Source organism: Alosa pseudoharengus, unplaced genomic scaffold, assembly GCF_046254945.1.
Source record: "Alosa pseudoharengus isolate Yale_2024_CS ecotype anadromous, Long Island Sound unplaced genomic scaffold, YU_APseudo_1.1 YU_APseudo_1.1_scf_11, whole genome shotgun sequence".
In the NCBI taxonomy this organism is placed as follows: Eukaryota; Metazoa; Chordata; class Actinopteri; order Clupeiformes; family Clupeidae; genus Alosa; species Alosa pseudoharengus.
This window is the reverse complement of record NW_027468576.1, coordinates 37,915,003-37,987,091: the sequence shown is the minus strand read 5'-3', so window position 1 is coordinate 37,987,091 and position 72,089 is coordinate 37,915,003. Positions and strand designations below refer to the sequence as shown.

Below are 72,089 nucleotides of genomic sequence, written 5' to 3'. Positions count from 1 at the left end.
GTTTACATATTGTCTTGTGCATTTGAAGATTACATGTGGCTCTGAGCTCTCCCTCCTCTCCAGTGTACACGTCTCTGTTTACACTAATGCATGAGGAGTTGAGTTCAGGTGACTTTATTCTTTCAAACAAGTCTAAAAAATGTTTCCAATTCCATTGCTCATGCTGGAATTGATCATACCATGTAGGCTGGTAGAGGGCCTAGCATAGGGGCCCGTTATACTGCTTCCACTGATCGCTTTCACAGTCCAGTGATGCTCTGTTTTCTTGTGGTTTGTAGCCTGTGGTATTCGAGCCTGGCCTCAGAAGGCTTCAGGCATTTTTATTAGTTCTCTCTTATTTCTGACAATCAGGCAGAGTGGTGCAGTAAGCACGTTGCAAATACTGACTAATAGCAGTGTCTGTGTAACCGGTGTGGCTAAAAAAAAAAATCCTAATCGCCCGTTCAGGGGTTTCAGATTGGAATTGCTCGGGATTAGGCCATAGAATCCCTCCTTAAAACAGTTCCCAGTCAGGACATGATCCATACTGTAGATAGTTATAGAGTCTGCCCTGTCCATCTAGACAGGACATGCATAGTCAAGACAGGACAATACTGTCACAATTTGTTTTGTATTTCTTCAGTTTGGGCAGGCTGCCCCTAAGTCTTCGTACACCTTTCCAGTGGAGCATGGTACACTGTACTCCACAGTGAGCACACTCTCCTGGTGTATAAGCTGTCCATCTGAGCGGTGCTTCAGCTGGGTCCGATGGGTCACCTCGCCCCAGCCGATCGAGCCCTCCCCTGTGTGGTTGAGACAATAGGCAGTCCTCGGGCAAGACACATGGGCATTAGTGTTGTGGGTGTTGTCATGTTTGTAAACGTATGTGTGAGAGATGTACCCTGCCTGTTCTCGCTAAGGTCACCACGTTGTCTTCTACGTTCACTACTACGTCCCCACCTTCGTTTGTGTGTTTGACACCTTGGCCTCTTGTTGTCTGTTGACCCAGACTCTCTGTCCGATCTGTGTAACAGAACATGAGTGCTTAGGGTCGTTATTTATGGGTGGTTTGTCGGTTACCGGGAGCTTAGGTTGTGATAAGTATTCATTTAGTAACATCAGCTGCCTGGGCTTGTCCCAGTCTGCAGTCGAGTTTGATTTAATGTACTCCTTTGCCGATCTCACTCCGCGTTCCGCCAACCCATTTGTTTGTGGTTTGTATGCCATTGAGAATACTGCTTGGATGCCTATTTCTTCTAGTAATTCTAATACTATCTTGTTTTTGAAATGAGTGGCATTGTCCATTCTCAATGACAGTGAGTTTTTGTGGGTGAAGTATTGTGCAATACGATCTGCAATAACTCTTGCTGCATTGTCAGTAATAATTAGAAAATATTTATTTCCTAATGAAGGGGTAGGCAGAGGCCCCGCGATGTCAGCAGAGTAGCACTCCCCTGGCTTTTTAATGGCTATGGGGTACATCTTTCCCTTCGGAATGGGACCTCCTCCTTTGTTGGCACAGCTTTCGCAGTTGCTTTTTATTTTTCCAAATAGTGGGTTCAAACCTGCTATCTGTATTTTGTTTTTGGTCAACCAAGCACGAGTCCGCATCAGACCACTATGTCCTATTGCGTTGTGTATTTTGGTTAACACTCTCTCTCCTTCTCCTTTGGGGATGCATATAAACCCTTCTCTTTCCCATGCTTCAGGAAAAACACATAATGCATTGCTTAGAATACCTGCCGCAGAGACCGGGTAGTCTGCCCTATCCTGCGCCAATCTGTCTACTTCTGCATTTCCTCTGTGTTCAAAGTCCTGTAGCTGTGTGTGGCTATTTACATGCTTCACCAGTATGTGTTTTTTCTTGCGTAGCTCAGCTATTATAGCCCACTCATGAGCGTGTTGGAGCTCTTTTCCTTTGTAGTTCTGAAACTCTCTCTGTTCCCAAAACTCCAAGTCCTCTGTAACTCCATTATAACAATACTGACTATCCGTCACTATTTGTATGATTTTTCTTCAGCCCAGGCTAACGCTTCTCTCAATGCGGTCACTTCACCTGTTTGTGCTGATCCTTCTACATAGCCTGACTTCTGATATAGGTGTTTCCCTTCAGGAGTTTTAGCTATTATGGCCCATTTGGCAAGGTTTTCATCAACTCGCTTCGAACCGTCAGTAAATATAACTGCTTGTGGTATCACTTCTGCTTTTGGCTTGTTCGTTTCTGGTATGGAGGATTTTGGTCTCTGGCATCTGAACTTGACTCTATGATCAGTCATCATGATTTGCCACTTCCCCCATCTAGAGGACAGAGCCCTGCTGCCCTGTACTGTGTCTTTTGATGCTTCTGATAGAAGAGTGTTTTGGGTCAAAAACAACACTTCAGGAGGGGATCCTAAATTAACAATTGTTGGATAAAATCGGAATGCTAGAGTCAGTAATTTCTCTTCCTCTGGGTATCGAGACTCGGCAGGGGACCAGGTCATAGACATCAACAAACAAGGTTTCTTGGATGAATAATTTCTGGCCTCTATCAAGCCACCTTTCTCGGAGATGTGTAAGTAAGCTTCTAATGGGGAAGCGAGTACTCTCTTTTCTAGCTCCAATGTATTGCCCTCACAATGTCTTTTTAGGTCATCAAGAGCCATCTTTTCATCGGGTCTTAAGGGGGAGTCCACGTGTTTTCTTCGCTTTCCCTTTTCCATCACCCTGAGTCTTCCTTTGGCTGCATGCAAAGGAGCAGCGTATTGGCTGTAGTTTGGTATGTGTGCTGATACGTATTCTAGTTTTCCTAACAGTACTTCAAGGGCCTTCACCCCAGTGATCGGGTTGGCCCAGGCTCCTTCCATGTATCCTTCTAAGGGGGCCTTTCCTTCACTGGTTAATGCAAACCCTAAGTATTTGACCTTATGCTGTCCCATTTCACATTTCTTGAGTCCTATTTTCAGACCAGCTTCTTTCAGTCTGTGTATGACTTCTGCTAGGCAATCTAGGTGTTCGTCTTCGCTGTCATGGGTGATAAAAATATCGTCCACATACACCTGCACTTCCAGTCCCTCCAGGATCTTTTCCATTACGGTTTGAAATTGATTTGCGCTATTGCATAGCCCTTGGGGAAGTCTCCCCCACCTATATCCCTGTCCTTCAAATGTGAAACACGTTTTCAATGAACTGGACTCGTCTAGGGGTACGGACCAGTATCCGTTTGCCAGGTCGAGACATGTCTTGAACTTTTTGTTAGGTATTTGTGTCAGGGTTCTATAGGGGTTGATAAGGCTTCGTCTGTCTTTCACTGTTCTTCGATTCAATTACCTAAGGTCGTGGACCATGCGCCACGTGCCGTCTGGTTTGGCTATTGCCTGAATAGGCATTGAACGTGGGGGGTTGGGTTCGGGTATAATCACCTTCAAGGCCGTCAGTTCCTGTATTGTCTGACATATTTCTTCCCTTGCATCTTTGTTTATTGGATATTGGCTTTCACACCCTGGCATTCCTCCCCTGATTGTATACACTTCTTTCACCAGCCCTACATCTTTTTTAAATTCTGAATACAATCCTTGTTGTAATATTTCCCTCAATCGGTCGATGTTAGTTAGGTCAGTGTTCTCTATTATCCCTTCTAACACTTTGTCATTGTTGATTTCTTTCAACCATCCTATGTGTGGCAGGGCTTTGTCTAAATCTTTCAATCCTAACAGATTTTTCTTCCCTGAAATTCCCTGTAAGTCTCCTACAGCTCTATTTTGAGCCAAAGCTATGGTCCCATCGGCTAGCTGTATTTGTGTTTTTCCCTTAATTACTTTGCCATCGGTATCAGATATGACAGAAAGGTCAGCTCCAGTGTCGATTATGAACTCTGTTTTCGTCTTGTTTGTTACTTCCCTTTTTTTTTTTCTCTTTAGGCTTCGTGCCAGGAAATGTTCAGACTATTATTCTCTGTTTCCTTACTGATACTGATATATCTGGGAAGTATTTAGTGGGCAGAAGGCTGCACCTTCATTGGTTGATCATACAGGTGGTTTACATGGGGGCATTGTGGTCCTGCACACCATATATGACTGGCTGTAATCTTCTATTTTCCCTTCTATGTACTGTACTGCGTCGTTGTGAGACGCAGATTGCACAATGGGGGGGTGGGGGGGTGGGGGGGGTTCCTGCTCTATATGAGTCAGCATGGTGTGGTCCCTGTTGAACTCTAGGGGAGCAGAGTTTTGTAATCATGACCCTTCATATTGAAGGCCAATAGGGTTTTCTCCCTGAGGAGAGGGTCTGGGTGTTTGCAGATTTGCGTATTTCTGAGTCTGCTTCTTCTTGCTCTTTTACTTCCTCCTCCGTTGTGGTTGGAAGTGTGGTGATAATCTGAGAGGCCCCTTCTGGGCTGCATGCATATGCCTGTCTCATCAGACTTTCTAAAAAGGCTTAGTTTTCTCCTATATCAACTACGAACCTTATAGTCAGGTTACTCGTGGCGGTTCCCATTTGCACTGCGGAGTACCACTCACTAAGAGACCCTGGGGTGTTCAGTCTCACCATTTGCTCTTGTTTGGGCTCTCCTATGCTGATGGCCACTGTACTACGAGCTATACGGTATCTAGCTGAACTGAATGTCCTCCTTACTTTAGCTTCTTCGGGAGGGTCTGTCATAATGTCAACTTGTCTTAACATGGTTAAGGCTCCCATGATAACAGAGGGCACCTGATCTGGTGGTGCTGCTAAGAATATCATTTTTTCTCCCCCTATTCTCTTGGCCTAGGGGGGTCTGGGAATTCAAACTCTATTGAGTATGTATTTGGGGCTGTTCTAGCCGTTTAAGCCGCCATGGGCTCTAATGCCGGAGCTAGAGTGTCTGGCAGTTGAGGTGTGAAGTCGGTTAACAAGGGTGCCATAGGGGTGCTTGTCACACTACTCTTTGTCTCCTTTTGAATTGCAGGGGCCTGAGCCATGGGTTTTCTTAATGCTGTATTTAGTTTTTGGAAGGCTTCTTCTGTGAACGCTACTACTACAAACTTTTTCCCTGAATTTAATAGTATTACGTTCCTGAGTGCTTCCGCTGCTGCTGTTGCATCATAACAGAAAACCCCATCACCAAATGGTGTGGTTGTTATTGACCCTGATGCCGCTAATACGGCTTTCTGCAGTAATGTTTGTAAGTATTGTACTTGCTGGTTGTGGTTCATTGTCCCATCATGAGCCTCATAAGCCACATGTAGGACGGTGCTAACTTGTGGATCAGTTATGATTTTCTGTCACCACTATTCCCGACTTCAGCGGGAGTTGGGGTAGTAAGAGGGCCCTATTGTTTCGGGTCTCTTTGCTCCATCGTCCTTCCACTGCAGCAGCTACTCCTGCTGAGTGTGACAGTTGGATGTTTGCCGGGTTAAGGAATGTGCTCCTGTCAGTGCCGAGGTCTAAATCTAACAGACTTTCAAGGCTCAACCTGCAATTCTGTGTGGGATTAGATGTGCTTGTCGGTTGACGGAGCCGTCTCCTACCACCCGGGCTTTGCTGGCGGGCTATGGCATCTCTTATTGCTTGCATGTTAAATGGTCTTGCACGTTGTCGGCTTCTTCGGCATGATCGATCTGCGTCATCCGTCCATTCACTATCTGCAGCTGCATTGGCCATGTCACCCTAGTCTCGGCTGTTTAAAAACTGTTCCTCTTTGTTAAGGGTTTGTAGGTGCGGTTCCTTGTGGGTAGTCGTCACTCCCCACTTCACTATGTGCTCTGAGCTCTCTTTCCGGATACAGTCAGTGACACCTAAGATATACCTTATCTACGGATACAGTCAGCCTCTGTCGGCTTCAGTGATCGACTTGGTTTGCCAGTAATTATATGGCCAGGATTTATAAGAGCCGGTACCTTATTGTCCTTCTTTGTCCTTTACTGGGCCGATTTGCGCCTGCGCTATTATTTTATCAAGACTTTCCTGCGCTTTTTTCGAGCTTCCAGATTCACCGGTGCGCTCTCCGGGTTTTATCTAAAGTGCTCTTCTGCCTGATCGTACCTTATATACACTCTTTCCGGGTATATTGGGTTCGGGCGCTTAGACTGTATAAGCCTACCCCATACACTCTTTCTGGGTATGTTGGGTTCCTGCGCTTAGGCTGTGTGGTCGTTCCCTATACTCTCGTGGGTATTTGGGTCCGAGCGCTCAGGCTAGTGTGGTGACTTGTCCGTCTAACTCAATCACTGCCTACACGTTGGGCGCCATGTTGCGTTTTGTGTCCACTCTGGTGTCTACGGGGCTCCCGTAACACAGTAGAGATCGCTACTCCTGTAGGTGTGGGTGCGCTCGTCTTCGGACTGTGAGGATTTCACAGGGTAAAAGAGGAGGTATGCGTTTTGTGACTACTCTGGTGTCTAAAGGGATTGATTCCCTTTAACACAGTTGAGATCGCTACTCCTGTGTGTAATTGTCTTCGGACTGTGATAATATCACAGGGTAAAAGAGGAAGTATCTTTCAGTGTATGTGTCTCATGCGAGGGCCCCTTTTCAACGGGTTTAGGATGTACGATAGGGTTGACTTTGTTGAGAGGTTTTCTCTATCTGAATCAAATTCCCTAATTTGGGGTTTGGGGGCTAAGGAAGGTGGACTACTTCAGAGTCACTTTCTATCTCTTAGTCGCTGTTCCCTATTCCCTTGGTTCGTACTTCAATATGTGGTTAACTTCACTAAAAGAGGAAGAAATTCAGAGCTGTATTTGCAAGAGTTGTTTGTCATCAAAATCTGAGAGAGGTCAGAAACTCACTACGGACGTTCATCTGGCCGTCCAGATTTGAGAGAAAATCAACTACCCTATTATTTGGGGATTCTTGTCAAAATTAAATCAAAGCTCCTTTTTATGATTTTAGATTTCCGTATCCTCGCTTGGGTGTGTGATGTGCGTTTAGACCACAACGGGTCCTAGACCTTAGTTTCACAAACAATTTTTCACAACAAATAAATTTGCTAACAAAGCCTATTTGGTTTTTTGTTTGCCCTGGAGCATAGGACTTTCCTTCCTAAATGCCTGGCTGAGTTCTCTACTCCTGTGTGTGTCAGTGCGTGTGCAGTATATTTTTGCCCATATACAGTGTCTTAGAAAGTAGCCCTCAAACGGACGCCTTACTTACCCGGAGCGATGTCAAATCTTTGGAGCAGGAGGCCCTATTGCAAGGCATCCGGGGTTCTCAGCAACACAGGAGAGGCAGAAAAATACGAGAAAACGCTAGACGGCCTTTTTACAAACCCCTAATCAAAGGTTAGGATTTTGACTTTTATTAAATAAAAAATAAAAAATACAAAGAAAGAAAACTGTCTAAGTCTAAAAGCAAAATGCTCGATCCAAAGAAAAAAGAAGATCAAAAAGCCCTGAACAAGGGGCCGTTCTCTTTTTATACCCCTCTCGGTCAGGCAGAACATGTCCAAATTTGGTATTGTGTCTTGCCATGAAATATTGGTTCTGCTTTTTGGTTTTTGTTTGGTTGCCAGTCAGCTTTTTGTTTTGCTGACAAACAGTTTCTTACAGCTGGTACATTATGTTCTTACATTCTGTCTTTACATTTTGTTCAAAGCACATCTCATTTAGCATACAGTAACACACTTTAATTCTTAACACAACCTTTTCATATCTAAGCAAACACATTTTATGTAGCAAAACATTTTAAGTTTTATAAGCAAACTTTCTTATATATATTTAAGAAAAAACACCCTTTAAGTTTAAGCAAAATCATAACAGATTATTCTAGAAAAAAAACAATTTATGCTTTTAATTAAGAAAACACACTTAAATTCTAAACTTCTAAGTTTTTAAACATTATAAGTCTAACTTGTTTCACACTGGTTGTCTATCATTATCTTGCAGCATTTGCACATTTTTATTTGTTTTAGAGCAAGCTGGATTTAAGCAGTTATATGACTAAAACTCTTTTAATAGTAAATCATGAGTTTGATTATTAATTATTATCACATCTTCACATTGTAAAGTCACGCTACAATACACATGATATAAAGTGACACACCGGACAAGGGACACCACCACCAGGAAGTCAGCAGCCCCTCCACTGGGCACTCAGCTCCAGGAAGGGACAAGGAAAGGGGCCGGGAAAATGAGTGGGGCCACACAGTCCAACCAGACAAAATAACTATTAACAGTAACCAGTGGCTGAGACCAGGACACAGGCTCTCAGCAGCAGCTGTCAAAATGGCTTCCTGCCAGTGGAACACAATCAAACAAAACTAACTAACTTTTCTTTAAATAACTAAACACAGGGACACTGGTTATCCACAGCCCCGAGACACACCCCCTGCCAGTGACATCAGTTATAAAGAAAACAAAGCACAACTCCAACACAGACTGATACGGAGGAGGTGAGATAGTTAGACACCTTAAAAGGAATCACTGATTGAAATGACGCTCATTCATACAACACATGGGCTAGCCAACACTCACGGTCACTCACACACACTTTCGATAACAGGCCAGTCAACTATGAGTACTGCTGGTTAGCCATAGAGTCCGAGTAACAGGTGAACTCAACAATATTCATACTGCTGCAAATTGCTCTAATAAATGTGCAAGTAAACAATGCTTTATTGCACTATAAACAAGTAAACAATGCTTTATTGCACTATAAACAAGTAAGCAATGCTTTATTGCACTATAAACAAGTAAGCAATGCTTTATTGCACTATAAACAAGTAAACAATGCTTTAGTGCACTAGAGGAGCAAGCACATTACAATCCATTTGAGGAGTGCTGCCATCTAGTGGACCATATTCAGAACAGAAATCTACCATTTCAAGCAGCCTAAATCATCTGATGAATACATTCAATCACAAAATCTCACAATCTGACAATAATTCTGATGCAAGTTACACAGTTCAAATGGTCCTCTGTCACCTGTTAAAGCCACTAGATCATTCAATCTTTCTCTACTCAGGGCATTTATAGCATATTATACTTACATCCAGATGATCACTGTCTCACATGCATACTTCTTAAAGCTTTGTAAATAAATGACAAGTGTAGTTATGTAAGCAGTTTCATGTTGTTGCTTATGTATGCATACTTTCCATAGCATGCTCATATTTAGTAAACATATGTGTTGGCACTTGTCCTCATATTCAGTAATGTGTGAGACTGATATTCAGATAAGAGTCCACTCTGTCCTCTGTACCTGTCCGATCAGCAAGGTCACTGGCAAAAGGTCGTGGTGGGCGTGCAAATTTCACAATAATTGACAGATAACGGGACGCCTGCACACACCATGCAGATGGCAGCACCTTTTTGCTCATGAGAAATGAGAAAGTAATTACTGCAATAAAAACTGCTTAGTCATTACTTGCGCTGCAGAAATGCTTAGTCATTACCTGTGCTGCGGAACTGCTTAGTCATTACCTGTGCTGCGGAACTGCTTAGTCATTACTTGTGCTGCAGAAATGCTTAGTCATTACCTGTGCTGCGGAACTGCTTAGTCATTACCTGTGCTGCGGAACTGCTTAGTCATTACCTGTGCTGCGGCCTCTCTGGTTGTCCAGGGCTGAGGACAGGTTTCATCTGTGTTCACACGTGTGTCGTATCACATCAGGCTGTGTTAGCCGTGGATGCCAGTGGGATGTTGGTGTCACATTTGTTTGATTCAAAATTGCACCATGGTTTCAATATATGGAAACAATGCCTACTTGCATTATAACAGCGAACATGCAGTATATTCAGCTATATATTCCAGGCTTTCCTGAATGGTTATCTTTACTTTTAAAAGGGCAGCCGTGGCCTACTGGTTAGCGCTTCGGACTTGTAACTGGAGGGTTGCCGGTTCAAACCCCGACCAGTAGGCACAGCTGAAGTGCCCTTGAGCAAGGCACCTAACCCCTCACTGCTCCCCGAGCGCTGCTGTTGTTGATGCAGGCAGCTCACTGCGCTGGGATTAGTGTGTGTGCTTCACCTCACTGTGTGTACACTGTGTGCTGAGTGTGTTTCACTAATTCACGGATTGGGATAAATGCAGAGACCAAATTTCCCTCACGGGATCAAAACAGTATATATACTTATACTAATTTTTCTGCACACCGATATAGTACATTATACTGTAGGAGGTGAAAATCTGGAAGTACTCAAGCATGCATACTTTATAGCACCCCATCATAAGCCTCTTCTACAAAGTCACAGGGACAGGACAAAGTGCACTCTCCACAGCTAACAGTCTCTCATGGGCGTGCTGTTGTTTATGACGGGCACTCTCCACAGCTAACAGTCTCTCATGGGCGTGCTGTTGTTTATGACGGGGAGACAGGTGAGCCAGAGTGCACGCTCAGGTGGAGGTGCTTATTTAACCTGCAGAGAGACATGAAAACATTCAGCACAAACACACCAGGAACAAAACAGGCGAGTATATGAGCATCACTGGCATGAGAGCTTAGTTTATTTCACAGTTCCAACCGACATAAGGCACAGACGAGTTCACTAGCTTGCTTGATTGTACAGTACTTCATAGACAAACTACATCAAAATAGTTTTAAAACAGTTTTAAAAATGATCACACATTTAGATGCACCAATAAAACGAAGGCATTATTTTTCCACGTAGAATGTGGCACTGAGGACTTCATAATAAAATGTATCCTGAGGTTTGGAGTTAGTGTTGCATCTTTCACATTTCAAGGCAAATGGCTTAAAAATGCCCCACACCAACCACTATGTATACTGGGCCAATCAGTAATTAATGAGAACTATAATGGATTTGTCCACAGCCCTTTTGGAAACAAATGTTAAAGTCTTTACAGTACAAGTCCTCACAGAATTCCTTTAGAGAGTAAACCGCCAAAGCGTTGGTCAGTTTTGGTGTTTGTAGGTCTTGGCACTCTCAAACCAGGTGTGTAAACCGCCATAGCGTTGGTCAGTTTTGGTGTTTGTAGGTCTTGGCACGCTCGAACCAGGTGCGCTCCACCTGCTGCTGCCCCAGCTCCCAGAGGCGCCTCAGGTGTTTCATCCCCGTGCGGGACGTGATCATCAGGTACTCCTCGTTCTCGGGCTGCTGCTGCACAGAGTAGCGTGCTAGCACTAGCGACTGGCTGAAACGACACAGCACCAGCAGGAAGAGGCAGTCCCTCTCCGCCTCGTTCAGGGGGACGACGCTCTCGTAGCCCGCCAGAACATGGCCGCCCACGTCCACCGGGCTGGGGCTCTCGATCATCATGTACATAATGGCGATGGCCAGCTCGAAGATGTAGTAACCGCTGCTCATGTCCCCGAAGTCCAAGATGCCCGAGATTTTATACTGGGAAGGACCGTCCACCGTCGCCAGAATGTTGTGATCGTTGAAATCCCCATGGTTTATACCTAACAGGGAATTAGATCAATCGTTCAGTACATTTCCGACCACTTCCAATGACTAACTTCTAACTAGGAGGCGACACTGGGCACGTAACGGAAGCGAGGAGTGTCTGCTGCAACAATTAGATGCCACTATAATCGAACTGGCTACACCAGATGTGACGCGTACGTTTGAAAAAATGAGACCAGTCTTCTACTCTTCTATGTAATAATAAACTGATAATACAGGTCACTAGGCTTGGGAAGCGGTTCCAGGTATCGGTTAGGAACCGGTACCACACGTTTCCACTTAACGATTCCAATACAAAGCTTTGTTTTAGAAATGTTTACTTTTTTAGAAATTTTAAAGCATTCAACTTCTGTATTGATATTGCACACTTGGTATTCATTCTCTTAAACCACTTTAAATTAGACAAAACCAACAACTCTCAAAGCCATCCTATAAATATGTGCAGAATGCTACAGAAATCTATATGGGAATCGATAAGGAATCGCATCGATAAGCAGACTCGACAATGCCGTCGATCTCGATAATTTACTTATACGTATACTTAATTTCTTAACGATGCCCATCCCTACATGTCACATAGCACAGAAAAGGATGTATGAAAAGTGTCTCTTACATTTACGGAAGGCCGACATCTTGGGGATCACCTGTGCCTGGTACTGTGCGATGACCTTGCTGACGACCTCCTGCATGGGGTCGCCGTCCATCACAGGCAGGTACTGTTCCAGCAGAGGGATGCTGGACAGACTCCAGATGAAGTTCTCTCTCTGAAGCACATGCAGATTGGGGTGCTCCATCTGAGGACACATTCATAACGGAGGCCACGATTACTCCAATACACAAATGAACCACTGCATGGCATGACAAAACATGAATGAATTGATGGATGGATGAATGAATTGATGGATGGATGGATGGATGGATGAATGCATTGATGGATGAATGAATTTAATGGATGGATGAATGGATGGCTGAATCAATGAAATGGCTGTACACAAATTACAAACATTCCTAATTCAATTCTTACTTCCTGGAAGACTTTGTCCATGGTGGCAGCCATTTTCCCTACTTGGTAAAGGATATTAGGGGAGGAAGGAATCTTGGCAACAGTTGTACCAGGCAAATAAGTCAGCAAACGCACCAGGTACTTCTGAAGCCCGCAGCCACAGTCTGTGATCAGCATGTAGTAAGGCATTTGTTTAACATGTTGCCAAGAAAGTCAGTTGTTTAAGCTTGACCAACATAAATCACATGCAGTAAAATTGTACACAGTGAATGTTGACATGCAACAAAGTTTTCCGGTCCTTTACAGACCCAGGAGCCCTTCGGCTGACTTGATTAGGCACTGACTGATTGATCAAGTACTGATTGATTGATGGACACTGTACCGATCTCCTCTAGACTCATGAGCTGGCCAGTCTTAGTAGGAATGGCTGTCTGGGCAGGAAGTCCCCTCGAATGCAGGAAGTTCATGGCGTGAGTCTGTAGCTCCAGCAGAGTGGGGTTCCGGCTGTCCCCAGAGTTCATGACCTTCAGCACATACTCCCCACCATCGCTCACACACACATAGGCATTTTGGTCATCGTAACTAGGAAGCGGACGGATCTCAGACTCAGTCAGGCCGTACAGACGTCTAACTAACTCAGACACTTGTGCATGGGTAAGATTTGGCTTGGATTCCTTTGATGCCATTCTACCTGAAAAAAATAAAACAGCAAACTTGGCTTGTTAATTAAAAAAAACAGCAAACTTGGCTTGTTAATTTAGAAATAACCGTGTTATATAGGCAAGTTATTGTGGTCACTGTTGCTGTATGTCTTGTTTTTCTCTTGTGTTTTTTAATTTATTGTATTTATCCAATCCTGTGCACCGTGTGCATAGTGAGATGATGATTTATGCAAACTAGGTGTTGACTGTAAGCATAGTTCTTCCTCCTTGTAGTCCAGTAATTTTAGGAGAAAGGGTGTAAAAGTACCTATTCACGTGAGAAAAATACTGTATAGGCGCATGAATAGGGTATATTGGGTCTTTTTCGAAACTTTCCCCTATCGGGATTCTTCGGGGCTTTTTTCCCCTTACTCAGGACATATTGAGGATTCAAAATCAGTTAAGTTTGCTTGTGTTGCAATTTGTTCAACCTTGACCCCTATTTTGGCTTAAAATGACTGGACTATTGAGCCTTTTGACAGATTGCAGTCTCACAATCGAAGTGGAATCATGAAACAGGCACGCACGCGCACCCAACTGTCTTACGTTAGCTCTGCTTACTTGAACATAACAATAACAAATCACAATTGCCTGCACAATCTGCAAAATCATGCATAGGCTACAATGCTGCTTTTGCGTAACAACAGGAGGGAACATTGACTTAAAAACGATTGAAAATGACAGCTTAGCCGTTACCTCTACTGTGTCCTTTGAATTTTAGCCGGCTACCTCTGCACAGTTTGAGAACTTTTACGGTTGTGGCTAGATGGGATACAGCTAACAACGGAAGTCACGTAACAGATAATGAAATCTCCAGTGAAATTTCCATAGAAATAAACAGTATCAGGACAGGAAGTAACCTAACCCTAACCAGAGAATGTCTAATAAGGCTCTGCCCTAACCCTTAGCTGTATCCTAGACACCACCAAATTTTTACCCAGACGTAAGAACGTCCCAGGCTGATTACGTGTTTTGGTCATGTTCAGGAATGCACTGTGGCGGCGATGTGCGCCCGTGTGCGCCTCGCACACTTCCAGTTTTGAAGTAAGCTCATTCAACGTCATGCAGCACTTCGCAGATCTAGTTGCACGCGATGCATGCTGAACAACATTATGAATATTGGAATAGTTTGGGGTTTTAGCCAACTAAGAACAACATGGCGCATCCAAGACTTTAAAAAATCAATGTTGTTGACATCTACATGTAATCTGCATGTGCCAAAATGTATAGCTTGACATTTCACATACATTTTGCACATTGATAGGACCCACAGTAGCCTATCAGATCAACCCAAATAAGTATGTTTAAAATGATGCAATATAAACGTCAAAGAGGTCTATGTGTTTTGCGTCTGCTATCATTTAAAAAAAGACAAATGCACCCAGAGATTCCCAAAGGAACTTTAGGAAAGGAAATAAACATATTCTGCACCACTGTAGGCTACGCCGTTCCTGATGAGCGGATTATTATAGGACACATTACCCTCACTATTAAACCGTAAGCAATCTTAAACGTTTATTAACCCAGAAAACGTTTTGTCACATTCAGCGAATATCTCGTCATGAGCCAGTAGCTCTCCATTAGGCCTACATTATATACAATTTAAAAAAAATTACACATCCACAACTCGCACTGGAAATTGTTCCCTGTTTGGACGTTGAGCGCGCCTCTTCTCACTGCGTCCTGTATCAAGCAGGCTTGTACAAAAATCCAGAATTGAATTGAAACTGGCTCTTAAATTCTAATTCAATTCTTGAATTTCACTTGCATTTCAATTGAGGTAGCAAACAGGAAGCAGAATTGCAATTTGAATTGTGCACAACCCTGGTATCAAGTCTTGCCTGTTATGTTTTAATATAAAAATGAAACTACTCATTCATTCTCTCTTAATTGTTTTTTTGTCATATCACAGATCGCTACCTTATCATTAGTTCAGACCAACAGAGATGAAGCAAACGATTGCCTTTCCCTGCAATCTCTGAAGCATACCAAGACCAAAATACAACTGACATTTCTAAATTCACAGTAGGTATGGTTGTTTTTAATTAGATGTCTAGCTTTTGCTGTGTGGCCTTTTGAGAGTAGCAGAAGGCCAAATTGACCTAGCAACTTGTTATGTTAGCAGATACTATTTTGCTATGGATATTATTTCAGAATTTTACGTTTTATGCATTAATCAGAGATCACCGACAAGATCACCTTCACTAACTTTCATCAACAAGAAACGTGATCAGTTTGTTTACAGAAGGGAACTCTAGTAAGCGACGAAGACCTAAATGCTGATGTATTTGTTACACCTCTGAAATGTTCCACCCAGTCTGTGTTGTATTGTTTGCTGGTGTTGCAGCAAACGAAGTCAGGGTCTCAGAGACTTGTTGTTGAATGTTGATGTATTTGAGCTGGGCCCATCTGCCTCATGATGAGTATTAATGTAGACACACGCGCGCTCGCACACACACACACACACACACACATACACACTCTCTCTCTCTCTCTCTCTCACACACACACACACACACACACACTCTCTCTCTCTCTCTCTCTCTCTCTCACACACACACACACACACACATACACTCTCTCTCTCTCTCACACTCACACACACACACACACACACACACACACACACATACACTCTCTCTCTCTCTTTCTCACTCACACACACACACACACACACACACACACACACATACACACTCTCTCTCTCTCACACACACACACACACACACACACACTCTCTCTCTCTCACTCACACACACACACACACACACACACACACACACACACAGCTGGTTGTAGATCACAGCCACAGATGAATATGCCATGTTGTTCTCAGTGACCTCATATACTGGTGCAGTGTGTGGCCCAGGTATTAGTTACATGATGCCTACATGCACATGCACAACTGCACAGTCTTAGCTGCATACATATGTTCACAGTATGTGTACACAGATTCAAATGATGTGACCATTGCTTGAAGAGTATCAACTCATTCCTAACCACAACTTACTGAAAATGGCCCATCTGTTTTTTTGTTGTTGTTGGGTTTTTTTTGGAGATAGAGAGAGTGTGTGTGTGTGTGGCAGTGTTGGGCAAGTTACTTCAAAATCGTAATGTATTATGTATTACTTATTACTGTCATTTCAAAGTAATTTGTTACATTATAATATTACTGTCTCTGAATTGTAAGGCATTACACTACTATTGTATTACTTTTAAGTTACTTTTACCAAAATATCTAGAAATATGGATTTGGAATTCTAAATGCAGTTTATTATGCTCAATGCAGCTCATTGCACTTCAAATGGAGGGCGATGTGGTATAACATAATGACTGAGCTAGGCTTAAGGCTAACAACAGTAGAATGCAATAGGTGATGGCTCATGATGCCTGCCTGTTCCCAGAGATGGGTAGTATTTCTGAAACATGTAATATGTATTTGTATTTCAAATACAAAATAGTATTTTATCATTTGTATTTTATTGAGTTGAAGGAAATGGCTCTGTATTTTGTATCAAAATACTTTATTGGTGTGTATTTTTGTATTTTAGAAAACACTAAAAAAAGTAGATACTACACACAGGTGTAATGAATAATTGGTAATTAGGCAACAATGGTTTATTTTTATCGCAATCAGCTAATGTGAGAACAGCTGTGTTCACAGACACTCACAGCTTTTCAGTGACGGCTATTGTTGAAGCATCAGCTCTGGTCTGAAGCACTGGTGTGAAGTGGTATGCAAGTAAAGATGAGCAAGTTTACCTGTGCAAGTTCACATAAGGACACTGACAAAGGCAACTATGTCTTATTGTCTCCATGCCAATCTTTAACCGAAAAAATTTCATATATCTCAATGAACCACAGTGACATCAATAGATGGTAAGGTGTTGAGTGTGTTAGTTGAGTGTCTTATTCAGTTCTGCACTGGACTTGAATTACGAAATTCGGCACAGATACACAATTATGGCCTATTGATTATAATGTGGTTAATTGAAAGCTCTGTCAGTCGTTTTGGATAAGCATCAGCTAGATGACTAAATGTAAATGTAAATTCTTGAATTATTCTTCTGATCACACTACATGAACTTGCATACGGTATACTATTTGGTATGACGGGCCAAATTGTATTGTTTTTTACTATATAGTTTTAATAGGCTAAAAAAAAGCTTTTTTGCAGTGCTTCCATACTTCCTTGAAAAAAGTATTTTGAGTATTTTCTAAATACAAAAATACAGTATTTTATTTTGATACATAATATGGTTACTATATTTTGTAGTTTATTTTGATATATTAAAAATGAGAGTATTAGGTATTTTATTTTTAAATACATTCTGATGTATTTCAAAATAAAATCCCTGCCATCCCTGCCTGTTCCCAGCATTAGAACAACACTTTGCGATGGTTAGCTTGTCATCTGTGACGATATATGCTAGGCCGAGGCTGAAGTGCCCTTGAGCAAGGCACCTAACCCCTCACTGCTCCCCGAGCGCCGCCGTTGAAGCAGGCAGCTCACTGCGCCGGGATTAGTGTGTGCTTCACCTCACTGTGTGTTCACTGTGTGCTGTTTGTGTTTCACTAATTCACCGATTGGGTTAAATGCAGAGACCAAATTTCCCTCACGGGATCAAAAAAGTATATATACTTATACATACTTATACTTGCCTAAGTGACTGACCTATCTGGGTGAGTTTGGAGATGCCTGATGAAATCAGACGTTGTTGAATATTCATAATTTATCCTGGTGCCACACACCTTGCATGTAGCTGTTCGATTATTTCCTCTCTGCAGTTTTTGTAACCGAAAGTAATGATAAAAGGCACAACTCCGGGAGGACTTCTTGTCGCCATGGTCAATGCATTTATATCTATGAGTGTGCGCACATAGCGCATGCGTTACATTGCACATTATGGCAAAGGGGCCATGTCGCTCGTTATACGTTTCACAAAGTATATGTAGCAGTAAAATAAAATAGAAATACATGAATACATTTAGATTAAAAAAGCAATAATTGCATGAAATACAGCTTGTTCAGGAGTCTCTTTTGAGTGGAGTCGCAAGTCAAGTCTGAAGTCACTGTTTTTGCGACCTAAGTCCAAGTCCCCATCTTTTTTACATTTCTATCCCTTCATTCTCTTTAATTGAAGTTCACAGCACGAAGCTGACATGAAGAGCATTTATGCTTTATCAAGAATCAAAAAGATTAGCGTGGCACCGCTCTAGATGTGTCATTAAATTAATTGTGCTATTTTGCGAAGTATAGAGATCTTTCGGTTTCACACACAAAGTGCACTTAACTGTTCCTCATATCCTAGTTGTCTCTGATAAATTGAAAATAATGAGCGTAGGCTTATGTCCTTCGAGTCAGTTGCAGCCAGCCACATTCATCTTCAACCAGTAACAGGAGATATGTTCTGCTATTTGCGCAGTTGTTTGCGAATATGTATCAAAACATAAAACCACTTAATTTCAGGTTAAAATGCATTGTAATGCGCGTTACTGAAGTTTGTACCGAGTAAAATATTACCCAATAGTTTTTTGTAATGCCTTACATTACCGCGTTACAGCAAAAAGCAATATATTACAGTAATTACATTACTTTTGTAACTCGTTACTCCCAACACTGGTGTGTGGTGTGTGTGTGTGCGTGTGTGGTGTGTCTGTGTGTGTGTGTTTGTGTGTGTGTTTACCCCATGCAAGTTGAGAAAAGCTATGGGGTATGTGAGATAGACCTGAGGTGCGTTCAAATTTGGCAAACAGTGATGAATGTTCATGGCGAACATGTTTTCTCTAAACAGTTTCATTTGAACGTAAGCATTCTGTTGTAATGCTAACATCCAGCTAACCCTTCGTAAACGTTCTGTTGTAATGCTAACATCCAGCTAACCCTTCGTAAATGTTCTGTTGTCATGCTAACATCCAGCTAACCCTTCGTCCAGCTCACATGCAGCTCCACCGTAGGTTTGCAGAGCCACCTCCTCAAACTGTTTGTGAGCGTTCGCAAACGTTTATTTAAACGTTGCAAACATTTATTTGTGAAGTTCAACGCTCCTCTGATGTAGAGCATCAGTGCAGTAAATTAGACCTGGTGGTGTAAAGCATGCCACCAGTGCAGTAAAATAGACCTGGTGGTGTAAAGCATGCCATCTCAGTGCAGTAAAATAGACCTGGTGGTGTGGAGCACGGCATCAGTGCAGTAAAATAGACCTGGTGGTGTAGAGCATGGCATCAGTGCAGTAAAATAGACCTGGTGGTGTGGAGCATTGGCATTAGCCATACCACTGCAGTGGTGCCCAGCCTCACCTGAACGCTAAGACATGACGATTGTTTGTCTGTTAGCTATAGGCTTTTTAAATGTTAAATAAAGTGGCATTGTTTGTGTATAGACCAGTTTGTGTTTGTGAACCCAGCCTGATCTGACGGTGATTTCTTTTTCGCCCTGCAGCTCAGGCTGGAGACCTGTGCCATCTTTTTCTGCTGCTTCCGTTACAATTTTGCTGGGACCAATCACAAGCTGGCTTATCCACCTGGTGTGCTATGGCTATTAATCCCTACTGAGTTTCCGCGTCGCTCTGCAAATGTCACCCGGTTCGTTGGTCAGATTGGTGAATGACTATCCAATTGCGTACAGAGTTATTTGAACTATGCCCGTTGATCACGCCTCTTGAGCAGTAGAAAATACATAGCGGACTCCCCTGACCAATGTTCAATCTTAAAAGATTGAGCTTGGTGTGGTGAAAGCCAGACTATAGACACTGCTGACCTCTGAGGTTAACCATGTAAGCTCTAAGCCATTTGACATTTGGCCTGTTTAAGATTTTGGCCTTGTTACTGGATTTACTGAATGTCACTGGATGTAAAAATGTGCCTCTGTCATTGACCTCCTGTTTGTTCCACCCTGTTCTCAGTATTTTGGAATGTCCTTGTACTTGAACTTTGCCTCTTCTTCTACCAGTAAACCTTTCAGACATACAGTATTAGTGTCTGAACCTCTACCTTCAGCCATCCCATAGGGAGGAGGTAGACATAAGATAAGATAAGATAATAAGATAAGATAAACTTTATTGTCCCTCGAGGGGAAATTTGTCTTGGGCTGTAAAGTGCCTTCTCTGTAAACAGCAATCACATACAAGCAGGACAGCAATCACATACATGCAGGACAGCAATCACATACAAGCAGGACAGCAATCACATACATGCAGGACAGCAATCACATACATGCAGGACAGCAATCACATACAAGCAGGACAACAATCACAAGACATATTACTGATTTACAGCCTATAGAGAAGTGGTTCAGAAGAGGCCCAGATCATTAGTTCACTTTTTCTTTTCTTTGAAGCATCACCATTAAAGTTCATTATGTTTTTCACACGTCTTGACAGTTAATGTGAGAATGTTTAATTAATGTTTCTCATTGTACCTTTTGTTCTGTTATACTGTATTTAGCCTATAGAATTCACGAGCAAAATGTTTACAAGTAGCAAGTTGTCAACGTAAAGGTTATCTTGTTCTTGTGGGGTGGAAGGAAAATTAATGACCAGAGGAGTTGCAGCTTTAGTTACTGTACAGGTACGCTTCAAAGTGTGGAAACAGTTTTGTTTTTTTGGGTTCACAGATTGATTCAGCTCAGATGTATACTCCTCATAATACTGTAGGGCAGTTCCAGCGTTATGGATGTGACAATTGGACTCATATTGGTAAACAAAATGCCTTAGAGTGGGGGCAAAATTAGTATCAGTGATTTAATTTGCATAACTTTTAATGTAACCTATGTCCTCTGAATACTGAGAAATCCTCAAATTTCATATAATCAATTTCATCCTAATGTAGCAAGAGCGGTATTTTAGGTAGCCTGACTACGCCACTCTGGGAATTTCACCCAGAGAAGTATTGATTCAATTGTAACAAGATGAAGTAATGGCACACAAGTTCGTTTACTCAATGGTGCAAGAGACGTGGTTCCATCCATAAAAGTATATTTATTAACAAATAGTTACTACAAAACGACTAACAGATAGAAGGATACCAGGGCTGAGGCTTATTGGGGGAGGCAGATCACCATAGGCCGGGGTGAATCCCAGGAAGCCAACCACTTACACGTGCACGCACACACACACACACACACACACACACACACACACTACACACTACACACTGCAAGAAAGATCCACTGCAACGAGCACACGTGAACACAGCACACAGGTATGGGACACCACCACCTCAGGGGTACTTCTACCCTCCCCTTGGGCTCTCAGCTCCTGGAAACAAAATAATAAATGGTAAACACAAAACACACATAACAGTGGTAGGGTACCGCAATCTCAGGTGATCTGCAGCAACAGAGGTGGCCTCCAGTGCCAAAATCATAAAACAACAGCAAACACCACAAGACTCAAATAACAAACAATGAACATACACATTAACACATGGTTACAGTCATGCACATTAATACACGTTTACATTCATTCACAATCACGCCAGACCAACAATAAAAGCAGGTGTCTGCGCCCGCCACTGCCACTAGCTTCGGTGCCACAGCCACGCGAACGGTAAGCAGGAAACAATGTCTTGACAACGGATAATACACGGACCAAAACTGAGCAAAGCAGCAGTGAGCACAATGCACGTCCAGATGACTTAGGCCCACAACACCTACAATGCACAATAAAAATAAGATTAAAACCGGACAAACATGAGAAACAAGTTAATTACCTCAATAGGCTACATACCGGTGTAGCAGCGACTCATCACTTGAGGCAGGGTGTATGTTACTGAGAGTGCACCGTGGTGGAACAAGCCATGCACCAAGACAGCACGGAGGCCAGTGAGGCAAGCATGGATGGTGCTATAAAACCAGGATTACAGATATTAACCTCCCGAAACAAGTAACAACGGTAGCGCAAGAGGGAGAAAAACACAGAGATCTCATACCGGCGGCCGGCAGGAAGGCGTGCGTTGGGAAGTGACAGAGGCAGGTTTCCAGGTGTCCACCTGGGCAAACGCTACCTACCATTTTATATGGTAGCCAGGTAAACTTATTGGCTAACCAATTAGGGAGTGATTATGGGGCGCTCCACCCCTTAATCCTGCTACAATCTGCCCCCAGCTTTTGCATCGGCGCCCCGACGATGAACCAAAGAGGCCCACTACAATTGTCCCTGCATTTACTGCAGGAACCAGCCCTGCCATGGGTGGCCTGGACAAGAGCCAAGAGTGGGCAGCAGCCTGGTCAGCAGGCCAGATGCTACAGTGTAAAAAAAAACAAAAACCCAGCAGTCTGGTCAGTAGGCCAGAGTCCAGCACACTGGTCAGTAGGCCAGGTGCTACCACTCAGACAAGACAAAAGGGAGAACTAGCAGATCGGTCAGTAGGCCAGGTTCTGCAACATATCCAGATCATGGGAGGGGGTTAATGGCCTGACCAACTGGGACAGACCATACGCTCAGACAAAACAAGAGATGCAGAGTGGTCAGTAGGCCAGACTCTGCCGTGAAGGGTCTGCAACACAGAAGGCCAGTCGCTAGCAAAGGGGCGGAGTGCCCCAATCAGCTGTTACTGAGGAACACCACGGACCCGGTGCTCAGTAATTGTAACATTACACTACTCATGCCCAAATTCAGGGAGAGCAGACAAGACACCAAGAGGGCCTTCCCAACAAAAGAAAACTACGCTAATGGACATCACCCTAACAGGACTGCTGGTGACCCATGACCCGATGATTTCAACTGTAGGGAGGGCACCTGGTTACCCCAGATCGGTTACTTACGGCTGAACACCATGGACCTCGCCGTCCAACGATAATCCAATAAAAATTACGCTCCTCCCCAGGTTAACAAGGAGTGCAGACAGGACAGCTAAAGAGCCTCCACCCAAAGAACCCCGCTAATGGGAATCACCCAGCCACACAGCTGCCCCTTCCGCTTCACACAGCGCATACATGGGATTACCAGACATTAGCTGTGGCCTTTAACGGGACTGCCGGGGACCCATGACCCAAAGCTTCAACTGTATGGAGGTGCTCTCGGCTACCTTGGACACCCCAGACCACGTGTACAGTAAGCCTATGATGGTGAGTCCTCACCACACAGGCCCCCATACACATACCGGGAAACAGAATGGCCACCAATACCCCGCCCCACCCAACATGCCGTCCTACAGTCACCCAGCCGCACCCGCTCCAACCTCTAGCATACCCATGGTTGGTTGGTGACGCACAGGCTGTTTCAAGCTTACCAGTTATCCCACGGAGCCCACTGCTGCTTTGCTGAGACAAAAAGAACTTAGTCAAATACCAGAAATCAGTATCACCTACACTGATTACCAAAACAAAGAAAAACAATAATAAACAAAACAAGGAGGGGAACACACGTCTCTGCTATTAGGAAGTAGATCCTGCCGACTACGCCAAAATGTGGCAGATTCAAGAGGGGAAAGTAGTAGCAGACTACGCCACCTAGGGTATTTGTCACCACTAGGAAATAAGTCACCAATTCACACACACAACCTTGCTAATTGGCAACACAGGTTCGACACATGCTGGGCAGAGACGTGTTTTAGAAAATATATCTATTTATTATACAAATGGAGCTACAGAATTTGACATAAAAACAATACACAGGACAGGGGCTTGATCACTGGTGGAACAGCAGAGGGAGAGAGACAGAGCTATCGTGCACACAATTTACACTGCACTGCATACAAGTTATGACACTTCAACACAACTCACACTGCAACAAGTGACGAAAATTCACGTCAGGCACACCAGGTGAAACTAAAGACTGTAACCACCAGTCAAGCCCCCATGTTTCTAGTGGTACTGAACTGGGACAAACAAATAACACAAAATACAACAGTTGCACAAAAGAAAATAACATCCAGAGACAAAACAGCAGCCCGTTGGTGATGGCAGGCAATGCACCAGGTGGCCAATCTTCAACGATCAAATGTGCCGTCTCTTCAAGCCACACAGAATAAACTCCTATGAGGGACCAGCCCTGTCCAAACTGAACAAATCACGTCGCCCACTTGACGCCACTTGGCTGTACAGCAGCCCATCAGGATCGCAACCAGTCAGCCAAACCAGTGCATTTCACTACAACACCATGATCAGGTCCCCGGAAGGGGAAAAGGCAGGAGTGCTCTCACGGGACGCACCTGCCTGCCAATATATCATTGAAAGGCTAATGACTGGGCGGGTCTGTCAATCATGATAATCAGTGAGAGACAGACAACAGAGAGCAGGACCTGCTTACCCTGCTACAATCTGCCCCCCGCTTTTCTATCGTCGCCCCGACGATAGACACAGGCCAGTTACTGTAGGGAGAGGTTGGGACAGTGAGGCTCTTCACAGTGTGGTTTATGAACAAAAAATGCCACCCAGCTCAACATACCCATGGTCTGGTCTGTAGATTAGTTCACGCACACATGGGACCCCGGCGACCTGCGCCGCTACCCAACAAAACCTAGCCGAACTTGGCCTACTCAGTGGGCCAGAACATAATGTACGGGGCCCAGTGATTAACACAGGTACTCGACACACACAAAGGGGGGGGGGGGGCAGGGAGGCACCGACACCAAACCCCGCTAATGGCCATCGCCCTCATGGCGACCCATGACCCAAAGGCATGTAGGTGGGAAGCTACTCTGGCTACAACGCTGCAGTGAGCCACACGTTGTACAAAATGGGGAGGGGGAGGGGGAACCAGGAAGGCAACGACACCAGGCCCCGCTAATGGCTATCGCCCTCATGGCGACCCATGACCCAAAGGCATGTAGGTGGGAAGCTACTCTGGCTACAACGCTGCAGTGAGCCACACGTTGTACAAAATGGGGAGGGGGAGGGGGAACCAGGAAGGCAACGACACCAGGCCCCGCTAATGGCTATCGCCCTCATGGCGACCCATGACCCAAAGGCATGTAGGTGGGAAGCTACTCTGGCTACAACGCTGCAGTGAGCCACACGTTGTACAAAATTTGGAGAAGGATAGGGGCGGGAGGGGGATGGGCACTCCTAAACATAGCCTACTAACCTGACCTACCTCCCTGATGGTTTGGGGTAACTGAAGCAAAGGCTGCTGTTTTGTCTCATGTTGAACACAATACAAATAATCATCAACACACACAAAGCCCCAAAAAGAAAAACAAAATAGGCTACACATATCTGCCTTAATGAAGTGTAATCCTGCCGACTACGCCAAATGTAGCAAGAGCGGTATTTTAGGTAGCCTGACTACGCCACTTTGGGAATTTCACCCAGAGAAGTATTGATTCAATTGTAACAAGATGAAGTAATGGCACACAAGTTCGTTTACTCAATGGTGCAAGAGACGTGGTTCCATCCATAAAAGTATATTTATTAACAAATAGTTACTACAAAACGACTAACAGATAGAAGGATACCAGGGCTGAGGCTTATTGGGGGAGGCAGATCACCATAGGCCGGGGTGAATCCCAGGAAGCCAACCACTTACATGTGCACGCACACACACACACACACACACACTACACACTGCAAGAAAGATCCACTGCAACGAGCACACGTGAACACAGCACACAGGTATGGGACACCACCACCTCAGGGGTACTTCTACCCTCCCCTTGGGCTCTCAGCTCCTGGAAACAAAATAATAAATGGTAAACACAAAACACACACATAACAGTGGTAGGGTACCGCAATCTCAGGTGATCTGCAGCAACAGAGGTGGCCTCCAGTGCCAAAATCATAAAACAACAGCAAACACCACAAGACTCAAATAACAAACAATGAACATACACATTAACACATGGTTACAGTCATGCACATTAATACACGTTTACATTCATTCACAATCACGCCAGACCAACAATAAAAGCAGGTGTCTGCGCCCGCCACTGCCGCTAGCTTCGGTGCCACAGCCACGCGAACGGTAAGCAGGAAACAATGTCTTGACAACGGATAATACACGGACCAAAACTCAGCAAAGCAGCAGTGAGCACAATGCACGTCCAGATGACTTAGGCCCACAACACCTACAATGCACAATAAAAATAAGATTAAAACCGGACAAACATGAGAAACAAGTTAATTACCTCAATAGGCTACATACCGGTGTAGCAGCGACTCATCACTTGAGGCAGGGTGTATGTTACTGAGAGTGCACCGTGGTGGAACAAGCCATGCACCAAGACAGCACGGAGGCCAGTGAGGCAAGCATGGATGGTGCTATAAAACCAGGATTACAGATATTAACCTCCCGAAACAAGTAACAACGGTAGCGCAAGAGGGAGAAAAACACAGAGATCTCATACCGGCGGCCGGCAGGAAGGCGTGCGTTGGGAAGTGACAGAGGCAGGTTTCCAGGTGTCCACCTGGGTAAACGCTACCTACCATTTTATATGGTAGCCAGGTAAACTTATTGGCTAACCAATTAGGAAGTGATTATGGGGCGCTCCACCCCTTAATCCTGCTATGGTTATGGTTATGGATTTAGCAGACGCCTTTGTCCAAAGCGAGACGCCTTTGTCCAAAGCGAGACGCCATATGCTACACTGGCATATTGCGTTGCATTTAAAATTAAACTGTGTTAAGCAGACGTGAGCGGCAGGCTGAACAGATCTGCAACAGAAGGTTGCTATGTTAACTCCAGCTGCAAAGTCAGCCATCTTCACCAGCTAACACGATAATTCAGTTACTGTACAACAACAGTATGACAGTTACAGGAAGATAATCGCTCAGATTTTCGTTATTAGGCCACTTGAAAATAGGCTATGGCTAGGCTAATCACTGGAGGTATTTTAATATTATGTTTGTTTTGCTAATAGTTAGGCAAGGCCTCCTTGTGGTTTTGATCAACCTAATAATCTTTGAAATGTCAATTGTAGGCCTAAACACTAAGGTGAAATGCGTTGAAACTGACATGCCACTAGAACAGACGTTTTATCGGCTTTGAGGTATAACAAAGTCTCCAGTCTTGTAAATTCACATTATGTAACATCCATAACGTCACATCCATAACGCACCATTAAAGGTTTTAAAAGTAAGAAAGGGGCACAATTTGGTCATCACACTTTACATTGATATAAATCAGCTTTGCACAGACACTATGGACATTGTCGCATCAACACTGTATGTGTAGCATAAACTTTTCCTATAAAACGTTATGGATGTGACATGGCCATGGAACTTGCTGACTTAAAAACAAAAGCCTTACAAATGTAAGGAGTTGTGCTCTTAAAGGCAAGCTGAGCATAGACATTACTCTACCATTCCCTTGTCAATCTGGAATTTGTCAAATGACACAATTTGTTTGAACCTTGGGTCCATTTATCCACTTTTTAAATATGTATAATATTACCATGTGAAAAAATGTTGTTTCTGTATGGTTGCACACACATGATGTAAAAAGAGTGTAATTATCCATCAAATTCAATCAGATCAGTTACAAACAATAAAATATAGACCTAAATGAAGATTTTAACAACAGTTCTATTTGCGTATGCACAAATTTTTTTTTCCATGTTAAGGATGACCTTTGCATGGAATTGCCCTGTACCACAACATTGTCTATGTAATTTGGTAATGACACTATAATGTACAGTCTAATCTACAATCTACAAAAAAGTACATTTGATTCAACTCGGGTCGATTTGTATAGGGTCAGTAATAATTTAAAGAGGCTAAGGCTAAAGGGGCCGCATTCATTCAGGCATATGGTTGTCCCTTACAAAAAATAACAATACTACAAAATATTGCAGTTTTTCAGAAATACAATACAGTTTCTTGTCCAAAATACTGCATTCCTGAACTGCAAGGATTTTTTTAGAAACTGTGAGATACAGTTTACTCACTCACATTTTGTGTCACATTCAGAGAACATCTCGTCATGAGCCAGTAGCTCTCCATTAGGGAACATCTCGTCATGAGCCAGTAGCTCTCCATTAGGCCTAACTTATAAAAATAAATAAATAACACATCCACAACTCAAACCCGAAATTGTTCCCTGTTTGGAAGTTGAGCGTGCCCTTTTCTCACTACATCCTGTATCAAGTCTCGCCTTTCAGCACACACACACACACACACACACACACACACACTCACACACACACATCCACACATGCTCTATGCCACCTGCACACACACACACACACACAGCACACACACACACACTCACACACACACAACCACACATGCTCTATGCCACCTGCACACACACACACACACACACAGCACACACACACACAGCCCATCCACACATGCTCTATGCCACCTGCCAGTGTTGGGAGTAATGCATTAAAACAGTAATGTAATTACAGTAATGCATTGCTTTTTGCTGTAATGCAGTAATGTAAGGCATTACCAATACAATTTCAGTAATATTTTACTCGGTACAATTCTCAGTAACTGAAGTTACTTTGCTTTTTAATCCAAAATTTAAAAATGCTCAATTGGCACCAGAGAAGATTATCCAAGAATTAAAAAAAAGTCATCTATGCTGGTCCTGGAATTGCCTTGTTTAGATGACCGTAGAAAGGGAATTTGAGTTATCTCTGCCATTCATGCAACAGATCTAACATGGTTAGGCTATACTTCTCATTTCAAGCAGTGAGCATAACTAAAATGTTGCTTTTACAGACAAAGATTGTAGCCATTATTCTCAAACTATTTGCATTAAGTCTACACCATACAATTTATGGCTATATTTTACTATATTAAGTTGTGAGTGACCTTTGGCCTTTGGGGCCTACATTGTCCCATGAGCCATAACTGCAACCATTATATTGTTCTTTTGTTAGCCTTAAGCCTAGCTCAGTCATTATGCCATACCACATCACCTCCTGCCGTGTAATGAGCTGCATTGAACACATGAAGATCTATTGAGAACACCAAATCCATATTTCCTGCTATTTTGGTGAAAGTAATGTAAACGTAGTGTAATGCCTTACAATTCAAAGACAGTAATATTGTAATGTAACAAATTACTTTGAGATGACAGTAACAAGTAATAAATAATGCATTACGCTTTTGAAGTAACTTGCCCAACACTGCCACCTGCACACACACACACACACACACATGCTCTATGGCACCTGCACACACACACACACACAGCAGACTCAAACAAGCACATGCTCTATGCCACCCCATTCCGTAAATGTTTGGTTTTGCAGCTGTCACAAACTTGCTGGATTTCCGCTCCTGGTCATGCTTCATCCTTAGACTCATAGAGGTGCACGCTAATGTCATGCACCTGAATGTGCTCTTTCAGCATGGCCTTGTTGACTCTCCGCTATAAAAGCAAGGACCCCACCTCAGCCTGGCCTCTTTGTTGAGTAACTGCACAGAGAGGACTAGAAAAAGATACCAAAAGCACCTCTACCTTTGAGTATGTGCAAGCTTCATGCTCAACCAGCATGTGTAGGAGGGAGATGAGATCAGACTCTGTTAGATGTCACACAGCCCAGTGGAGATTATGTCCTCTGTAAATTGCAGGGTATGTGCCTTGACTTAGCGCTGCTTGGCGGCTCTTTATATATAGCAAAGAAGTCCATCTCGGTAAAAATAACATTCCAGAGTGCTCATGCAAAATATGGATCAATCATGTATGCCTGATTAATCTCTCAAGCTTTTTATTCTTGGCCTGTCTCTATCTTAGAGCAGTTTTCAACACCATCATCATGCTCTGGTGAAGACATGTTTTGTCGCAATGCGTAAGCCCACTTAAATTAAAGGCTTTTTAACTATAAAAAGCGGTGTGCCTTTGGAATTTTTTGGTCAAACCAACTCTTTTAAGACAAGAAGTATTCCCTTGAAACCAAAGAGCACCTGCTTTCGAGAGACATATCAGTGACGAAGCGCTTCCGACAACCAACCTTTTTTGGTATTTGGTAGATACAGCTTTTCAACACCGTTGAGCCTCCAACACAAATGGCACAGAACATTAATGAGGAGTGGGGATATAGAAATGAGAAAAGTGCTGTATAAATGTGAAGCCTTTTGCAGATTAAAATCAATATTACTTTAACATTTCAGTGCATGGATGATTTCAACTTAGGTAGCTCAGTAACCTTTTAAAACTACTTCTTTAAATGTCACCATTTAAAATGGAGATTATACACCGCATATTATAAACAGTCATCATTTTGTCCAAGATTGCCAAAGTGTAAGTAGCCTACCACACAGATAGATATCTCCTCCCTCACAGATGGAGAACCTCATCTCTCTCAGATGAAGAACCTCACCTCTCACAGATGGAGAACCTTATCTCTCACCTCTCACAGATGGAGAACCTCACCTCTCACAAATGGAAAACCTTACCTCTCACAGATGGAGAACCTTACCTCTCACCTCTCACAGATGGAGAACCTCACCTTTCAACTCTCACAGATGGAGAACCTCACCTTTCAACTCTCACAGATGGTGAACCTCAGCTCTCACTGATGGAGAACCTCAACTCTCACAGATGGAGAACTCCTCTCAGCTCACTGATCAAGCAGTGTCAAGCAGATAACCCCACATCACATTTATGTTTGAGGTTATATCCCAATACATCACGTGTATGTTTGAGGAGATAACAACATATATAATTTATGTTTGAGGTGATATCCCAATACATCACATGTATGTTTGAGGAGATAACAGCATATGGGTCATTCCGTGTCCAATCAGATAAGGTTGTTGCTGCACCGTCTCAGATTTTATTCAAACCTTGTCTATATCAAGAATGGGTTCTAAAACCAAGGCCTGTAAAAATATTTCTGTTCAAATCCAATGTCTTCATATTATTTCAGCCCTTGAAATTACTTTAATTTTACAGCTTGAAAATCACATTGTCTGGTAAACAATGTTTAGGCGTTAATATAATGAAAAGTATGATTCATAGGCAACCTAAACTTTGTAGGGTGGAAGGCAAACGTGTTCTCAATATGACTGAACCATTAAACATTTGTACGGAATTCTCATTGACTTTCTACAAGGCCATAGATTTGAAAAAAAAGTGCAAAAAGTGTGACATTAAGGGTAGTATAAACTTGTTTTTGTATGCATTTGGTGTCAATCATTATTTTTTCTCTACATGCTATACATTTCATTAATGTTGTACCAATATTTGAACTCTCCACATATAATGGGCTTGACGATTTTAAGGATTAAACACACACAAACAGACAGTCACACACACACACACACAAACAAACAAAGAAACACACACACACACACAGCCTTTCTCCCTGGTGTAGGCTTGTCATGTTTCTGTATAACTGATCCAAGTGATGCTGTTTTGTGGATAGGAATTCTGAGTAGTGGAATGAACTGTAGACCCTCCAGATACAAGAAGAAGACTTTTGATTTTGTTACATTTTTTATCAACTCAATTTGATTACCTCAGAGAAAAACGAGCCTGCCTTGTCCAAATATCACATGTTTGAGGAGTTATCTCCAAATATCACATGTTTGGGGAGTTATCTCCCAACATCACATGCATGTTTGAGGAGTTATCTCCAAATATCACATTTATGTTTGAGGAGTTATCTCCCAACATCACATGTATATATGTTTGAGGAGTTTTCTCCAAATATCACATTTATGTTTGAGGAGTTATCTCCAAATATCAAATGTATGTTTGTGGAGTTATCTCCAAATATCACATTTATGTTTGAGGAGTTATCTCCCAATATCACATGTATGTATGTTTGAGGAGTTATCTCCAAATATCACATGTATATATGTTTGAGGAGTTGTCTCCAAATATCACATGTTTGAGGAGATGTCTCCAAATATCACATGTATATATGTTTGAGGAGACGTCTCCAAATATCACATGTGTATATATGTTTGAGGAGATGTCTCCAAATATCACATGTATATATGTTTGAGGAGTTGTCTCCAAATATCACATAATATCACATGTATATATGTTTGAGGAGTTGTCTCCAAATATCACATGCATGTTGGCCTGCATGTCCCCTCTTTGCTGCATTTTGATCAGTTTATTAACAGTATTGGAACACTTTGAATGCTATACTTTATATACTTATCATTTAAATACAACAGTGTTGGTTAGTGTGGTTTCCCCTTCAATGTAAAATGCTTTAGGTGCCTTAAAAAGCATTATATCGGAACGTCACCTATTACCGCCCGTCCCCTATTTATGCCCTCTTACATGTATGTGTCACTTAATATTCATTTCTATACAAACCAAGACGGCGGATTCCTAAAGACACGCAAGCACCCACACCATAAGTGTATCTAAATACCAAAAATGACATTTTACCGTGACTGGAGGAGCTGTAAACAGTCTTGTAAGGCTGCGTGTCAAATCCACTTGGAGCTCCAGTGGAATTTTGACTGCGATGAGAATTCTCGGTCTAACCGTTGATGTGCTGTGTGAAAGGGTGGAAATAGGCACCCACCAGCCCAGCACTGAACTCCGAGCGTGGTAAACAAAATGGGATATTTCAAACAGTAAAAGCCCCGGTAAGAACCAAACCAGATTTTGTTCAAATCTACACACCTATGGCTAAAATGTAAGGTTCATTTATCAAATGTTATTTTGAAGTATTAAAAAACATTGTTGTTTCAGAATGTTTGAACAGAAGGGGCGGTAATTGCTGCTTTTACAATATAGATGTTGTTATTGGATATGTGTTTTTGTCTTCCTTTGCTGTGAGAGGTACTCTGTGTGTGTGTGTGTGTGTGTGTGTGTGTGTTTGTGCATGTGTGTGTATTTGTGTGTTTCTCTTGTGCGTGTGTGTGTGTGTGTGTACATTTGTGCGTGTCTCTGTGTGTGTGTGTGTGTGTGTGTGTGTGTGTGTGTGTGTGTGTGTGTGTGTGCATGTGTGTGGAAGATGATGGCAGTGACAGTGTCACAGGCGTAGACTCCATCTATAACCAGAGGCACTGTGTGACATTTAACAAACTTCCTATACTCTGCTACCTGGAAAATAACTGAAACCACCAGTTAACATTTAACAGATTACATAATAAATGTCTGTGTTTCTAAAAAAAGAATGCACGCCAATGATAAAAAAAAATAATTTCACAACTGCTCTATCCAACATACCATATCCCAGGGTTGGGAAGGTGTGTAATTGCTACTTCTCTTTCCCATGAATCAATAAAAGGCACGAGTAGAAAGAGCAGAATAGAAGAGGCAAGAACATCTCTGAAATGGAACGGGGGACTGCAGGAAAGCAAACACACACACAAACATACACACACACACACACACAAACAGAGAGCTCACACACACACAAACACACACACACACAAACAAACAGCTCACAGCAGACCATTAAAACACAAGGTAGCACGCTAGTGCCACAAACATGTCTGCAGTCACAGAGATTGAACAACAACACACTATCATCTGTGTAATGGGACCCTCAGGCAAGAACACACTATCATCTGCGTAATGAGACCCTCAGGCAATGCATGTCTCGGAGTTCTTTGACCGTTAGAAGAAACCACACAATGTGTTCCACTGACCGATAAACCCGAGACAACTATGCTGTTTACAACGTATCAGTGTTATGACCATGTAACTGCAGTTTTTGCCATGTTCTAACAGGGTCATCCCTATGTTCCCCGGGTCCTATGTTCCACGGGTCCTATGTTCCCCGCTCGGGGTTAGGGTTAAGGTTAGGATTATGGTTGTGGTTAGGGTTTTAAAAAAGGGTCCTCAACCCGTAACACACAGACACACACTTGGTAGCACACACACTGCGCTCTCCTCAACCCGTAACACACACACACACACTTGGTGGCACACACACTGCGCTCTCCTCCCTCCGTAACACACACACACTTGGTAGGACACACACTGCGCTCTCCTCAACCCGTAACACACACACACACTTGGTAGCACACACACTGCGCTCTCCTCCCACTTGGTAGCACACACACACTTGGTAGCACACACACTGCGCTCTCCTCAACCCGTAACACACACACACACACGGTAGCACACACACTGCCCTCTCCTCCCTCTGTAACATACAGTATGCCACTTGGTAGCACACACACTGCGCTCTCCTCCCTCCGTAACACACACACACACACACTTGGTATCACACACACTGCGCTCTCCTCCCTCCGTAACACACACACACACTTGGTAGCACACACACTGCCCTCTCCTCCCGCTGTAATGCATGTCGCTTGGTATCACACACACTGCGCATCAGTTGTGCCATGTGGAGATACCGCACACAGGATGCGGTTCAGCACACACACAAAAATAACTACTGTAATGTAGCCCAAATGAATAATCAGTTATACATTATTTTGTTTGTGTGTGTTTGTGTGTGTGTGTGTGTGTGTGTGTATATGTGTGTGTTAGAGAGCAAAAGAGAAAAAGAAAGAGTGATGAGGAGAGGGAGAAGAAAGACAAAATGGAGATTGATACAGAAGAAGGGAGAGAGGGAGGGAGGGAGAGAGATGGTTATGAATGCTTTTGTCCAAATTGACTTACGGATCAAGAGAGCAAGAGTAAAAAGAACAGAAGGACCAGAAGGGAACAAAAGAGAAGAAAAGAGAAAGGTGAGCACAAGGAGGAGAGGAAGGGAGGAGAGAAGGAGTGAGGGAGTAGTGTAGGGAAAGGCAGGAGGGAGGGAGAGAGAGAGGGAGTGAGGGAGTAGTGTAGGGAAAGGCAGGAGGGAGGGAGAGAGAGAGGGAGTGAGGGAGTAGTGTAGGGAAAGGCAGGAGGGAGAGAGAGAGAGAGGGAGTGAGGGAGTAGTGTAGGGAAAGGCAGGAGGGAGAGAGAGAGAGAGGGAGTGAGGGAGTAGTGTAGGGAAAGGCAGGAGGGAGAGAGAGAGAGAGGGAGTGAGGGAGTAGTGTAGGAAAAGGCAGGAGGGAGGGAGTGAGGGAGAGAGTGTAAGTGGGGGGGGTGTGGTCTGGACATCTGTGACTGGCTTAAGCGAGCTGTGGCATGGAGTGTCCTCTCTGCACAGAGCATCTAGACTTCAGCTGTGCGTGGAGTGTCCTCTCTGCACAGAGCATCTAGACTTCAGCTGTGCGTGGAGTGTCCTCTCTGCACAGAGCATCTAGACTTCAGACTGACGACAGCTGTGCCGTGGAGTGCCGTCTCCTCACCCAGGCTCCTCTCGGCTCGAAGGGCTCGGTGAGCGGAGATGTGGAAGCGGCGTGTGGGTGCGAGCCATTGCTGTCACTCAGATGGAGAGGAAGCGTATGTGAACCCCCTGCAGGGAGCGTGAGAGGTGGCCCACAGAGCTGTGTAATGAGGTGGAAGTTGACGAGGAAATAATCGCCGCCAGGTAAGCGGTCCTCTGGACTTATTCTCTCCTGACCTGTGCCACTTTCAGCCGTGCTTGTCAGGTCTGAACTATAGGGCTCTAGCATCCGAGTCATGGGCAGCATAAATAAGTCATCCATCCGGCCAAAACAAAGTCATTCTCAGCCCAGTGCACTGCAAAGTGACTACAGTCAGCTTTCTCGAAAACATCACTTTAGTGGGTCGGCTGCATTTCCAGAGAATTTGCCAGAACTCTGGTGGCTCTTGTTTGTTTGTTTGTTTATTTTTTAAAAGTAAATATATCATTATATTGATGAGATGTTTAAAAGTGCTTGTTTAATTTAACTTATTGCTTCAACATCTGCATGACTCAAAATCTGACTTTCATGGTTTGAAACAGCAGGCATTTGTTCTGTTTGCAGTCAACATGTACAACATATTTAAAATATATCAGGATCAGGTCTTCACTTTGCTCCTATTTGTGCCATGGCTGTAAAGTTATCTTTGTCACACTCAGGTAAATTATTCTGATTAGAAACTTGACAAAATCAATATATCCTCACATAACATCAGTTCAAATAAGTGGGATAATTGCCTTCACTGATGTACAACTCTTCTTCTAATTGGTTTACGTCTTGTGGTAGACTGTATGAGAGAAGTTATTGGTATGACTTTGGCTTAGTGGTTTTGCAGGCGTCTCGTCTGCACCTTGAAGAGAGGAGGCGTACATGTGCTAATTGGATTGATCCCTCCATAGAGTAGCTTCACTGGATGTCTCTTCCCAAATTCAAACAATCCACACAAATGAGTTTGACCTGTCTTTGTGAACAAGGGCCAAATTAGAAGCCAACATGCAAGTTCTGAGTCCCAGACGGCTTCATCTGTGAGGAATGATAATGGGAGACTGTTGCTTCACCTTGTTCCTATGACTCATCCGCAAGCAGCAGGAGGGCATCCACTCTATATGCACATCAGAGTGACCATCATTACACTGTTAGAGATGGGGAATCACAATATCAAAATGGCTTTGATGAGTGGAGTTTCTTTTATAAAAACTTATAAACTTAACAGTTAAATAACTGAGCTGTGAATATGAGAATGTAGAATGTCTTAATGCTTCCAAATGTAAACATGGGTTGTTTAGCTAGGAAAGACACTCTGTTAAGGGCCTCAGTCACACCAAATATTCAATAAATATGAAAAAGTCTTAGATCCTTGATTTGAAAACTTTCCTCCTTCATATTTACAGTACCTCATCTTCATCTTCAGTCTCATTCTCTAGTCTGTGCACACATCTTCAATTTCAGTCTCATCCTGGAGTCTGTGCACACATCTTCAATTTCAGTCTCATCCTGGAGTCTGTGCTGAAATCTTCATCTTCAGTCTCATCCTCTAGTCTGTGCACACATCTTCAGTATGTTCTCTTTACAATCTTAACATTAGGAGCCAGTTTCCTGTATGTGCATTAAACCTAGTCGTGGATTAAACGATTTTTTTTCAATGGAGATTGTCATCAGAGTTCTCGTTCAGCCCTGGACAAGACATACAAGAAACTAGCCCGAGGGTTTCACCCTCAATGACTTCAGATTAGATGGATTCAATTATGGAATACCATAACCATATTGTCACTATACAATTCATGACTTTGCCCTCAATATGAAGGCACAACATGTTTCTGCACTAAGAATACAAAACATTCCCTTCTAAATGAGAGACAGAACTGGATAGTCAACATTTACATGACCATATATGGTCTGTATGGTCTGGTTTCCTGTCGGACTAACTCTTAACCCTCCTCTCCTAAACTGCAGGATGTCACCTGAGTCCAACTGCTCCTCCGTTGCCGTGACGACTGGCGAGGCTGGCCTCCAGGGTTGTGTTCCAGAGCTGATGTGCAACGGCAGCCAGTGGGCGAACGCCAGCGGTGTGGTCCCCGACGCGTGCCTGAGCCTGGACCAGTACCTGGAGCGCTACCTGGGGCCACGGCGCTCTGCGGACTTCCTCCCCGTCTGCGTGGCCTACCTGACCATCTTCCTCGTGGGCGTCCTGGGCAACGTGATCACCTGCATCGTCATCACCTGCAACCGGGTGATGCGCACCCCCACCAACTACTACCTGTTCAGCCTGGCCGTGTCGGACCTGCTGGTGCTGCTGCTGGGGCTGCCTCTGGAGCTGTACGAGATGTGGAGGAACTACCCCTTCCTGCTGGGCAGGGGCGGCTGCTACTTCAAGACCTTCCTGTTCGAGACGGTCTGCTTTGCCTCCATCCTCAACGTGACGGCGCTCAGCGTGGAGCGCTACATCGCCGTGGTGCACCCTCTGCGGGCCAAGTACGTGGTGACGCGTGCCCACGCCAAGCGGGTGATCCTCAGCATCTGGTCGGCGTCGGTGCTGTGCGCCGTTCCCAACACCAGCCTGCACGGCATCCTGACGCTGCCGCCGGGCTCGGGTGCCGCCGGCATCGCCGAGTCGGCCATCTGCACGCTGGTGCATCCGCGCTGGGTGTACAACCTGCTGATCCAGGTGACCACACTGCTGTTCTTCCTGCTGCCCATGCTGACGCTCAGCGTGCTCTACCTGCTCATCGGGCTGCGGCTGCACCGGGAGAAGATGCTGCAGGCGCTCGAGGACAAGTTCAGCCGCGGACGCCGGAGCGGCTCACCTACGCCCATGCACACGCGCGCGCAGCAGCAGAGGGCACGCCGACGGCAGGTCACTAAGATGCTGTGTGAGTAGCACGCACACACACACACACACACATATATATGCGCACACACACACACACATATGCACACACACACACAGACACATACACACACACACATATATATATCCTTAAGGCATGCAGAAATCCAGTGGGAAACGCTAGAGTCATCAGGTGGGAAAGACAGGTAAAGTTGAGTGTCGTCTGCATAACAGTGATAGTCAAATCCATGGGAGCGAATGGTCTCACCTAAGGAAGTGGTGTAAATAGAGAAAAGCAAGGGTCCTAATACTGATCCCTGAGGCACACCTGTGGTGAGGTCATGAGACTTTGATACCTGTCCCTGCCAAGACACGTTGAAAGAACGCCCTTTAAGGTAAGATAGATAGAGTACTTTATTCATTCCCAAAGGGAAATTATGGTGTTACAGCAACAATTGCAACAATTGGATATAGTCTCTGTTGAAGAGGTTGTAAACGGCATTGTCTCTCAGCATTTTTCTCTCACGGCACAAAGGGGAGTTGTAAATAGTTATGGCAGTGGGCAGGAATGATTTTCTATAACGGTCCTTGTTACAACAAAGTTGAAGCAACCTCCAGCTGAAAACACTCTGATGTCTGACCAGTAGTTCGTTCAGTGGATATGAGGTGTCCATAATGTTAAGGAGCTTTTACAACATCCTTCTCTCAACAACTAACTCTAGAGGTTCAAGTGTACTTCCAATTACAGAGCTCTTTTACAAAGCTCAACTTGTTGAGTTTTTTGTTGTTATTTGCCCTGATACTGGTGCCCCAACAGATGGCTGCAAAGAAACAGCAGGTACAACATGTTCAACATCCTGCTGCTCACATTAACTCATTGAATGCCAAGCTGTTTTCGGGAGCTTTGTCCTAGAGCAGGGTTTCTCAAACTTTTTCAGACGAAGGCCCACTTAGCCAATAAAAAAGAAATGCACGGACCACCTAGCTAAAAAAAAAAAAAAGATTAGACCTACTATTAGCCTACACAATAGGCCTACTCACTGAACCACCTTGCTTATTGTCTTTGCACTATTTTGTCAGAGGATTCATATGATTTAAACTGGCTTATCTTACATAGACAGTGTTGCAGAACTGTTTGGATTGACATATAAATTGGTTCAATATTGCAAACAACTCATCTATATTATATTTTACCACGTCTGCTCGCGGACCACTTGGGTCAGCTTGCGGACCACCAGTGATCCCCGGACCACACTTTGAGAAACACTGTCCTAGAGTGCCAGCAATCTAGACCATTGTTGATGATTTTTGTACAGCCACAGCATATTCTGTGTTATAGCTATGAACACATACAATAGCTCGATTAAAAGGTGAGACTTTAAGCTCTCGGTGGGTGCAAACCGTGTATTTCTACACGCCTCTGTTCCTGAGAAATCCCAAGCTAAACAGTGGTTAGTTTTCATCAAAATCGCTGTTTTTTGCTAGAAATGGAGATATAACGTCTTTCATGAAATATGAAGTGTTGCCTGTTACTTACTTGTGTAAACTTTCCAGGAAGTGATCAGCGAGACCTGGCGAGACTGCCACCTAGTGATAGACCCACGAAAATGCCCTGGTTTTGACCTGACGTGCATGTGTCACTGATTCGACCCAAAGCGGCAACCGAGTTATGATAAAATGTCCAGATAAAATGTCCAGATTGTGCGTATTCATGAGTTTCACGATCGTCATATATTTCATTTCCATTCATCACAGAGTTCCCAAAATCACATATAGGTGTGTTAGAGTGTCTAGTTTTGTAATTAAAAAAAAAAAGCTAAAAACGTAATATTAAGTTTTTGGCACTCAACGCATGTCAGTGAGTTAAAAGACCTACTGTAAGCTTGTCAGTGAGTTAAAAGACCTACTGTAAGCTTGTCAGTGAGTTAAAAGACCTACTGTAAGCTTGTCAGTGAGTTAAAAGACCTACTGTAAGCATGTCAGTGAGTTAAAAGACCTACTGTAAGCTTGTCAGTGAGTTAAAAGACCTACTGTAAGCATGTCAGTGAGTTTAAAAGACCTACTGTAAGCATGTCAGTGAGTTAAAAGACCTACTGTAAGCATGTCATTGAGTTAAAAGACCTACTGTAAGCTTGTCAGTGAGTTAAAAGACCTACTGTAAGCATGTCAGTGAGTTACAGTAAAAGACCTACTGTAAGCTTCCTCCAGAAGTGTAGTCTGCTCTGTCCCTTCAGTGTTGCACCTCCAGTCCAGTTTGTTATTCAGATGTAAACCCAGATATTTGTAGTTTTCCACTACTTCCACCTCTTTCCCCATGATGGAGACAGTGTTCAACTTTGTCCTAGCCCTCCTAAAGTCTACTATCATCTCTTTGGTCTTGGCCACATTTAAAAGTAGGTGGTTGTTTCCACACCACGCCACAAAGCTGTTCACCAGTTCTCTATACTCAGCCTCCTCCCCATCCTTCACACACCTCACAACTGAGTCATCAGAGTATTGCAGATGACAGGCTAAGTGGTATGAATCACTCTTAAGTGGACAAGTCTAGGCCACAGGAGAGAGAGAGAGTCAGAGGGAGAACTGTCCAAGTACGTGATTGTCAAGAAGTGACCCAGTGCCAAACACACATAGACACACACACACACACACACACACAAAGAGGCACTCGGTGGGTGATTTTCCACCATATTACCGTCCTAGATTTGAATTAACAGTTATTAGTGTGTTGATACTCATATGGTGCATGTGCATGTGGCTTCTCTCCTCGGTCCTCGGTCCGCCAGCTTGTGCCCCGGAAAACGTTCAAAGCTTGACGTCATCAAGGATGTCTCATTTGTCTATGTATCCCGCGTGGAAGCGTTTTCAGTCGTTAATTTCTGCAATCATTGGTCCAGGCTACAAAAGTTCCCTCCCACGTCTGTCAACTTTTGGTTTCAAACAAGTTTGTAGCGACAATAAATAAGTATAGACCAAAAAAATGCTTATATGCTTAAGTTATCATGAACTACCATGCAAACTTAGGTGATGCCTTTTTTGTTCACGTGTATTTAAATATTCATGTCTCAAAAACCATCAAACATTACCTCATAATCAGGGTCGTCAAGTGGAAATACTCCATGTTCATATGATTTTTTTAAGCTTTGGTGCATGTAAGTTCATATTCTTTGCAATTTGCGTGCAAAAAGGTCTGTTTATTCTAGCCGAAGAGGTGATGCACCGCATCATCAGTAATTGACGTCTCTTAAAAGTCATGCGTAAGTGAGCATGACGTCTCATTTCTCATCTCTGCCTCTCTCCTATCGTCCCTTCCTTGTTTCCTTCACAAAGTTAATTAAGAGGAGGAAGAGGAGGAAGGGAGGATGGACACAAACACAAATAGTCCTGACTGGAACTAGAATCTGATGTAATTTATTTCTTGAAGTGGTACTTTTTTTTAATCACCCCAGGTTGAAGCGATGGCTTTTTTTTTTAACCGCCCGATGTTAAAGCAGTACCTTTTTTTTAACCACCATATGTTGAAGTGACGCTTTCAGCTCATAATTTCATGTTGTGATGAAATTATTTCTAGCAGTCCAGATCTTTCATTCGAGACATCCCATGGAGAGTGGGGTCCGAGCAAGAAGCTGAGAGAAATGGAAAATTTCATAATGTTTTGGTTCGACACTGTACTAAATTATAACATTTCAAATTAGAGTCTAATGCTCTTGCTTTTACACCATACTGTTCTCATCCTCGGTAGCGTGGTATAGACCATCCAACTCTACCCAGACGGCCAGGGAAGTGGGTCTGTGAGAGTTTGTTTGCGTTTGTGATTGTGTAACGCTGCCACAGTTTAATCCAATTACATGGCAGCTGGGCCCTTGGGGGCGTTAATTATCTGTGCGAGATGAACTTTGCCTCTTGACTGCACAGTCAAGGTAGCTACAGACAATAGCCTAACCAAGAACAAAAAAGATTGACTGCATACTTCTGTTCAACTGAATTATTTACCTCAGCCATGTCGGCTGAATCCACAGGGGAAGGCTGGCAGTAATCCAGCATAAAGAAACCTGAGGCCGCTATCAGGGCAGGGCCATGTAATCCACCTCAGCATCCATCAAGTTGGTTTTTGTTGCACACACACACATACACACACACACACACACAGGCACAAACACACACACTCACAGACACACGTACACACACACAGACACACGTACATACACACACACAGGCACAAACACACACACAGATACACACACACACGTACACACACACACACACACACAGATACACACACACACACACAGGCCAGCACACACACACATGACTTATGACACAGTGAAGTATGCACACACACACATTTTCACATTTATGTTAATATTAAGTGCTTGTCCATTCGCATGCTGAGAGATGCGGCTCTGGGCTCTTTTTAAGGCTATTTCAATTATTTTGAAATAGCCTTAATAATAAAAATACATTCAATTGAATTTAAATATCACCTCATTCATATTTAGCAAATGTATTAACATACTAATAAATAAGAAGATTTTATTTAAATAACCACATTGGACCACTGGCATAGGACTGTAGATGAATACCAATACAATGTCAGTCCTCTGTTTAAACCATGATGAATGTGGCCTTTCACTGTGTTTATTTTCATGGAGTTCACAGTTCTGTAATCCACACATTAAAGGAGAAGTTCGGTGTGAAATTGACCTTAGCTGTACTGAAAGATGTTGCCGAGTACTTACATGTGTCCAATAGGCACCTTCGCTTACCCCCTAGCATTCCGAATTACGCCGTTTTTAGCCAAGTAGCTGTGGGGGGCATAGCGTAGCCTATGCAGCTAAATCACTATTTTTACACAATTAAAAGGGTTCCAAAACCCTCAGAAGTCTACCAATGCAGTGTGGAGTTACTTGGAACCTTTTTAATGGTGTAAAAATAGCGATTTAGTTGCATAGGCTACGCTATGCCCCCACAGCTACTCGGCTAAAAACGGCGTAATTTGGAATGCTAGGGGGTGAGCGAAGGTGCCTATTGGACACATGTGAGTACTCGGCAACATCTTTCAGTACAGCTAAGGTCAATTTCACACCGAACTTCTCCTTTAAGCCCCACCTCAGCCAGCCTGAGCCCCCTAGTAGCAGGCGAGACAACAGCACGGCACGGCACGTACAACAGTATATAATATACTGTTGAAGTAGGTCTACTGTTTTTTTTTTAGCTACACCTATTAACATTGTGTATTATTACACAATAGGCATACTCACTGAACAACCTTGCTTATTGTCTTGGCACCTTGCTTATTGTGTCAGAGGATTCATATGATTTAAACTGGCATAGGTTACATAGACAGTGTTGCAGAACTGTTTGGATTTACATACAAGTTGGTTCAATATTGCAAACAACTAATTTATATTTTACCACGTCTGCCCACGGACCACTTGGAATAGCTTGCAGAGACAGCAGGACAATGTGCTGGAAACAGCAAAGGCTTGTTGTTGGTCAGGAGTTAGCCCGTGTCCCATATCTTTGATGATGATCCTCTTGGGGATCAATAAAGTATCTATCTATCTATCTATCTATCTATCATTTATTTCCTTCTCGTTCTCTCCCTGCACCTCAGTTGGCAGCCAGCAAACAAAGCTCAGTAGCCTGGTGCTGCCATTCCACAGGCAAGATACAGACTAGTCGTAAACCAGAGGAGAGGAACGGAGTCTTTGTGTCATTTAACATTTCTTAGCCCCCGAGATGACACAAAACAGACTGATGGAAAATAAAAAAGACAGTCCACGTGTCCGATAATAACATTCCTACCCCTTGAGATGACAAACGTTCAGTCCTGTTGAGACTGTCTGTGTTGTTTTCCACAACCTCTAGTCTCTGGCAGAAAATCTCTGATAGAACGAATTCCTCAGGCTGTGTCCAACAGTCTAACCTTTCCCCACAGACACATTTGCTTTAGATTTGTTTCTTCACAGTGAACGTGGTTAGTATAACAATGACCAATATGTTAGACAACAGTAAATGCAGTTAGTCAGACCATATATTTATTTTATCTGACTATAGACTAGGTGCGCAAAAGGCTCTTCCTGTACACTCATTTATTTCCATTTATTTAACTGTGGGGCAATTCCACGGAAAATGGACTTTTTGTCACATCCATAACGCCAGTGAAATGCCTTGGCATTTGTATGATTTGAATGATAACATTCATTTTTTGTGCATTTGTTCTCATGTACATTCTTCAGCCAAAAATAGCAAATGCTCAAATTTCATGTAATAATTCACATCATACCATACCATCACATTTTATTAGCGTTATGGATGTTACAAAAAATGTAATTTTCCATGGAATTGCCCTGTGTTGTAACTGTTCACTACGACACTGAATATCTTGTTTGCTCAATAATATCAAGTTTAACACAAATCCTTCTTTATCGTACCGTGCTGATTCACTAGTGCAACACACAACCGGGTCCGTGTAGACACTAATTACATTCAGAACAGCGGCAGGTTCAAACACACCTGGTCAGTGTAGACACTAATTACCTTAACAATAGCGGCAGGTTCAAACACACCTGGTCAGTGTAGACACTAATTACATTAACAATAGCGGCAGGTTCAAACACACCTGGTCCGTGTAGACACTAATTACATTCAGAACAGCGGCAGGTTCAAACACACCTGGCTCCGCACGTAGCCTTTTCTACAAATGTATTTAACTACTGTATGAAAAGTTGTACAAGAAGCGGTATTGTTGCCAACTAGATCTTCACTAATAACTAATAAATGAAGAGCTCTTTTCCAAAACACTGTATAAATCCATTTTTGAAAATATTATGTTTTCAAAGTCATTATTCAAATTCATGTTATTTAATTGCATTTAAGGTAGGCTAATATCAATAAAAGTGCACTTGTGTTGTTTTGATTGAGTAAAGATACAACCCCAAATCAGAAAAAGTTGGGACATTGTGTAAAATGCAATTAAAAACAGAATGTGATAATATATAAATCTCGTAAACACATACTTAACTGGAAAAAGGACATAGACAACAAGTGTTGAAAATGGAAATTTTGACTATTTCATGGAAAATATATGTTCATTTTGAATATGATGCCAGCAACATTTTTTAAAAAATAGTTGGGACTGGGGCATGTTTACCATGCTGTTCACCTCTTCATTTAACAACATTCAGGCAGCTGTGGCCTACTGGTTAGCGCTTCGGACTTGTAACCGGAGGGTTACCGGTTTGAACCCCGACCAGTAGGCACGGCTGAAGTGCCCTTGAGCAAGGCACCTAACCCCTCACTGCTCCCCGAGCGCCGCTGTTGTTGCAGGCAGCTCACTGCTCCGGGATTAGTGTGTGCTTCACCACACTGTGTGCTGAGTGTGTTTCACTAATTCACGGATTGGGATAAATGCAGAGACCAAATTTCCCTCACGGGATCAAAAGAGTATATATACTTATACTTAACATTCTGCATATGTTTAGGAACTGATGAAACCAGTTGCTAGAGTTTTGAGAATGAAATGTTGTCCCATTCCTGCCCGATATAGGATTTCAGTTGCTCAACAGTATGAAGTATTCTTAATCATGTTTTGCATTCCATGATGCACCTAATTTGACAGGTATGGACTGCAGACAGGCCATTGGTCACCTGGACTCTTCTATGGAGAACTACTGTTTAAATATGTGCTGAATTCATTTTAGCATTGTTCTCCTGAAATATTCAAGGTCTTCTCTGAAAAAGACATTGCCTGGATGGCAGTATATGTTGCTCAAAATCTGTGTACATCATTCAGAATTGATTGTGCCTTGCCAGATGTGCAAGATTCCCATAGGCACTAATGTACCTCCACACCGTCATATAAGCTGGGTTTTGAACTGAGCACTACAACATCTTGGATAAGTTGAATAGTTGGATAGGTCCTCTCCTCTTTAGCCCAGAGGAGTCTATGATTTCCAAAAATAATGGCAAATGTTGATTGATCTCACCAAAGGACCTTTTTCCACATTACCCCAGTTTATTTTCATTATTTTTATTTCTGTATAACGTCTAAATACAATTTCCTCTTTTGCATGGTAAGGTTTGTGCTAACATTTGTGAATTGAGTATCAAACTAGTGTTAATTTCGTCAGACGAGACGAGAGGAAATATGTTCGTCAACAACCTTTTTTTTCATGACTAAGACGAGACGATGACGAGACGGCAGTAATGTCCTGAAACACTGACTAAGACTATCTTAAGATGCATTATTGTTGACGAAAAAAGACGAGACTAAAATGTTTTGCATGAAATAAAAACTAAGATAAAATCTCTCTTCATTTTTGTCTACAAAATGAGAAGACAGAATATCTAGCTGTTACGTTTTCAAAATATTCCGAATGAGTTCAGCTTTCCTGTAGGCTAGTCTACGTGCTGTTGCTGCAACCCTGTGGCTGCAACACGAAACTACATGGAACAAGAACACTGGAGATTTTCTGCCAGAGTTAGCAAGCTAACTACCTAAGCTTTATGCCACAATGCTACATACCCAGAAGTTGAAGCTTCTCTCATACAAATTAACATCCCCCAGAATGTCCATACGAAAATGTTCATCATGTAATCTCAACTATTTAACTAGTTAGACTGATGATGCAAAGTTTGCTAGCAAGTAAGCTAATATGGAAAGTTCGCTAGCAAGTTAGCTATGGCTAAGATGGAGAGTCTGTTTGGGGAATGTGTTGTGTTTGGGCGCATATCGCCATCTAGCGAGGCGGAGTAAAACATTAATACTTTGGTCTACGACAGTGTTTCTCAAACTTGTTCAGTTTCAGGACCACTTAACTAACCCTAGCTAAAAAAAAAAAGATTAGACCTACTTCAACAGTAGCCTATAATTAGTCTACACTATAGGCCTACTCACTGAACCACCTTGCTTATTGTCTTTGCACTTTGCTTATTGTGTGGATTCATACTGTATGATTTAAACTGGCATATCTTACATAGACAGTGTTGCAGAACTGTTTTTACATACAAGTTGGTTCAATATTGCAAACAACTCATCTATATTATATTTTACCACGTCTGCTCGCGGACCACTTGGGATAGTTTGCGGACCACCAGTGATTCCCGGACCACACTTTGAGAAACACTGGTCTACGAATATGACAGTGGTCCAGTCAAATCTTTTACTGTCTATGGTCAAATCCCAGCCGAGCTATAACTGTAGCTCGACTTACCTGTGCATGTAAACATACTGACTGACAAAAAATCAGAATGAGTAATTATAACAGACGAGTAGCCCTGTGGACACACAATATTGTTGGAAAATTGAGATGTGTAAAACACTATTTGACTCAAATGGTAATCAGAAATAATTTGTTATAAAAAAAGAATGTGTTGACTAAAACTGACTAAGACTAAGATACCTTTAGTTTTCTTTTGACTAAAACTAGACTAAAATGACGAGACTTTTAGTCGACTAAAACTTGACTAACAAAAATGATATTTGAATGACTAAATATGACAAAGACTAAAAAGGACATTTTGTCACAAGACTAAGACTAAGACTAAATTAAAAATAGGCGACAAAATTAACACTATATCAAACTGTGTTCATAGAAAAGTTTTCCTGAGCCCATACAATGATTTTCATTACAGAAACAGGTCTGGTTTTAATGCAGTGCCATCTGAGGGCCAGAAGAACACGGCCATCCAATATTGTTTTTCAGCTCTATCCCTTGTTTGCAAAGATTTCTGTAGATTCTCTGAATATTTTAATGATATAATGTACTGTAAATTATGAATTCCCTAAATACTTCACAATGTCATGTTAAGAAGCATTATAATTATATTGAAATAAAGAAAAACTCCAAAGTGCTCAGGAATTGTAGAAAAAAGATCTTGAAGGTGCTCTTTGGTGTGGGGAAAAAAACACAAAATGTCATCAAAAGAAAAGGGAGTCCAAGGCACTCTTCTTCAAAAAGTTATAAAAAGCCTTTATTTAAACATGGCTATTTTTTAAGTTAAAAAACATGATCTGGGCAGACACCCACGCGTAGCGGCACAGAGTCTTCTTCTTCAACCTTACCATGCAAAAGAGGAAATTGTATTTAGACGTTATACAGAAATAAAAATAATGAAAATAAACTGGGGTAATGTGGAAAAAGGTCCTTTGGTGAGATCAATCAACATTTGCCATTATTTTTGGAAATCATAGACTCCTCTGGGCTAAAGAGGAGAGGACCTATCCAACTATTCAACTTATCCAAGATGTTGTAGTGCTCAGTTCAAAACCCAGCTTATATGACGGTGTGGAGGTACATTAGTGCCTATGGGAATCTTGCACATCTGGCAAGGCACAATCAATTCTGAATGATGTACACAGATTTTGAGCAACATATACTGCCATCCAGGCAATGTCTTTTTCAGAGAAGACCTTGAATATTTCAGGAGAACAATGCTAAAATGAATTCAGCACATATTTAAACAGTAGTTCTCCATAGAAGAGTCCAGAAGAGTTTTTTAAGTTAAAAAACATAATCTGGGCAGACACCCACACGTAGCGGCACAGAGCCTTCTTCTTCACCCTGACACCCTGTGGGTGTCTGCCCAGATCATGTTTTTTAACTTAAAAAATAGCCATGTTTAAATAAAGGCTTTTTATAACTTTTTGAAGAAGAGTGCCTTGGACTCCCTTTTCTTTTGATGACATTATAATTATATTGTTTCATCATTTGCCCACACAGGTTTACACAGAGTGAAGAACATCTCTTTACTTCTAAGAGACTGTTTTTTTGGAATGCTTTTTTTCATACCAAATCATGATCATGTTGCCAGTTACCTTAATTAGTTGTAAAATATTCCTCATTTTGTTTTCTTTATCATTACACAACTTTTCCAGCATTGTCTTGGCAACGTCCCAACTTTTTTTTAAACATGTTGATATCAAATTCAAAATTAACATCTATTTTCCATGATCATTTTCAACATTTGATATGTTGTCTGCATACTTTTTGCAGCTAAATATGAATTTACGAAATTGGCAGATTATCACATTCTGTTTTTATTTGCATTTTACATGTCACAACTTTTTCTGATTTGGGGTTGTACTCAATATATTTTTCGGTGACTATAGTTAAATCAATTTTGAACGTTTTTCTGCCTTGCTCTTACGTTAAGAAAGAAACAATGTTTACAAGCATGGACGGAACTTGAAAACTCTCTCTGATTGTGACGTAAATGCTGTCAATCAAAAAGAGTTCAGCCCCTTTGACGGTTCCTCCAATCTTGACACAGAGGCTTGGTGTACAGGCCATCCCACTGCCCAATTCACTCCCTGAGACATTGGGCTTCCCTGGAAATGGCGATTTTGGAACGTTTGTCATATAAACGTCTAGATCAGCCCATTCTGAAGTGCCATCGAAAGTCCAGTGAAGCCAAGCTTCTATGGGGTTTTAAACGGATCATGTCATCAGATCAATGTATGAGAACAAAACAATGACAATAGACAACCAGCAAAAAGTTATTGTTGAACAAACAGACAAACAACGAAGTCAAACACTTCCTAGCATACACTAGTTGGAATAGTAATGTAAATATGGTAGTATTTGACCATTTTTTCTGCAATAATTTAGAGATGAAGCCTCTGGTTTACAGTTGTCCTGTTGTTTATGTTTACAGTTGTCCTGGTGGTGGTGTTTGGGATCTGCTGGGCTCCATTCCACACTGACCGGCTCATGTGGAGCTTCATCGACCACTGGACGAGCGACCAGCTGAACATCTTCCAGTATGTGCACGTCGTCTCCGGCGTCTTCTTCTATCTCAGCTCTGCCATCAACCCCGTCCTCTACAACCTCATGTCCAGCCGCTTCCGCCAGATGTTCAAGGAAGTGGTGTGTCAGCGGCGGCGCTCGCAGCGGCCCGTGCCCGGCAGGAAGCAGTCACTCAGCATGACCCGACTCACCCTGCGGAGCACTCTCAGTGACGGCCCACAGTGCAACACCATCGCCCTCGCCAGGGTAGACAACACCATCGCCCTCGCCCTCACCAGGGTAGACAACACCATCGCCCTCGCCAGGGTAGACAACACCAATGCCCTCGCCAGGGTAGACAACACCAATGAATCCACCTTTGCCTGATCAGGCCTTGGCCAATAAAACACCAATGCCCTCGCCAGGGTAGACAACAACAAGCCCTCACCAGGGTAGACAACAGCAATGCCCTCACCAGAGTAGACAACAACAACACCCTCACCAGGGTAAACAACAACATCGCCCAGGGGCCGATTTCCTGCTAACGATCACTCTTAGCGAGCTATGAAGACCCAAAAGTAAACCGTAGCAAAGTTGTTTACCTTTAGAGTCGTGTCCCTTAGGAGTCTTCTTACGAAAAGCTCCTTACGTCCCACGTACAAGGCACTGTCCACCCTGAAGGTGCTGAATTGGTTGACATTGATTGCTCAGAAATCATTTTTTCACTTCACGCGGAGTGGAGGCATGACAGCGTTATGAAAGACATTGCTCAAATATCGCCTCCGGTAACATCACGCTACTTCAGCATGGATTAACTTATTAATAGCATACAATGATAAAAAGTAGAAATTAAAGGAACCGTATGTAGGATTTTGGCCAAAACTGGTACTACAATCACTTTCAAAATACTGTAGAGCGGTGTACACCGCAGATGTGGTAACTAGAGCAGAGCTGGCAACCCAGATGCCGAAACACTACTGACTTTGTGATTACTAGATACGTGGAGGGTGGCGGATCAGGCTAAAACACAAATATGTAAACATCAACATCAGTTAAGGGCTGCAACTTCACTTTTTTAATGACGATATCCTGGCCGGACTACTGTTGTCAGTGATATAAGTATTTGAAATTAGCATGATTTCCTAATGTCTAGTGACAAATCAGGGCCATTTTATGATTAATTGAATTACATTTCTTACATACGGTTCCTTTAAATGATCTGCCCTTAATCAACCCTTAAGTCTTCACAAGGTCTGTAGGGGGAAGCGATCCGCAATCTGTCGGTATGACCAGCTATAACCCCCTAACACCTTTACACGTTACGCCATCCTTCATCACTCCATATCATGAACTTATTTGAATAATAGTATTGAATTGTTTTTTTAATCACAGCTGATTGACCAGCAGCCACATTTAATTCAGTATTTTGTGCCATTGGTTAACATTAAACACAAAGGTAACTCTCCACATTAAACATTGTAGAAGATGGTGCAAGAAATAAGAGAATAAAGCTTTTAATTATGTTCAAAATGCGTGCACATTTTATTATTTGTATGAAAACATATCCAGAAAGTATTTTCTTAATTAGCCTACACTGTAAAAAGTTTAACGTAAAATTTACAGCAACTTGCTGGCAGCAAATAACCAGCAAGTTGCTGTATTTCACTCTACAGTACACCTACTGTATATGAAATCACAGTACCTATGCCTGATACTGTAAATGCAAACTACAGTAGTACTACCAGTGCTGTAATGTATACAGCATTGAATTGTCTACCGTATTTTTAATCACAGTACTTATGGATCATTCTGTAACTAAGTACAGTAGTAATACCAGTGCTGTAATATTATATACAGTAATTTTGGGAAATTCATATCCTGCTTTATCTACAGCCAGGATAAATTTGGCTAGGCCTAGGTATGGTTTAGGCTACACAAACTTGCATAAATAACCATTGACAACTTGTTATCAGTTTGAAAAGCAAGTACATTTATTCATTTTTTTGTTTAGAAATTCTCGTGTGCTGCATCCTAACGTTAGACCAACGGTTGCAGTCAGCCTGATCCACCACCAGTAGCAGAGTGAAGCAGCACCTAGCAGAAATAGACGAGGCTGAAGTTAGCACCACTTTCATTTCCGCGGGGGAAGACCACTTTCAGATCGCGGGGGAGTTAAGTTTCCGTTCCACCTTAAATAATGCAATTTTCTACCTCGTCCACAAGGGGCCAGTGTTGACCGCAAATCCGCGATAACACAGGCATGTGCCTGTTGCAGATGAACAGGCATTGTTCACAGACGTTCAAAAGCCTGTATATCTTTTTTCTGTTGACTCCACTGCCGAATGTTTTGAGAAATGTTGCCTTTTGTGTTCTATTAAATAATTTGGTAATTTAGAGGGGGGGGGGGGGGTTATGTAGAGGGTGGCAGATTATGTAGTTTTTTCTTTATTTTCTGTGCTGGATCTTTTGATACATGTTGTGTTATGTTTTTTTCTATTAAACAATTTTGTTCATTTTACACTGGGGGGGGGGTGGGGGGGTGGTGGTGGTATGTAGTTGGTAGCAGGTTTTTCTACAGTAAATGTATTCCCTACGGCCTACATGTCATTTTGCATCGGACTTTTCAACACATTCTGAAACTACACTCTCTCCTCTTTCCAATGACACCCCACTTGTGAAATTCTATGGTTGAAAATGCCCTTTTTTGCCCCTCTGAAAATATAATATGTATTTGTGAAATTGCAGAATCTCAACACTAGAACAGGGACAGATAGCCCATGAAGGATTTTGCAAGGGATGTTTCACCACATTCTGAAACTACACCTCCTCCCCTTTCCAATGACACCCCACTTGTGAAATTCTATGGTAGAAAATGGGATATTTAGCCCCTCTAAAAACAGTATATATTTTGTGAAATTGCAGAATTTCAGCACTTGAACAGGGACAGATAGCCCATGAAGGATTTTGCAAGGGATATTTCACCACATTCTATATCTACACTTCCTCCCCTTTCCAATGACACCCCACTTGTGAAATTCTATGGTAGAAAATGGGATATTTAGCCCCTCTAAAAACAGTATATATTTTGTGAAATTGCAGAATTTCAACACTTGAACAGGGACACATAGCCCATGAAGGATTTTGCAAGGGATATTTCACCACATTCTATATCTACACTTCCTCCCCTTTCCAATGACACCCCACTTGTGAAATTCTATGGTGGAAAATTGGATATTTAGCCCCTCTGAAAATATAATATGTATTTGTGAAATTGCAGAATTTCAGCACTTGAACAGGGACAGATAGCCCATGAAGGATTTTGCAAGGGATATTTCACCACATTCTGAAACTACACCTCCTCCCCTTTCCAATGACACCCCACTTGTGAAATTCTATGGTGGAAAATTGGATATTTAGCCCCTCTAAAAACAGTATATATTTTGTGAAATTGCAGAATGTCAACACTAGAACAGCGACTGATGTCCCATGAAGGATTTTGCAAGGGATGTTTCACCACATTCTGAAACTACACCTCCTCCCCTTTCCAATGACACCCCACTTGTGAAATTCTATGGTAAAAAAATGCCCTGTTTTGCCCCTCTGAAAATACAGTATATATTGGTGAAATTGCAGATTTTCAACACTTGAACATGGACAGGTATCCCATGAAGGATTTTGCAAGGGATATTTCACCACATTCTGTAACTACACGCCCTCCCCTTTCCAATGACACCCCACTTGTGAAATTCCATGGTTGAAAATGCCCTTTTTTGCCCCTCTGAATATACAGTATATATGTGTGGAAATTGCAGAATTTCAGCACTAGAACAGCGACTGATGTCCCATGAAGGATTTTGCAAGGGATATTTCACCACATTCTATATCTACACTTCCTCCACCTTTCCAATGACACCCCACTTGTGAAATTCTATGGTGAAAAATGGGATATTTAGCCCCTCTAAAAACAGTATATATTTTGTGAAATTGCAGAATTTCAGCACTTGAACAGGGACAGATAGCCCATGAAGGATTTTGCAAGGGATGTTTCACCACATTCTGAAACTACACCTCCTCCCCTTTCCAATGACACCCCACTTGTGAAATTCTATGGTGGAAAATTGGATATTTAGCCCCTCTGAAAATATAATATGTATTTGTGAAATTGCAGAATTTCAGCACTTGAACAGGGACAGATAGCCCATGAAGGATTTTGCAAGGGATATTTCACCACGTTCTGAAACTACACCTCCTCCCCTTTCCAATGACACCCCACTTGTGAAATTCTATGGTGGAAAATTGGATATTTAGCCCCTCTAAAAACAGTATATATTTTGTGAAATTGCAGAATGTCAACACTAGAACAGCGACTGATGTCCCATGAAGGATTTTGCAAGGGATGTTTCACCACATTCTGAAACTACACCTCCTCCCCTTTCCAATGACACCCCACTTGTGAAATTCTATGGTAAAAAAAATGCCCTGTTTTGCCCCTCTGAAAATACAGTATATATTGGTGAAATTGCAGATTTTCAACACTTGAACATGGACAGGTATCCCATGAAGGATTTTGCAAGGGATATTTCACCACATTCTGTAACTACACGCCCTCCCCTTTCCAATGACACCCCACTTGTGAAATTCTATGGTTGAAAATGCCCTTTTTTGCCCCTCTGAAAATACAGTATATATGTGTGGAAATTGCAGAATTTCAGCACTAGAACAGCGACTGATGTCCCATGAAGGATTTTGCAAGGGATATTTCACCACATTCTATATCTACACTTCCTCCACCTTTCCAATGACACCCCACTTGTGAAATTCTATGGTGAAAAATGGGATATTTAGCCCCTCTAAAAACAGTATATATTTTGTGAAATTGCAGAATTTCAGCACTTGAACAGGGACAGATAGCCCATGAAGGATTTTGCAAGGGATGTTTCACCACATTCTGAAACTACACCTCCTCCCCTTTCCAATGACACCCCACTTGTGAAATTCTATGGTGAAAAATTGCATATTTAGCCCCTCTGAAAATACAGTATATATTTTTTGAAATTGCAGAATTTCAGCACTTGAACAGGGACAGATAGCCCATGAAGGATTTTGCAAGGGATGTTTCACCACATTCTGAAACTACACCTCCTCCCCTTTCAATGACACCCCACTTGTGAAATTCTATGGTGGAAAATTGGATATTTAGCCCCTCTAAAAACAGTATATATTTTGTGAAATTGCAGAATTTCAGCACTTGAACAGGGACAGATAGCCCATGAAGGATTTTGCAAGGGATATTTCACCACATTCTGAAACTACACCTCCTCCCCTTTCCAATGACACCCCACTTGTGAAATTCTATGGTGGAAAATGCCCTTTTTTGCCCCTCTGAAAATACAGTATATATGTGTGGAAATTGCAGAATTTCAGCACTAGAACAGCGACTGATGTCCCATGAAGGATTTTGCAAGGGATATTTCACCACATTCTATATCTACACTTCCTCCACCTTTCCAATGACACCCCACTTGTGAAATTCTATGGTGAAAAATGGGATATTTAGCCCCTCTAAAAACAGTATATATTTTGTGAAATTGCAGAATTTCAGCACTTGAACAGGGACAGATAGCCCATGAAGGATTTTGCAAGGGATGTTTCACCACATTCTGAAACTACACCTCCTCCCCTTTCCAATGACACCCCACTTGTGAAATTCTATGGTGAAAAATTGCATATTTAGCCCCTCTGAAAATACAGTATATATTTTGTGAAATTGCAGAATTTCAGCACTTGAACAGGGACAGATAGCCCATGAAGGATTTTGCAAGGGATGTTTCACCACATTCTGAAACTACACCTCCTCCCCTTTCAATGACACCCCACTTGTGAAATTCTATGGTGGAAAATTGGATATTTAGCCCCTCTAAAAACAGTATATATTTTGTGAAATTGCAGAATTTCAGCACTTGAACAGGGACAGATAGCCCATGAAGGATTTTGCAAGGGATATTTCACCACATTCTGAAACTACACCTCCTCCCCTTTCCAATGACACCCCACTTGTGAAATTCTATGGTGGAAAATGCCCTTTTTTGCCCCTCTGAAAATATAATATGTATTTGTGAAATTGCCGCATTTCAACACTTGAACAGGGACAGATATCCCATGAAGGATTTTGCAAGGGATGTTTCACCACATTCTGAAACTACATCTCCTCCCCTTTCCAATGACACCCCACTTGTGAAATTCTATGGTGGAAAATGCCCTTTTTTGCCCCTCTGAAAATATAATATGTATTTGTGAAATTGCCGCATTTCAACACTTGAACAGGGACAGATATCCCATGAAGGATTTTGCAAGGGATATTTCACCACATTCTGAAACTACACTCTCTCCTCTTTCCAATGACACCTCACTTGTGAAATTCTATGGTGAAAATGTGACCTTTCCACCCCTTAGAACATATAATATGTATTTGTGAAATTGCAGAATTTCAGCACTTGAACAGCTACACACATCCCATAATGCCCTTTGCATCGGCTGTTTCAACACATTCCGAAACTACACTCGCTCTTCTTTCCAATGACAACCCCCCATGTGAAACCCCCATCGCATAAAATGGCTTTGTTTTCGATTAGAACTCCTATGGCCTATTTCTCTCATTGCAGTTTTTATACACTAAAATTTGTCCCTATTGGTCAAGACTGATTTGTTGCAAACAATTCCACCGTATATGAATAGTTGAGTGTGTCCTCTTCCAATGACTTCCTTCATGAGCAATTCCATCCAAGAAAATAGGCTTTTTTAATTTCAAAATCCTCAAGCTATTATTCTGATTGTGGCTTTCAACACTACATTTTCTCCCTATCACTCAAGTCATTTGGCACATTTCCGTCATTTTGGGGGCCAAGCAGTGAAGCTGCGAAGCATCATTACTGTTTCTACCTTTTCTTATTGGGGGCCAGTAGCAAAGCCCAATTGTATATTTACGCTTTCCTATTATTCGGGACCAAGCAGTGTAGGCACCCATTGTGTTTGTACATTTTCCTATTATTGGGGGCCAAGCATCGAAGCTGCAAGGCACCCACTGTGTTTATATGTTTTCCCATCCTAAGAACACACAATAAATGTGGACTCTTTTTACCACTGTGGGGGCGCTATAATCACAGGATGTAGGCTAATATATCAGCAATGCTTTCGCGTACCGAAACAAAACTTGGTATATGGACTTAGGACCCCATCCCGAGGACACACAATATATTTGGTGACCTTGGACCACTAGGAGGTACTAAAGTTACAGGAAATGAGCTCATATCTTGGCAATGCTTTCTCGTACCAAAACCAGACTTGGGTCATGGATTCGCCACACAATAATGTTGGTGATGTTTGGTCACTAGGGATAGATTAGATTAGATTGGACTCAACTTTATTGTCATTGTGCAGAGTACAAAGTCAACTAAATTCAGACACTGCTCTTGCTTGCTTGCCTGCCGGTTCACACTTCACCCCTCACTCTCAGTGCAACATGCACCTCCACCATCAAAGGCTGATGCACCCCTCCCCCACAACGTGATCATGAACAATGCGACTACACTAACGCTGTTCACAAGCCACCAGTCTACAGCCACCAAATACCCCTCATCCCCCCTCCTCTGGACAAGGGGAAGAGTGCTGTGAGTATCATGTCCCTTGACTTCTCCAGTGCTTTTAACACCATCCAACCCCTCAGACTGGGTGAAAAACTCCTGCAGATGATTGTGGATGCTCATCTGGTATCCTGGATTGCAGACTACCTGATAGAGCGGCCACAATTCGTCAGACTGAAGAACTGCCTCTCCGACACCGTGATCAACAGCACTGGAGCTCCACAGGGAGCAGTGCTCTCTTCAGTCCTTTTCAACCTGTACATGTCTGACTTCTGCTACAACACAGAGTCATGCCACATGCAGAAATGTTCAGACGATACTGCAATTGTGGGGTGTTTCAGGGATGGGCAGGAGGAGGAATATAGGAGCCTGGTGAAGGACTTTGTGCAATGTCCGGAGGTCTAAGCCCGCTCTGCTCCCAGTTACCATTGAGGGGGTCAATGTGGAGGTGGTAAGCACTTACAAGTATCTGGGGATACATCTGTACAATACACTGGACTGGTCAGTCAACACTGAAGCACTCACCAAAAATATGAACACAATTCCCCCATCCTAGCATCTTTACACTGGCTACCTGTTAAAAGTCTCATTGACTTAAAAATATTACTTCTAACATACAAAGCCATAAATGGCTGGGCACCTATATTAAAGATCTTTTAGTACCATATTACCCACCTAGACTGCTACGATCACAGAATACTAGACTTCTTGTAATCCCAACAGTAGAGGCAGAGCTTTCTGCTACAGCGCACCCCTCCTCTGGAAATAACTCTCTCCATCAATTTTATTAGCAGACACCCTCCCTATTTCCAAGTCTAGATTTAAAACATACATCTTTAGTGCCTCCCATAGTTAGGTATGGTGTAGTGTGGAACTTCCGGGTTTTTATTGGAATGGACCACCTCTGCTGTGTCCTCATGTGACTGGCGCCCTATGCGTGTCATGGTGGCAACTGACTACCCTTCACCATGCCTTAGGTATGCTGCTGTAGCATAGCGCTGTCATGGACTTTTCATGTGTCACGCCGTACAACTCTGCTTCTTTCTCTCTCTCAACTCCCCCTCTTACCTCTTGTCTTTGTCTTGCCATTCAACTCCCTCTTCTCTCCTAGGCAAGTTCAACTCCCTCTTCTCTCCCTCTCTTGCCTTTTGTCTCTATAATATAACACTATATAATACCATTGATATACTTATTAATACTAACCATCATGACTTATAGTAATACCTACTATTTATCTCTCTTTCTTCCCTCTTACCTCACTTGTGAGATAAACTATTACCAGTCATCAGCCATCCTTGTGTTTGGCCCTCATCGCACCTGAAGTCCCATCCCTATGATGACTGCCCTATGTGATGACCCTGTGCCCCTTCAGGCCTTCTCCTGTCAGTGCACGGGCAGGGCTGGGCCTGGTTGGGCTAATACCCTCATTGATTACACCTATGGTTAGGGTGGGGCTATATTAGGGGTTCCCTATCTTTCTGATTAGGCATTTTTCTTACTTCTTGCAGGCACTCACTTTGATTCTCTCACACTTTGCTCTCTCCCCTCATTTTTAACTCTACATCTCTTTCTCTTTCTTTGTCTTTAGGCCTACTTCACTAGCTTCTTTGCATCCATACATCAATACACTCATACACGCACACCACCACTCCCATTCATTTCCCCCTAGACATTTTGCTATTGGTAACCTTGTGCTTTACTTTAATAAATTAATATATTTGGTTTGAACCTTGTTGTCCGTGTCCCTCTTTATGTTTCGGTCTGGGAACGAGCTGGCCGTAACACTTACCATTGCCTATTGCAGTCCCCTTGTCTGGATTCCTGGCCCGTGCAGCCTAGCTACCCAGTACTTGACATATGACAATTCCTAATCCCTATGGACAATACATGCCCTACATTGGACTATTTGAATTTCCTGACACTAAATAGGATTCATGCATACATCATACTGGTTATGTAACCATTTTAACTCTTTGTAACATACCTCAGGTTGTTGTGTTCTATTCTGTACACCTAACTAACCTATTCATTTATTATGTATACAGTACAGACCTTACTGCCCTGTAACTGACCCTAGGCAGATGGGTCAGGCCCTTGAGTCTTGTATCCACTCAAGGTTTCTTCCTATATGTATCTCCAATTGTGGAGATACATATACAGCGGGGAAAATAAGTATTGAACACGTCAACATTTTTTTCAGTAAGTATACTTCCAGTAAGGCTATTCGCATGAAATTTTCACCGGACATTAGTATTAACTTAGGTAATCCACACATATATAAAAATCCAAACATTAATGTCTAAAAGTAGTGTTATGAGTAAAAAAGTGGAATGGCACAGGGAAAAAGTATTGAACACGCTAAGAAAAAGCCGTACACAAAGGCGAGGAATGACAAGGAACAAACTGGAATCTATAAGTAGTTAGAGAAATTATCCCTCCTGTCTGTGCTAATTGATATAAGATGGGTTAGTACATACTGGTGGGCTATAAAAAGGTTTTTTATTACCAAGGTGTCACACAAGAAACATTTCATGATGGGTAAATGCAAAGAGCTCTCCCAAGACCTTTGCAACCTTATTGTTGCAAAACATATCAATGGAACTGGTTACAGATGCACTTCAAAACTTCAGAATCATCCAGCAAGCAATATGGAGCCATTATCTGCAAGTGGAAGAAACATCACTGCATCATCAACTGGCCATGCACAGGATCTCCTTGCAAGATTTCTGACCAGGAAGTCAGAAGGATAGTCAGAAGAGCCAAGGACCACTCTGAGAAAGCTCCAGAAAGATTTGAAGGCAGCAGGTACAATTGTTACAGAGAAAATCATAGGTAATGCACTCCACCACCATGGCCTCTATGCACGCTCATCCCCCATGACTCTATTGCTGAAGAAAAACATGTCAAAGTTTGTTGAAAGTTTGCTACACAACATTTGAACAATCCTATGAAATACTGAGAGAATGTATTCTGGTCAGGCAAGAGCAAAATTTAACTTTTCAGATGTCATACTACACACCATATTTGGAGGAGAAATGGCACTGTGCATCACCCTAAAAATACCATACCAACAGTGAGGTTTGGAGGTGGTGGAATCATGGTGTGGGCTGTTTTGCATCTCATGGCACTAGCAGACTTCATACAGTTGAAAGAATGATGAATGGAGTCATTTTGTTCTGGGAGAATCTTTACTTCCACCAGGATGATGAGGATGAGACATGGCTAGACCGTCCAGCAGGACAATGATCCAAACCATTCAGCAAAGGAAGCTCTCAATTGGTTTCAGAGAAAGGAAATCAAGGCCCTGACTTCAATTCAATTGAACAGTTTTGGAAGTTAACTAAAGATCAGGATTCACAAGAGGGACCCCTGAAATAGTCAATATTAAAGGACTATCTGTTTAAAAGAATGGGCCAAACTCACACCAGAATACTGTGACTGATTAGTTTCGTCATACAGAAAATGCCTTGAAGCTGTCATCACGAATAAAGGCTTTTTCACAAAGTATTTAAGAAATTTCAGCAGGCGTGTTCAATACTTTTTCCCTGTGTCATTCCACTTTATTACACATAACTCTACCTATGGACATTAATGTTTGGATTTTTTTATATGAGTGGATTATCTGAGTTAATTCTAATGTCTGGTGAAAATGTCATGCAAATAGCCTCATTGGAAGTATACTTACTGAAAAAAATTTTGATGTGTCCAATACTTATTTTCCCCGCTGTAGGTGTGAAAAGTGGCCTGAAGTGAATAAGTGGCCTGAGTAGAATAAGTGTGCAAAGTTTGAGCATTTTACTATGTACATTTGTATGTGCTGCCATGGACTCCCATGGCACTAGAAAGAAGCATAATAACAAATCCTACTAGCCCTATAGGGTCCCTACGCAGCTTCAATGCTTGCCCCCCAATAAGACAAGGTAGAAACACTAATGGCCCCAAAAATGAAAGAAATGTGGCAAATGACTTTTAAGTGATAGGGACCAAATGTAGTGCTGAAAATGTATAATCAGAAAAATAGGCCAAAATAAATTTCTAGACCAAATCTAATGCTGAAAATAATACATTTCTCAAATACATTTTATTTTCAAAGGCCATTTTTAACGATAGAATTTCATATAGGGGGTGTCATTGGAAAGAGGAGAGGGTGTAGTTTCAGAATGTGGAGAAACATCCCTTGCAAAATCCTTCCTGAGATGAGTATGGCTGTTCAAGTGCTGAAATTCATCAATTTCACAAATACATGCTATATATTCAAAGGGCAAAAAAGGGCATTTTCCAGCATAGAATTTCACAAGTGGGGTGTCATTGGAAAGAGGAGGAGGTGTAGTTTCAGAATGTGGTGAAAGATCCCTTGCAAAATCCTTCATGGGACATCAGTCGCTGTTCTAGTGCTGAAATTCTGCAATTTCACAAAATATATACAGTATTTTTAGAGGGGCTAAATATCTAATTTTCAACCATAGAATTTCACAAGTGGGGTGTCATTGGAAAGGGGAGGAAGTGTAGATATAGAATGTGGTGAAATATCCCTTGCAAAATCCTTCATGGGCTATCTGTCGCGGTTCTAGTGCTGAAAATCTGCAATTTCACAAATATATACTGTATTTTCAGAGGGGCAAAAAAGGGCATTTTCTACCATAGAATTTCACAAGTGGGGTGTCATTGGAAAGGGGAGGAGGTGTAGTTTCAGAATGTGGTGAAACATCCCTTGCAATATCCTTCATGGGCTATCTGTCCCTGTTCTAGTGTTGAAATTCTGCAATTTCACAAATATATACTGTATTTTCAGAGGGGCAAAAAAGGGCATTTTCTACCATAGAATTTCACAAGTGGGGTGTCATTGGAAAGGGGAGGAGGTGTAGTTTCAGAATGTGGTGAAACATCCCTTGCAAAATCCTTCATGGGCTATCTGTCCCTGTTCTAGTGTTGAAATTCTGCAATTTCACAAATATATACTGTATTTTCAGAGGGGCAAAAAAGGGCATTTTCTACCATAGAATTTCACAAGTGGGGTGTCATTGGAAAGGGGAGGAGGTGTAGTTTCAGAATGTGGTGACAGATCCCTTGCAAAATCCTTCAAGGGACATCAGTCGCTGTTTTAGTGTTGAAATTCTGCAATTTCACAAAATATATACTGTTTTTAGAGGGGCTAAATATCAAATTTTCCACCATAGAATTTCACAAGTGGGGTGTCATTGGAAAGGGGAGGAAGTGTAGATGTAGAATGTGGTGAAATATCCCTTGCAAAATCCTTCATGGGCTATCTGTCCCTGTTCAAGTGTTGAAATTCTGCAATTTCACAAAATATATACTGTTTTTAGAGGGGCTAAATATCCAATTTTCCATCATAGAATTTCACAAGTGGGGTGTCATTGGAAAGCGGAGGAGGTGTAGTTTCAGAATGTGGTGAAACATCCCTTGCAAAATCCTTCATGGGCTATCTGTCCCTGTTCTAGTGTTGAAATTCTGCAATTTCACAAATATATACTGTATTTTCAGAGGGGCAAAAAAGGGCATTTTCTACCATAGAATTTCACAAGTGGGGTGTCATTGGAAAGGGGAGGAGGTGTAGTTTCAGAATGTGGTGAAACATCCCTTGCAAAATCCTTCATGGGCTATCTGTCCCTGTTCTAGTGTTGAAATTCTGCAATTTCACAAATATATACTGTATTTTCAGAGGGGCAAAAAAGGGCATTTTCTACCATAGAATTTCACAAGTGGGGTGTCATTGGAAAGGGGAGGAGGTGTAGTTTCAGAATGTGGTGACAGATCCCTTGCAAAATCCTTCAAGGGACATCAGTCGCTGTTTTAGTGTTGAAATTCTGCAATTTCACAAAACATATACTGTTTTTAGAGGGGCTAAATATCAAATTTTCCAACATAGAATTTCACAAGTGGGGTGTCATTGGAAAGGGGAGGAAGTGTAGATGTAGAATGTGGTGAAATATCCCTTGCAAAATCCTTCATGGGCTATCTGTCCCTGTTCAAGTGTTGAAATTCTGCAATTTCACAAAATATATACTGTTTTTAGAGGGGCTAAATATCCAATTTTCCATCATAGAATTTCACAAGTGGGGTGTCATTGGAAAGCGGAGGAGGTGTAGTTTCAGAATGTGGTGAAACATCCCTTGCAAAATCCTTCATGGGATATCTGTCCCTGTTCAAGTGCTGAAATTCTGCAATTTCACAAATACATATTATATTTTCAGAGGGGCTAAATATGCAATTTTCAACCATAGAATTTCACAAGTGGGGTGTCATTGGAAAGGGGAGGAAGTGTAGTTTCAGAATGTGGTGAAAGATCCCTTGCAAAATCCTTCATGGGATATCTGTCCCTGTTCAAGTGTTGAAATTCTGCAATTTCACAAAATATATACTGTATTTTCAGAGGGGCAAAAAAGGGCATTTTCAACCATAGAATTTCACAAGTGGGGTGTCATTGGAAAGAGGAGAGAGTGTAGTTTCAGAACGTGTTGAAAAGTCCGATGCAAAATGACATGTAGGCCGTAGGGAATACATTTACTGTAGAAAAACTTCAAAATCTGCTACCCCCCCCCCCCCCCAGTGTAAAATGAACAAAATTATTTAATAGAAAAAAACATAACACAACATGTATCAAAAGATCCAGCACAGAAAATAAAGAAAAAACTACATAATCTGCCACCCTCTAAATTACCAAATTATTTAATAGAACACAAAAGGCAACATTTCTCCAAACATTCGGCAGTGGAGTCAACAGAAAAAAGATATACAGGCTTTTGAACGTCTGTGAACAATGCCTGTTCATCTGCAACAGGCACATGCCTGTGTTATCGCGGATTTGCGGTCAACACTGGCCCCTTGTGGACGAGGTAGAAAATTGCATTATTTAAGGTGGAACGGAAACTTAACTCTCCCGCGATCTGAAAGTGGTCTTCCCCCGCGAAAACGAAAGTGGTGCCAAGTTCAGCCTCGTCTTGGTAGCCTAGGCTACGTAGTCATAGGCCAACATGAGACTTAAGCCCTCGTGTCGTCATGACTTAGGTTAGCCCAGACATCCCAAGTCTCCCGGAAGTTCCGGGAGTCTCCCGCATATTAACAGCGGCTCCCTGACGCCCGCAAATTAGATAAAATCTAGAGCGAGCAATCAAGAGCGCGCACGCGAGACCTAGACTTCAAATCGCGAGTGCATCTGAGTGTAGCGGGCACATGACAGGGGAGAGAGAGAGGGGTGGTGCGTGTGTGCCTGAGCGCATCCAAGACAGAGAGCATCCTGAATGGCCTGTTTTGTTAAATCAACCAAGTTTTCAGTGTAGGCGGGCTTTTTATCTCTTTTCTCCCGAACTTAATCAGTATCTAGGAACAGGAGCGTCATGGAGTCAGTGCCCCTCAAAAAAGGAAAATGTAAGACCCATTTCAAAGTGTACCCTTGTCTCATAAGAGTAAAAAATAATGATAGGCCTAGTCTTGCACGCTGCACTGTTTGTAACAGTGACTTTAGCGTTGCCCATGGCAGGTTAAATGATTGCAAAAGACATGTTGAGGTGAGTTTAACTAGTGCCAATTTATGTGCATATTATTCTATATTCAGGCCTATACATGGCTAATTGCCAAGGCTACATGAAAATACCAAAAAAAAGACCAAACTACCAAAATGTACATATTTTATTTTCACAATTTCTATCTTCCTTATTTGGTGTACTGACTAGACATTATTGAACAAACATATCAATCTGTATTTCAGTATCTAAATAGGCTGAAGTCTTTCTTTTTTTTTTTTGGGGGGGGGGGGGGGGGGGGCTTTGTGATACCTCCCTGAAATGACTTTTTGCAGGTTGGGATGTCTGGTTAGCCTATGTTCTTACTATTGTTATTATCTGTAGGACATATTGTCTGTGGAACACAATTGTAGGCTAGGCCTATATTTGATTTTCAGTAAGCTTATATATCAATGATAAAGCTTCTTTACTTTTTTGGTGTAATTATTTAGTTTTTTTTTATCTATGTAGGCTATTTCTTTAATGTTACATTATTATTTTGTTAATACATGGAATAAATCACCACAAACACACGCGACTGTAGCCTATGGGCTTCTCCTGTAGCCTACCAGGCTTGCGCAGCGTGGCTAACAACGCCCCTAAAACAAGTGTAACCGTCGGCTCCTCGAGGCTTATTACTTAAATGAAGTTACAGCAGCTATTAGGCCCGAGGTGCAGTGAAATGGCGTCATCTGCTGGTCATACAATTCACCCGCTATTAGACCCGAAGTGCAGGAAAAGTCAAGGGGGCAGGCGAATTCCCGGAAGTAGAAGCATCGATGTAGCGGTGGTTATCAACTCTCTGCTAACCCCATAGAACGCCCATCCATTTAGGATTTTTTTGAACTCCCATAACTTCATATAACATATATCATGTGCCAATATTTTAGCTTCTGTGTTATCTACATAAACAATAAAAGGCAAAACAAGACTCGACTACCTCGTACGTAACGTTAGGTTCCCGTAAGAAGAATGTTTAGCATGTCCGGTTGAAGGGAAGCTAACGCACTGAAGGGAGATAACCGTATTGTTTGGATAAGAAGCGTAGTCCAGCCAGCACGGAAACTCGTGAACAAAGCCTACAATAGCATTTTAGCCTATGTTAAGGTAAAGCATAGAGGCAAGTAAACTTAATGGAAAAACAGTAGTTTTACCGTTAGGTAGTCTAACGATAATCATTTCAGAGGTTTTCGATGGATTGACGTAGTGCTAGGTCAGAAAAGTGGAAAGAAGATTAGCCTCAAGGCTATAACTTTTTTGTTTTGTTTTACCATGACTGTTTTTGAAGATGATCATGTGTGGTAGTTTCAACATTAACACGACTTGATATCACTTGTGAGGATGATATTAATAATAATACATAAATAAATGTTTAACTTTGATGACTTTGAAGGCGAAGGAAGTGTGAGAAGAATTTCTGTGTAGCCTATCATATGAGTTACAAGATTCAGTTCGATGGCTAACGTCACGAAGTTAAGTGCGAGTCTGCGCAGTACTGGGGGGACCAACTGAAAAATGACTCAGTACCCTCCCATTGAGAACGACGGAGTCTGTTCGTCCATTTATTTTACTGTCTATGGGAGAAGTGGATATTCAACCACGCCATCCTTCAGGTCGCAGCGACACGTAGGTGCTGTGTCATGCTGCCATCTAGTGGTTGTGGAATATTTAACACCCATTATAGTTCTGGGAATAGATGTGCCCTCGAATAAATGTACTTTGTTACAAATTATTTGGGTAATCCATCTGATAAATTGTGTTTTTCTTTTTATACTTCGTACCTTTATACATTAAAGTGTATCATTAAGGTACCTTTTTCAATGTCATTACTCTGACATTCGACATTAGTCGACCATAAATTTGGGCAATGGGCACATTGTTAGGGGTTGACACTTTGCATAAGATTTCTCCACATTACTTGATCCAAATTCTGTGATTTTTGTTGTATAAATGTTGTACAATTATGTAGTTTCGTATCAAAGTGGAATGGTGGTTTTCATAAGTCAGCGGAGTTAGTTTGAGCACATAATTGACGTGTTTACATGTGTTCAATGTAAGTCAATGGGAGCCGGAAATCCATAAATAGCGGCGTCCAAAGAATCTTTTGCCGGATAGCATGACGGCGGTCCGTGTGTCTTGTCACCGAGGAGGCAGCGAAATTGCTCCTCTTTGCCTGGACAAAACGTATCCAAGCACGGAAATCTTTGTTTCTTGTTTGGAAATCGATGGACCCGATGGCCAGACGAGTTGGAGTTGTTGCATCCAAAACAAACATAAGAATTCACCATTGTGACAACTCAAACCTACTCAACTAACAATAACGACAAGCTCTCTTTTCTCTTACCAGCTCTCAGACTACGTAAACCCACAATGAGAACTAGGGTAGCAGCGCCAATAGAGCTGCACAGTCCCGCCCACAGCCAAAACGCGGTTAGGTGCCGGATGTAAGATTCCCATTCATTTGTCCCATTGACGTTTGGAAAAATCTGTATCTAAAGAGTTTTACAGCATGTCTTAGGCTAACCAGCTACGGCATAACTCATAAGCATACAACATCATTTCGAGTGAAAAAACGAAGAGAAAATCCAAAAAAAGTCAAAGGTACAAGACTGTGTACATATTTTCATTTCTGAGCAAAGGAACTACTCATCCCATAAACCACTGCGCCTCACTGAATAATATATAAGCAATGCACGAACCAGCGCGAAATCATTTCAAAACCAGCGACAGTACGCGAACCCTTTCCTCCAAACAGTGATTTTTATATAGTGAATGTGCAGTTATTTTAGGAGTAATCGTGTAAATAATAGTGTTTTGATATTGAATTTTATATTTATCATTGTGTATTTTATATTGTGTGTGTGAAAGCGGTTAACGTTAACGGCAGTGCTTCGTAACCTGACTCATCCTATGCTGTCATCACTGCTCAGTCAGCAGGGTTGCCAACTCTCACGCATCTGGCGTGACACTCACGCTTTCAGCACCAATCTCACGCTCTCACGCACACTCAAGAAATGTCACGCCAAATCCATTCTTTTTTTTTTTTGCAATCCGTTCATTTTTTGTTGATGACTAGACTAGCCCACAGCATTGTTTCTAAATGACAGGATACGAGTTTAAGGCATACATATGTCTAGACCAACAGCAGGTAGGTCTAATATCCGCCTACAACGTTCTCAGCGCAGTTTTCTCTGATTGTTGATTCGCTGACTATGGTATTTTAATCCGGTCCGCGACACCTTCACGGAACACGCTGCTATTTAGACATGAGGCAGACCGACATAAAGTGTGGCCGCCCATTCTTCTCTAGGAACTACTCGCGAAGTAGCCTCACAGACATCACATTAAATAACTTTTTCTCATCTTTTATAAGGTGCTATATCCGCTATTTGCTGCGATAAACGGTTCGCGAGAAAAATAAATTAACTTTCAAGAAATAATCATATTAGGCTACTATAGCTCTGCGCTCATTTCAATTCCTATAGGAGGAATATCTCACAAACTTTTTGTTCCACACATGACAAACCGTAAACCAGAATAAACAGCAGACCTTACCGAACACAAAGGTTTAATGCAATCCCCTGTACAATAAGCCGTTCCAGAGTAATCCGGTTTTGAAATGGTAGCAAATTTCTGGGCTTTAAGTGTCTTAAAACTGAGCTGTGCTTAAATACCTACATATGTGTAAATATTAAAATCAGAGGATATATAGCTCATGGCTAAGAGTTTGTCGATGTAGCCATATTTGTTTTCACAAAATGCTAAGCATGCATGTATTTAAGTGTCTTAAAAAAGTGTGCTTATATTGGTCAATGCATAATTTCATAACAGGCCAAATAGAAAATAAATGTTAAATATACTGTAGCCTAGACATAATAATAAAATCAGATGATGTAGGATAGTTTAGAGTTAGAAGTTGGATGGCTCCAGAACTCACACCAGTGGATTGGGTCTTAAAGGAGCCACACCACTTTTATGACACTATAGCTGTTCTGTTGACCTTTAGATTTGTTGCTACTGGGCATGAAGGGCAGGCCAATTATGAGTTCTGTCCAACATTGATGGTAGGTTTAGAAGAAAAGTCAGCACATTTTAATCATATTGCAATACCAATAACCGTAATCATTTTAGTCATGATTTTTCATCAAATGTTCATACTGTATCTCTAGTGGCTGGTAGACTTTGGAATCCACCAGCCACAATGGTAGGTGGAAAAAAATATTTTAGGCTATTTCCATCCCTGATACATACGTACACTCATACACACATTCATAAGTCTCAATCTGTCCATTTCTTTCCACAAAACTCCCCAGAAGTAATCATTTAAGGGGTTATTTTTCATTTTTTCCTACTGAGCTACTACCTTTTTCAGGTGGGCAGGGGGGCCCTTTTCATGTCTGTGCCCAGGGGCCCAGTGGCTCATAATCCTTCCATGCCACGGGGTTAAAACACTGGTCTTGTTTTCAAGTGCAATCAATAATTTAATTGTACATTTTGAAGAAACTTAAATCAGGGATTATACTGTACATAGCAAAAAAGTCAGGGGACAGACATTTTTAAAATTAGGTTTAGGGAAAAATTTAACGCACACGCACTATGACTTCACAAAATCTCACTCCAGCCAATCACCCAAAGTTGGCAACCCTGAGTCAGGCTGATGCATGGTCTGCTCTTGGACCACCATATTCAGTTTATTAATTTGCCGTGAATTATTACACAAAATGTTCATTAAATGCACGAAGTATTCCTAGGTTAATGATTAATATGAATCATACAGTATGAAGGCTACAGTAGCCTAGCTAATGTTAACTAGCACTGCTAGCAGCATCAACCTCCCTGCTTAGCTAACTCACCACAACTTTGTAGATCTTGTCCCTCATGCTGCTGACCCTTACAAAACCCACAAACTGACTCTCGGACACACAACAGTCAATAATGTGACCCGATTTAAAGTGGCTTTCACCCCTTTGGACACTCACTAAAACATAATATTCATACCTGTGTTGCAGCATGTAGGCTAATGTTAGCTGCATTATGTAATGACATACAATGTCGGAAATGCTAAAGGTTAGCCTGTCGGCTAGTGCTAGCCTACCTGAAAAGTTTGAGTGTTTAAACTAACATTTACAGTGGTCTATTTGATAGTGTATTGGCCCTGACTAAGTTCGTGTGATGTATAAACCCCAATCCTTGTTGATACAAGTACCAATATTCGTCAAGAAAGTTTTAATCACATTAAGATTTTCGCCATAGGCAGTAAAAAACTCCATCTTTGTCAATATTTTTTCGCTGAGAAAGTTTCAAACTATGACCATAATGGCCTTTCCACCAATCAGAGGCATCACTGTGGGATTGTGGGATTGTTCAGGATTGTGGGTAATGAAGTACTTATCCAAGAGATCGCGAATAAAAGGCATTTATCTCAAAACAAGGTTAGTGCCCCACGAACTCTTGGTGTCTATAGGAGCATATACAATCGCTTAGTACAACCATAGCTGGTTTTAAGTCTACCACGTGCAGTTAAGTTTTAATGGCTTACACCGCAATTGTCAATGGAGAAATTGCATTGACTTTTTACATCCGGCATCGGCTGTGGGCGGGACTGTGCAGCTCTATGTTTGCCTGTCCTTACGTCATATGATGCGTTCCCCGGGAAAAGGGCGGTTTCTGGTAGCCTAGCTTAGAATAGGCACACTTTCTTCATATTTTCTGCCCGTGGGTGTTGTAAAACATATGTATTGTTATGTATGTCTTTTTAAATTGACATTTTCATACAGGATTCTGTATAAATTAAGTTATACAATTAAATTGAAAGTTGCTCTTTAACATCAAACTGTGTAGCTACGAAAGCTACAAAATCACATTGTCATAGAAATGATAGAGGCGAAGATTTATGAAGATATTTTACAGATGGGCTGAACATACATCAAAAGTAAAAAAAAATGACATGGCCAAAATGATTAACTCACCAACAATATGTTGTATGGTGTATACCAGGGATCACCAAATGGCGGACCGCGATCCAAGTCCGGACCGTGACGTGATCCTATCCGGACCCAGACCATAACAGCCTTATTTAGATTTTCACGTAAGATTTCAAAGCTGCACTAAATGTTTCGTTGGTTAGGATAACAGCATTTACTTCAGGAGCTTCAGGAACCATATCATTTCGCTTGCTGCTACTCAGCCAGTGAAATCTGTGAATTCTGATAAAGTCGAGTCAGTGAGTAAAGTAGCCTACTATGGGGAAGAGACTGATAGCCTGAAACGAGCGAGGAGAGGAGACGGGACGAGAAACAATCAGATGGATATCTAAGTTAACGATAAGTAAGTTATTTTCAAATCATCGATTGCTCAAAGAGGAAGAAGCTAGACAGCGAGAACAGAGCTTTATAACGATACGGGGGCAATACCACGCAACAAGGCCGTAGTCATGATGTCAACATTGGGGGGGACCAAATCTGTGGTGGGGTCTGAGGGACCCCCAAACAGAATTTCAATACATTTCCTACCATGCAAAAAATATTATTAAAAATCACAAACAAGTCGTTAGTTAGTCAATCAATTAGGGTATTTCAAACATTTGACGGACATAGCATGGCATGGATGGATTATGAACCCCTGGGCAGAGATGCCCCCCCCCCACCTCTCCTCCAGATAGAGGGGTCCTGAGGCATTCTCCCATAGAAGATTTTTTTACTTCACACAGAGGCTTGGGCAGGGCCCCCTGAGCTCTTGGGCCCTGAAGTAGGCCCATAGGCCCATTCAGTAATCCATCCCTGGACCTGTGGTATGACTCCATTTGTCTTCAAAATGTATACTTTAAAATAAATTACAAACTAGAGTATCTTTGTTAAGCTCTATATTACACAAGTGGTTCTTTGACTTGTTACTTACTGTACACCTGAAGATTTTTTTTAACTAAGGCTTAGAGTCATAGGTTTGGACCTATAACCTAATAAGATTTTGTCTTTTAATTTAGATCGTATTATGCTGGTGGCTACTCACATAATTTTAACGTAGTTTAAAAGGGACAGGATTCAGGAATAGGCTACTAAGGCCCCTCTTCTGTCTGACTCACGTTACCCCCTGCATTAGGCTATAGACTGACGTTTTGTGCCAACAACATGTAGAAACACTAGGCCTACTACAGCCTTTAATTGGTGAATGGAGGTGTAAATTCCTTTCTTTAGTTATTGTCCGTGATTCACATTAACTGTAGGCTATCAACGCCAGTGCATTGTGAACGTCTTTTTTTAACTTGTGTGCCGTCGCCACATTT

At 42.2% G+C, this 72,089-nt stretch overlaps 2 protein-coding genes across 2 annotated transcripts; one reads left to right on the top strand and one right to left on the bottom strand.

Moving 5' to 3' along the window:
* Positions 1–10,382: 10,382 nt before the first annotated feature.
* On the bottom strand, positions 10,383–13,930 carry hykk.2 (hydroxylysine kinase, tandem duplicate 2). Its single transcript, XM_076277704.1, has 5 exons — positions 13,704–13,930; positions 12,689–12,997; positions 12,328–12,470; positions 11,917–12,097; positions 10,383–11,299 (listed from the first exon to the last, which is right to left on the bottom strand). The coding sequence occupies exons 2-5, from the start codon at positions 12,990–12,992 to the stop codon at positions 10,857–10,859; spliced, it is 1,071 nt and encodes a 356-aa protein (XP_076133819.1). The 5' UTR covers positions 12,993–12,997; positions 13,704–13,930; the 3' UTR covers positions 10,383–10,856.
* Positions 13,931–30,233: 16,303 nt separating this feature from the next.
* On the top strand, positions 30,234–50,034 carry LOC143114013 (neuromedin-U receptor 1-like). The gene is made up of 5 exons (XM_076275475.1): positions 30,234–30,517; positions 35,020–35,130; positions 35,187–35,255; positions 37,045–37,961; positions 49,577–50,034. The coding sequence occupies exons 1-5, from the start codon at positions 30,234–30,236 to the stop codon at positions 50,032–50,034; spliced, it is 1,839 nt and encodes a 612-aa protein (XP_076131590.1).
* The last annotated feature ends 22,055 nt before the right edge of the window (positions 50,035–72,089 follow it).

Coding starts and splice junctions, on each gene's coding strand:
- LOC143114013 (XM_076275475.1), top strand. CDS start 30,234: ATGGAGAACCTTATCTCTCACCTCTCACAGATGGAGAACCTCACCTCT. Junction 35,131..35,186: donor GATGTGGAAGCGGCGTGTGG/GTGCGAGCCATT, acceptor AACCCCCTGCAG/GGAGCGTGAGAGGTGGCCCA. Junction 35,256..37,044: donor GAGGAAATAATCGCCGCCAG/GTAAGCGGTCCT, acceptor CCTAAACTGCAG/GATGTCACCTGAGTCCAACT.
- hykk.2 (XM_076277704.1), bottom strand. CDS start 12,992: ATGGCATCAAAGGAATCCAAGCCAAATCTTACCCATGCACAAGTGTCT. Junction 12,471..12,688: donor CATGAGTCTAGAGGAGATCG/GTACAGTGTCCA, acceptor TGCTGATCACAG/ACTGTGGCTGCGGGCTTCAG. Junction 11,300..11,916: donor GATGTCGGCCTTCCGTAAAT/GTAAGAGACACT, acceptor ATTCCCTGTTAG/GTATAAACCATGGGGATTTC.